This window comes from Chaetodon auriga, chromosome 11 (genome assembly GCF_051107435.1).
Source record: "Chaetodon auriga isolate fChaAug3 chromosome 11, fChaAug3.hap1, whole genome shotgun sequence".
NCBI classification, from domain to species: Eukaryota; Metazoa; Chordata; class Actinopteri; order Chaetodontiformes; family Chaetodontidae; genus Chaetodon; species Chaetodon auriga.
Genome location: NC_135084.1, coordinates 13,503,217 through 13,564,164, shown reverse-complemented (window position 1 = coordinate 13,564,164; position 60,948 = coordinate 13,503,217). Strand labels below are relative to the sequence as shown.

At 41.5% G+C, this 60,948-nt stretch overlaps 9 protein-coding genes across 11 annotated transcripts; 6 read left to right on the top strand and 3 right to left on the bottom strand.

Annotated features, from left to right (window-relative positions):
* The first annotated feature begins 2,749 nt into the window (after positions 1-2,749).
* Positions 2,750-8,712, top strand: tmem72 (transmembrane protein 72). The gene is made up of 5 exons (XM_076743595.1): positions 2,750-3,014; positions 5,894-5,960; positions 6,807-6,878; positions 7,141-7,280; positions 7,399-8,712. Exons 1-5 carry the CDS (start codon positions 2,939-2,941, stop codon positions 7,836-7,838), a joined length of 795 nt encoding a protein of 264 aa, XP_076599710.1. The 5' UTR covers positions 2,750-2,938; the 3' UTR covers positions 7,839-8,712.
* A 1,626-nt stretch (positions 8,713-10,338) lies between these two features.
* On the top strand, positions 10,339-28,189 carry rassf4a (Ras association domain family member 4a). Its single transcript, XM_076742265.1, is given in 12 exon segments — positions 10,339-10,386; positions 10,389-10,426; positions 16,026-16,094; positions 16,234-16,309; positions 23,473-23,579; positions 24,128-24,204; positions 25,093-25,262; positions 25,698-25,799; positions 25,880-25,931; positions 26,025-26,146; positions 27,090-27,187; positions 27,974-28,189. Coding segments are annotated over 12 exon segments (1,029 nt in total). The 3' UTR covers positions 28,044-28,189.
* On the bottom strand, positions 13,469-15,213 carry LOC143328394 (C-X-C motif chemokine 10-like). The gene is made up of 4 exons (XM_076743504.1): positions 15,126-15,213; positions 14,792-14,921; positions 14,587-14,670; positions 13,469-14,003 (listed from the first exon to the last, which is right to left on the bottom strand). The coding sequence occupies exons 1-4, from the start codon at positions 15,190-15,192 to the stop codon at positions 13,871-13,873; spliced, it is 414 nt and encodes a 137-aa protein (XP_076599619.1). The 5' UTR covers positions 15,193-15,213; the 3' UTR covers positions 13,469-13,870.
* A 3,615-nt stretch (positions 28,190-31,804) lies between the features above and the next one.
* Positions 31,805-36,736, top strand: paox (polyamine oxidase). Its single transcript, XM_076742255.1, has 10 exons — positions 31,805-32,074; positions 32,543-32,719; positions 33,123-33,253; positions 33,377-33,564; positions 33,899-34,080; positions 34,213-34,382; positions 35,142-35,227; positions 35,360-35,472; positions 35,572-35,726; positions 35,833-36,736. The coding sequence occupies exons 1-10, from the start codon at positions 31,921-31,923 to the stop codon at positions 35,983-35,985; spliced, it is 1,509 nt and encodes a 502-aa protein (XP_076598370.1). The 5' UTR covers positions 31,805-31,920; the 3' UTR covers positions 35,986-36,736.
* Positions 36,737-37,139: 403 nt separating this feature from the next.
* Positions 37,140-40,732, top strand: mtg1 (mitochondrial ribosome-associated GTPase 1). Of its 2 annotated transcripts, none has more exons than XM_076742802.1 (11): positions 37,140-37,388; positions 37,542-37,606; positions 37,888-37,992; positions 38,086-38,172; positions 38,292-38,348; positions 38,860-38,950; positions 39,060-39,121; positions 39,225-39,321; positions 39,442-39,523; positions 39,634-39,746; positions 40,388-40,732. In XM_076742802.1, exons 1-11 carry the CDS (start codon positions 37,286-37,288, stop codon positions 40,483-40,485), a joined length of 960 nt encoding a protein of 319 aa, XP_076598917.1. In that variant the 5' UTR covers positions 37,140-37,285; the 3' UTR covers positions 40,486-40,732. The 2 variants fall into 2 exon arrangements, with proteins under 2 accessions (XP_076598917.1, XP_076598918.1); XM_076742803.1 differs by having other exon boundaries at positions 37,292-37,429; positions 37,542-37,608; positions 37,890-37,992.
* Positions 40,733-40,788: 56 nt separating this feature from the next.
* Positions 40,789-43,254, bottom strand: sprn (shadow of prion protein). Of its 2 annotated transcripts, none has more exons than XM_076742806.1 (2): positions 43,136-43,254; positions 40,789-42,404 (listed from the first exon to the last, which is right to left on the bottom strand). In XM_076742806.1, exon 2 carries the CDS (start codon positions 42,402-42,404, stop codon positions 41,937-41,939), a length of 468 nt encoding a protein of 155 aa, XP_076598921.1. In that variant the 5' UTR covers positions 43,136-43,254; the 3' UTR covers positions 40,789-41,936. The 2 variants fall into 2 exon arrangements, with proteins under 2 accessions (XP_076598921.1, XP_076598920.1); XM_076742805.1 differs by lacking the exon at positions 43,136-43,254 and adding an exon at positions 42,759-42,926.
* Positions 43,255-43,998: 744 nt separating this feature from the next.
* echs1 (enoyl CoA hydratase, short chain, 1, mitochondrial) lies at positions 43,999-49,305 on the top strand. Its single transcript, XM_076742801.1, has 8 exons — positions 43,999-44,213; positions 46,015-46,212; positions 46,330-46,457; positions 47,148-47,247; positions 47,349-47,453; positions 48,153-48,272; positions 48,368-48,435; positions 48,531-49,305. Exons 1-8 carry the CDS (start codon positions 44,123-44,125, stop codon positions 48,594-48,596), a joined length of 876 nt encoding a protein of 291 aa, XP_076598916.1. The 5' UTR covers positions 43,999-44,122; the 3' UTR covers positions 48,597-49,305.
* Positions 49,306-54,461: 5,156 nt separating this feature from the next.
* On the top strand, positions 54,462-56,218 carry fuom (fucose mutarotase). The gene is made up of 6 exons (XM_076742262.1): positions 54,462-54,990; positions 55,207-55,275; positions 55,370-55,440; positions 55,564-55,662; positions 55,763-55,836; positions 55,914-56,218. Exons 1-6 carry the CDS (start codon positions 54,906-54,908, stop codon positions 55,978-55,980), a joined length of 465 nt encoding a protein of 154 aa, XP_076598377.1. The 5' UTR covers positions 54,462-54,905; the 3' UTR covers positions 55,981-56,218.
* A 1-nt stretch (position 56,219) lies between these two features.
* LOC143327782 (uncharacterized) lies at positions 56,220-58,003 on the bottom strand. The gene is made up of 4 exons (XM_076742261.1): positions 57,755-58,003; positions 57,515-57,578; positions 57,313-57,350; positions 56,220-57,219 (listed from the first exon to the last, which is right to left on the bottom strand). The coding sequence occupies exons 1-4, from the start codon at positions 57,853-57,855 to the stop codon at positions 56,499-56,501; spliced, it is 924 nt and encodes a 307-aa protein (XP_076598376.1). The 5' UTR covers positions 57,856-58,003; the 3' UTR covers positions 56,220-56,498.
* Between the last annotated feature and the right edge of the window lie 2,945 nt (positions 58,004-60,948).

The window sequence follows — 60,948 nt, the reverse complement described above, 5'->3', positions numbered from 1 at the left end:
TGGGGGTCTGACAACTGTGAAATACATATCTCCACTTCATAATGATGTATATAATCTGTGCTGACTATAAGAACTGAAACAAACAGATATTACACAGCCTCTTTTTTCCCCAAAACCATCTCCATAATTTTTATTTATTTTACAACCACATATTTTTTCTGCTCCCTTCCATGTCTGTGCTTCATCTCTCTGGCTGATGCTCCTGACCTTATGTTCGATCGAAAAAGGAGTTTTGAAACGAGACTTTTGCCCTGATCAGTGTCAGCATGTAAATATCTCATTCAGGTTCAGAAATCAGATGGATTATGACCATAAAGTCACATCAGGGCTGAACTGTATCAACACCTCTCAACCACTAGGTGGCTCTATGTATTTGTAAATCAAGTAATTAAGCTCCACAAAGGCAGGTACGTAGTTTTGAAGACTGCAGTCAGGTGTTATATTAACAGTGTGTCACAATTAGGTTTATACCTTCATATTCTAAGAAATATTCAAGTATTCTGCTAAAATTAATTCAGTCTCTCAGGTATTTCACAGCCCTCCCTTGGCCTTTAGATAAAACAGCCTGCAGAAAGTGATTATGGGGAGATTGCCTGAGCAAAGCAATGGAGCAGGGTAATAAAGCTGCTGGTGTAATTAAGATTAGAGCTGTTTTCACTGGTTCTGACAGGCACCAGACACCCACGCCGGACTGAGAGAGGCTGGATGGGGAGGAAGGGAGGGAGAAAGTTGAGAGAGAGGCATGGCTAATCTCTAGTCCCATGCCCATGGGCACAGCGGTCTGAGTGGGGGAATGGTGTGAAGCTGTGATGAGGAGGCGTAATGTGGGGACGATTACAGGGTGAAAGAACATGTGAGCATGTGAGTGAAAGTTTGGGAAGAGGGTAAGGGTTAAGCTGGGTGAAGCTGAGAGTTGAGATGTGGATGTGAATGCAAAGCTGCACCGAGCAAATGAAAACATGAGTGTATTTTTACTGTAACATTAGATTTACAGTCTCACTAGATGGCAATCAGTCACAATTACTTAAATTACTCCGCCCTCTGGCATATCCAGACAAGTGCCATAAAACTCACAACGTGCAGTGCATGTCAGCCGCAATCCCCTCACAATACACAGTGACTTATTACCATAAATTGTGTTTTTATAAGGCAGTTTTTCATGTCATCGTGAGGGCCAAGCATGTCAAATAAACATAAACACACAGCCCTCTGAGGCCACGGTGGCAAGACTCCGTTAACATGCACAGCACACATTCCTAGCTCATGAATGGCTGCTTCATGTGCAATAATGCACTGCAGTCCAAACATTCAAGTGACATTTCTTCAGACTTCTTTTCTCTTTTATCAGTTAAATCGCACAAAGTGGGGGGCCAAACAGTTGTGATTGTTCCTGGCATTTATTTTTACAGTATATTACAGTGTATGTATGTGTACCGGCATCTGTGGCTCAGGAGGTTGAGCAAGTTCTTCATTATCTGCACAGTTTGTTTCTCCTCCTTTCCACATGTCAGAGCATCCTTGAGCAAGACACTGAACCCCAATTGCTCCTAGTGATCAGGCCAGTGTCCTGCATGGTACCTAATCAGAGAGTGAGTGCGTATGCTTGAGTTAATAAGAGCACTTAGCTTAGGATATAAGAAGCCAACAGGCCTCATCCTCTGGAACCATGAATGTCTGTACAAAACATTATCACATCCCGGGAAAAGTAGTACCACTTAAATTATAGTATTACATTTGTCACTACACAACTAACATTTGCAGCTTCTGCGGTACTGCTCATACACACTCATTTATACACTATACCATAAATGCCACAAATAACCTGGGTGCTAAGCCGGAAACAAGCGGTACCAGTAAACAAAAGCGTCTTTGTTAGAGATTTAAGGAGATTTATGTAGCTTACTTTGGCCCCTACAAGGAGTCAGGGTGTGTGTGTGTGTGTGTGTGTGTGTGTGTGTGTGTGTGTGTGTGTGTGTGTGTGTGTGTGAGAGAGAGAGAGAGAGCTCTGTGACTCTGACTACTCGTTCCAATAGGACTCTGCTGTGCCTGAACAAGCTTACACCTCAGCCAAACCTGCATCAACCGATTATGTGGGCTTGCTTTTATGCATGTGGATGTGTGTCAAAGGGTCTCTGCTGGCATTTGATCCCATGTATCCCACTGTATTGCTACAAAGAATCAGTGCTGCATTAAAGTAAGCTGCACACTAAACAGAACTTTCTTACGATGTTTCTCAGCATGAAAACATTACTCTTTGTTTGGGGACGCAAGCTGCAGCCACAGTGCTCTCATAAATGGATGCCTCACTGGAAGCTACATGTATGACTGTGGCCTTGAATTGAAAAAGTATTTCTGGTGGTTTGGTTACAAAGACTCACCCAAACTCCTCAAAACCAGATGAAATTACGCAGGAAAACAAGAAGGGAGGGGGAAAAGAAATTCTTTGGTAGGTCAAATTACTGCTAATTCTGAATAAGTGTGCATGTGTGTACGTTAGTTTTACATTAATTCTCCGCAGGTAATTTTTAACCAGCTCTAATGACAAATGTGATACGGTTCTGAAATGACCCAGAACTGAACAGTTTCACCTTGACGTACAAGGTGGAATGCGAAACCAGCATTGTTATTGTGTGTGTGTGTGTGTGTGTGTGTGTGTGTGTGTGTGTGTGTGTGTGTCAGAGAGAGAGAGGCTGATTAGTAGTTAATGGAGCAACAGGGGCACTGAGTCACAAACCTTTCTGAAGTAAACTTGTCCAGTCAAAGAGGCTCTACATCATGGCACTCATGGATTACCCAACTTCTTTTTACAACCATCCAACTAGCGAACAGTCATCTGTGCATCTAGAATTTTAAGTGAAGTAACCACCAGCTATTTCAGATAGTAGAGAAGCGTGAAGGCCACATTTCTAAACAGTGAAGAGGAAAAGTATTTGAGGTCATGGGCAACTCGGAGAGCGTTTGGTGGATTGTAGTGGAGTGCGCCTGCAGAATCCTTGGTGTGTCTACAGCGACAGGTGAGAAATATAAACACAAAAGAGAAAAATATAACAGGATGAAATTCAGAGTCATCAGACTGCATCTCTTATTGTTTTAATATGGGCTTGATTTATTTCTTTGGGTGCTTACAGACTCCAGATCATCTCTCTGATAATTCTGCATTCAGAGCTTACATACTACCATTTAAGTATAAGTAAGGACTCAAAATTCAACGTGTAATTATTGGTAGCAGTAGTAGTAAAACTAGTTGTACATTTTATCTACAATGAAGTGTGCAACCTGTTTTTTAAAGCTGATATCTGACTCCATCTGCGTTGAAAGTCTCCCCTTTTTTTGGAGGATGTTTTAAGCTCTCCTGTGGAGGGGGGGTTGTCCAGCTGGGGTTTTTAAGAATTTCATAAATTAAAAATGTTAGCGGGTCAGATGATGATGTTAGCCAACTGTATTCTTGACCCCCAGCAACGTCAAACCATCTCTCAGCTGATATATAGAGCATATAAAAACATACTTGATCATACATAATCTTGCAGTTCGTGTCCCTCCTCCGCTGTTTTCCTCAGGCACACAGGGACAGATTGCACGCAGCACTGTAAGCCACATTAAATCATCACAGGGGAAATAGCTCTCTGGTTGCTGCCTCCTTCAAAAAATATGGGACCCCCTCCACTAAAATCAAACAGCTGCAGACACTGAGCATTTACTGAGAGACATGTGCCTTGCATCACACCAAAACCAAGTCTCTGTATCCAGCTGGGGTACTGGACTTATGCGATCACAAGCTGCTATACGTTCACACCTACATGAGCTTTCAATGCATTGGTTCTATGTGTGTGTGTGTGTGTGTGTGTGTGCCTCTCTCTCTGTCTGCAGGTTCACATGTCTTCATGTCTGTGTTGGTCTGTCTGCCTCTGTGTGTGTTCTATGAGCAGACATGTATGCAGGGAGCACATATATGTTAATATCCAGCTGGTCTATATGCAGCGTTAATTCTTCTCACACTCTATAAACTACCAGAAAACATTCCCCTGATTTCCCTCTGGTGCAGATTCTATCGCTGAGTTTCTGGTAAGCAGAGAAATTACTTCCATGTGTTTAGTGGCGATCAGCACTCGACCATGCTTACCTCTCTTGTACCTCACAGGAAAAAGATTGGTAAACATAACAGGATTTTCTTTTTAGTTTTTAACACTTTGCTGTCATCTAATTCCATATGTTCAAATGTGTCGGCACTCAGATTTGGGAACCTTAACAGTAAAGGATTAGTCTGGGTTTCTTCAAGAGTTACATGAGAGGATTGATGCATATCTATCCGATGAATAGTCAGCCACCAGCTGGTTATCTCAGCTTAGTATGAAAACTAGAAACAGAGGGAAGTCTGGATCTGTGCAAAGGCAACAAACCTACCAGCCGACCAGAACCTCGCCCTAGCAAGTTGTACCATATCTCGCTTGTTTAGTCCTCAGAAAAACAAGCATAAAAATAACACGTTGTGGTTTTACGGTGGGTTATGAACGGGGATATGTCTTGGTGAGGAGCAGTAGCTTCCAGAAGCATCCGCTGGATGTCTGGCAACCTCATGATGACGACAAGATGCCAGGACATTACTGTGCCTGGAAAAAATGTGGCAGATAACCACAACTTATTGATGACAAGGTAACGACAAAATATGACACGATACAATATGCGAGTTTGTGAGGTTTAGAGGTGCTAGCACTGCTGAGTTTGTTACCTTGTCTTCTTCCTGTTTCCAGACTTTGTGCTAAGCTAAGCTAACTGGCTTAGCTGGTGGTCGCTACCCAGTTACCATACTGACATGAGAGTAGTACCAGTTTTCTCATGTCATCATTGTGGTTAATTCTTGATTGCTGGTGATGTTGTTGTGGAGCACTTTGTTGTTAAATGTCTGTCTTTAATTGTAATGTCTTTTCTGTTGTGGTTGTATTAGTCTGACAGTTGCCACAGGCACAAAGAGAGTTTCCAGAAGGACAATAAGCTAAACTAACTCACAAATGTATGCCTGAAGAAGAAAACAAATAAGTGCCTTTCCCAAAATCATAAGCTGTTCATTTAAAGTATTAGGAATGTTGCAGAAGTATAAATTCATCAAATTAAATCATTATCAATTTCATCATCTGGCTGAAGAACTTCTGGTTGCAGCCCAGCATCATTTTTTACAATAAATATGTGCTTTCATCTGCGCAGAAAAAACAGAAAAACAGAGGACACATTGTTCTGTATCATGTATCAAAAGCCCATGATGCAAGAAAGGATCAAAATACTTCAACTCTTTACTGAATACCTCACAAACAGGTGGTGAGGCTTTCTAAAATGCCATGATGCTGCTCTGGCAGAAGATGTGATGCTTTAAGTGTCTACTCACATAAAACACCCAACCTGCCAGCAGTAATATGATAATTGCAAGCATGAGTAAGCTATTACCAAAATGTTGTGACCATGGCAGAAACAAATAGAACAATTACCCATTTTAAGTGTTCTTTACATATCTATATATAACACATGTCACCAATTCAGTACTACCCTCTGGAGAGTAAACAATAAACTCAAATGAAGGCACTTTTAGTCGACCCAGGTCAATCTTTATGTCTCCATGAGGGGAGAAAAACCCACAAACATCACCACTATGTATGTAAATATGGCTGCAAGAATACATTGAAAGCAACATGAAAAATATCTCTGTAAATGAACTATAAAAGCAGCACAGCAGGAAATTGTATCACAAGTTTGAGAGGTGACATTTAATCACTCAAGTTTAGACCAGCTTATCCGCAAGTAACAAGAAAATCATGAAGTAAGTCTGACATCTGGTGGACAGAATCTGCTCCCCAGTAAGTCCCAGAATAAGAAAAAGAAAATTCTCTTCCTGTCTCTTTTTCAGTGTTGTGTGCTGTGGGAGTGGAGACCCTACAACATGGAGAATTCAACAGCCTCGGCATCTACCTACTGTAAGTGCTTGGGTGTTATAGTTGACTTCATAGTATACTGTATGAATTTAAACCTACAAAGCACTTGTGACTCTGGCCTACTTGAGACCAGAACGGTGGCATTCCTGAGTTACAAATGGACCGCCTGGATTTTAATATGGTAAAGAATGTGTGGCTGGAGGGCTTTTAAAAAACAATTACAGTACCTTGGCTGCCTTCATAATCACTCATACACTGTATATACAGTGCCCACACACACTTGCAGGGAGATGCTGGGAAGGACTCATAGGGATGAAGCGAGGTGCAGAGGGCAGAAAGGAGACCAGTCCTTCAGTGCTAATTCGTATTATCTCTGTGGCTCACAGCCAAACTCCCACAGAGCTGCTGGAAAACATCTCCCAGAGGACCCCAGAAATGCATGACTGTTTATTTTGTCAGCACACACAAATGCAGATGAACGCTGCACACACAAACAGAAGCACACAACTCAGTGATAACTCTTTAGATAAAAGGCAGTGTACCATGGTAGTTAGTCTGGGGGCATTTTTCTGGCTCACTGAATCAGATGGCTATGTAAACACAAAAAAGAGAGAAGGGGGCCTATGCTTCAGCACAAGACCCCTTAACGCTAAATCTTTTGCATCGTATAAAGGCAAAATCTCTTCTTTTTATTGTGTTTAACCAAGACCACTTGAAGCCTGCCCTTGCTACCCACATTTTGCACAGTTTAAAGAAGCTCCTCTTCACCCACAGCCCTAGATAAAATATACAAGAACTGACATCTTAAGATCCAGCTTACATAGTTTACTGATTTTATCAGCGAGACTGCATCAGCTACATCTGGCTCTTAACTTTTTCTCCTCCCAGAGTGTCATCTGTTGGCATCATGATGTTTGAGCTGGCCTATTTCTTGGATACTCTTCTGTTCATGTGCCTGCCGTGAGTACACAACACTCATCTGCAACATCTGTACCATATCGACAAAGAGGGAAAACCACATAATTCTCTGTGGTAACTTTTAACCACTGTGAATGTCATGATGTCTGCCATGTCAGAATTCACATATTTAACAGTCTTTATGGTCAAAAGGATCTAAAATTGTAAGAATGTGACTTTTTAGTCGGAGCAGATATAAAGACATTAGCAGAATTGGTTCTAAATTGAGCCTTAGTCCTTCTCTTCTTCCTATCTTTCTTTGTAGCTGTCCTCCAGACTGGCAGCTCTTTCTGATTTGGGGGAAGATGGCTCGTGTTGGGGGCTTCCATAAGTTCCTCTATTACTCCATAATGTCAGTGGTCTGCTTCTTGCACCCTGTGTTGGTGTGGCATGCAATTATCCCAGGTAAAATTACTTCATTCTCAATTTAATTATTTACACCTGTGCTTTTCCTACTTTGACATGACAAAAGGTTTCCTGTGAATAAAAGCTTGTAGACGTCAAATATATGTTGTGATTGCAGGGACAATGCTTCTGGTGACAGCCTTTTTCAACTTCATACTCAGCAAGAAAACAAACATCAAGTCTCCCAAAAGGACGCAGGAGAGCCACGGCGACCAAGGCCCGACCACTGTGTGTGTGGCAGAGGGAGCAGCCTCGGACAGCAGTTTCTCATTCCTCCACACAGGGACAGGAAGGAGAGGGGTGGGACTGGCTCTCACAACCAGAGACCGCTGCCTCGGCCTGGGAGAGAGGGGAGAGAGCGTTCAGGCCATGCTGGAGCTGGAGCAGACAGCAGCACCGAAAGACACAGACAGGGAGAGGAGGAGCTGGAAAGAGAGGAGGCTGAGAAGCTTCAGAGGTAGGGAGGAGCCAGTGGAGAGAGAGATGGAGGAGATGGACTGCTACAGTGAGCCAGAGCCAGACACCACCTCAGACACTGCACCTATGATTACAGACTGAACGTCCCTCTGAGCTCAGACTGAGCTCCTTACTGAGATCACACAAAGGAGAGCGCGTGCATTCTGTTCATACTGGCTGAGTGCAACTAGCTGGTACTACACTGGTGGACTTTAAATGAAACAAACATTATGAAACGTCTGTCCTGCCAAAATAAGACTTTTGAGCATTTTTGAGCGTTCAATAATAAGGCATTGTGTCTTTTATGTAATTGCACAACTTAAATATGAAGAATATTAGATTTTTTATTAAATGTTCTACTGATTTGTATATTTTTTTGCTTAAAAAAGATTTATTTGTACAAGATTATTTTTTGCGTGTGAAATCTACTATTCAATCTTTTGAGTGCAATATAAATAATTTGATCTTCAACTGTATAAATCCAAAGAAATTAAACCATTTGTGCCTACATGTGCACGTGGCTGGCTTTTAATCTGATAGCCTGCTTTCGGAAAGCCTGCATTGATTGAAGAACAAACATTAACGGTGAGCAATCCAATCCAGTTACTGCAGCATGCATTATTCATGAGGCAATAAATTAGATCAACCGTTTCAGTCGTTCAACCTCAGAGAAAATACGCATGAATGTGACTGAGGGTAGCAGGCGTTAGAGCTTGTGCAGGTGCGTGTGTTAGTCAGATTCAAGTCTCCTCATTGTGTGTTTGTCTTGTGTGAGCGGTGACCATGGAGACGGAGCTCTGGGAGGAGCGCTCATGTTATTATGGTGATGAGAAAAGCATCAGATCACCCACCAGAGCACAACCATAGGCTTATGTTTCACCAGAACATACCTTATGTGCCAACATACCAAACATAATTGCAAGTGTTATTCATGCTTTAATAATATGTCATACGCTGTGCACTGATAATATTAATAGGGTGTGTGCATCAGATCCGAGCTCTATAAATCACCCTGAAATTAGCATATTTATGAAACAAAAGCTTGCATAAAAAGAAGTGTATTAACATTTCATTTGTTTGTCTTTGGGTTCATCATGCTACAAAGGATGCAATTCTCCATACAGACATTTGTCTTTTGTTCAGGTTATAAATCAATACTGTTTTGTTCTGTCAAAACACACACACACACACACTGTACACACACTGTATTCCACAGTCCTTTGTTCACTGAACTGCAGATATATAACTGCATGTAGCCTTAAGAGGCAATCTCTCCGCAGCATCAAAGCTGAGTAGAGAATCAATAAAAGCAGAAAGGCTCATTCATCAGAAAGCACCTCACTGAGAACTGGGGCCAGACACGTGAAAACACACTTAACAAATAAATAGCCCGTAGGTTAAACAACTGGGTTATTTTCCACATTTGACACCAATTACATCCCTTGCAGCTACGTGGCGTCATAAATTCTGTGAACCACGTAAACATGTTTTTTTGCACAATATATCAAAGCTATGACATGTGAATCCAGTCAGGAGTGATGAGACGCTCTGGTGTTTTATGGGGAGAACAGGGAGTCTTTGTCCAGAGTTTGCTGAGGCCACTCATTGACCCTTAACTGGGGCTGTACTATCAGCCTCATAATGATCTCTGGTCAATTAGCAGCAGTGACCTGACAACAGAGGAAATGAACGTCAGTATTTCCAGTCCACTTCCACAAATGTTCCACCGACTTTGTCAGACCCACATCCTTCAGAATGAGCTGTTCTCTGTGAGGGAAGTTATTCAGCTGCTGGAACAACTTACTTCCTCTGTGCTTGGTATATCATAAATCCTATTCAGACAGAGGGGGGGGACTTCCTACAGTTTGCGTTTCCACCCTACAATAGTTTCCTAGATGGTAGATCCAGACTCAAAAACAGGATGGGTGAAATAAATCTTAACAGGTTACAGAGACCTCTTCCTTTACTGCTGAGCTGGAAAAAAGAACAGGATAAGTGCTTTAGTGGAGGGTGTGCTAAAGAAATCTGATTTTCAAATTTACTCACAAAACAAAAAGGGGACAAAGAGAAGATGAAATAAAGCACAACAAATGTAACACAAAAGGGGATACTAATAATTCAAGCATGATACGGGGAAAAAAAACACTAGAAGTAAACTCTAAAATACAACTTCAATCAGCAATTTACGGAATTAGTTGAGAAGGATCAATCAAATCCTCCACCGTTTGTCGATAATGGCAAATTGTCATTATAGAGGTGGATGTCCTACATGAGGATTTTGCATGAAACACACCTCTAACCTGATTTTTCTTGTAGATTATAGGTCAAACTAATGGAACTAGTAAGATTAAGTTTAACCTAATTGTTATCTGAGCTGATGTTTGTCATTCATTGAGCAGTGAATTTAAGAATGTGCTGTGACTGATGAAACTGAGGCAAAGCCCAGAAGCACCTTGATGAGGAGAGAGGTACGCTACCCTCATCTCTCCGCCCCGCCCACGCTAAACTCTGATTGGCTGAAGCGTATCATTACGGTTTTCTATTGGATTATCTCGTTGTCAATTTCATTTTCCAGCTCTGAATACCGCACGTCCGAGGAGGCATGAAGGCTGATAAGGAACGGTACGCGGGATATATCGCTGGTGCTTATACGGATACACGGAAGAAGACGGAGGACACACTCTGCTATGGTAAGACCCACCTGATCAAATTCTCTGCAGGATATTTTTAGACGAAAGGATCAGGAAGTAAGGAAGTTTACTGTTGCAAGCATGTGGTTAAACCCTGAAAATGACATTATGTCCAGACGAAAGGAGATGTTCTGAAGTTGCATGCCGGTTTCTAACGCTGTAAATGCAGTTTCTTGCATTTCGGCATTACTGAACGGTATGAAACTTTCCTTTTTTTGTCCGATTTAATCTGCTGTGCTCCTATAAAACTATGTGTTAATTGCAGTAATAGCTGCAGTAGAAAGACATGATTCTTCAGCAAGTGAATTGCCGATAAATGTCGGTCTCCGGTTTGTGTTTAAATGTAGATGTTTGTAAAAAATGTATTTTTGCCAAAATGGACATTGTGTGCGTCATTTGGAGCTCTCCTGGACGTTTTTACGCATGGGAATGAATTGTCTTCGGGCGCAGCTGCCAGAGTTGGTGCGATAATTGGATACGCATCTCGCGATGATCAAACCAATTAACAGACCTGCAATGAAGCTTCTTTGTCCACCGAGGGAGTTTACACTCCGAGGTAACGCGTAATTTAGTCTCAAGAGAAGAGAAGAGACAGATTATGTAAATTCACCTAAATCTGAGCATCACCCACAAGAATGACCACTATCTTTTAAGCACAGCTTCAAGCCTTTGGTCTGTCTGCTGTGCAGCATGTGCAGTGGCTGAATAATTCATAATAATGGTGACAGACTGGAATCCTTTAAGTTATGGAATATTTATACAGCCATTATTATGCATGAATATGTAGGAGAGATAGACTGACCATCCCATTATGCACCCACTTTGTCATTAGTTTCCTTGGATGAAAGTGGGGGTGGGCAGAGGTCACTGAAAGGCTGAATCTTCACCTGAAGATACGAAGAGGAGCAGCGGTGTGACAGAAATCTAAAATACTCTTGTCTCCATCTTTCGTGCTCAGTGTTCATTGTTTAGCTGAATTTGCACCTCACCTCCCAGAGATCACTTCCCAGTCAGACAATGGTGTGGTCACTGTTTCCTGGTTTTTGTGGTGGCCATCACTGCTCATGCAAGCATTTTTTTTCTTCCATTTTTTTTCTTAAGGAACTTCTGTCTCAGCTGCAGGAAATGCAGAAGAATCACTTCCTGTGCACCAGAACCTATTCTTGGGAAAGATCTACTTAATGTGCTTTTAAGAGTAACAACTAACAAGGTTTGGTGAATTTAATTTTCACCCTTGTGAAATTCATCAGGAATGGGTCAGGAATAGATGAAAATGAGTGTATGAAAGAGGAACTACATATATATATATGTTAAAAAAAATCACACATCACTACTTAAACTGATTAACCTCACTTCTTTATCATGTGATAAAATTATGCACTGCAACTAAATGGATCATCTCAGAGTACTGAGAGTCCCGACCAATAGCTCAGATCAGCTCTTCGGAGTGAATAAAACCCATTCACTGCCCTGCAGGCTCCGTTCCTGCAGGTGGTGTCAGAGATCATAATCCATGTCAAAGTGAACTGTGTCTCTTCCATCACTGGGCGAGACGGAGCGATGCACTTTACAGATGTAAATAATGCACTAGGTGGCAGCACAATCCACTGTTCAAATGTATACTTGCAGTATCATTTTGCTTGAAACAGTAAGCTGTAGTCAGAAAAGGCAGAAAAGATGTTCTGGCATTGTTAATGAGATTTAATTTCCCTCATAATCTGCTGGCTCTTGAAGTAGGTTTGAATAACTGCTAATTTTCTCAGTTCTGTCAACAGAAAACCTCACAGTTGTCAAACCAAAGCTCAGACTTATAATGTAAATATAAATACTCAAAATTATATTCCTTGTGTCCGTTTATCTTTCATTTACGATACTACAAACATAATATATTACCTTTGAATACATTACAATCAATAAACAATCACTGCCCACTGCATATTGATGATTCCTTACTTTCAATCATGTGGTTGTTTGCATTGGGGAAAACAAGAAAATGCAGTAGCTGATAGCTACTATTAAGATTTAGGATATTTTGTTGGCGAAAGCAGTAGTTTGTAATAATGAAGAACTGTTACGCAAATTTGAAGTGGAGTTCAACAGTGATGGAAGTATTCAGATACTTTACTTAGGTAAAAATAGCAATACTAGGCATCCAGCTGCTTTGTTTTTATTCATCGATAGCATACAAGATATGAAAAGTCCCTTAAAAGTCCCAGCCCGGCCTGTGACAAAGGGAGCCTTGTTCAGCAGTTTACTTTCACTTTCCATATTACCACCAAGGGCTGTCAAGCATTGAGTGGTGAGGGGACCTCATAGCCGTGTTGCAAGAGTCCACATGTCAGTTAGGTGTTCAGGTGGAAAACAAACAGGTCAGCACACGCTTGGTTAGGTGCCTTCCGTTGCCCATATTGATGTGGGTGCATGGTAAGAATAAGCAAAAGTATTGCCTGTGTGTGTGTGTGTGTGTGTGTGTGTGTGTGTGTGTGTGTGTGTGTGTGTGTGTGTGTGTTTGCTCTCTCACAGCTCCATTGGGATCTATCCTGTCACATGCTTTACAAGAAATCTCAGAGCTGGCCTAACGCTCATTTACAAGCCATCATAAAATAGTCACTTTCAACTGTCCACGCCCCGATCACCTGATCAGACGTCTCAGTTGTGCAACACCAGCATGTCCATAAAGGTTTTATAGCAATTGTGCCTGTGATCTGCACAATTAACAGTATTGTGTTTTCCAATACGCCTCCAGTATGTGCTCCTACATCCAGTGGTCACTCTAGATTTGTGCCATGGGAAGATACATTTGTACATATAATACAGCACACAGTCTCTCATGATATAGCTTTGAGCTGTTTGTGCACATGTTTTGAGTGAGACTGATGTTTGCTTTGTGACTGCCGCTCAATGACTAACATCCTGTCGTTTATTAACTAAAGCTGAAACTGTGGGTTAAGTGACCTCACATATCCTGTCATGGAAGTGATTCCCATCATTCAGTTCTAAAGAGTTTTAAGAATAAAGAGCACACAAGGTCACACAATTGTTCTGGTACATTTATTTAAAAAACATTGTCTGAAAAATGCCTACATTTATATAAAAATAAATAACCAACTCAAGCTCTTTAGCTATCTTCTCCAGCTGCATACACAGAACTACACATGAACAATATATTGACCATTTAACAGCATTTTTAAGATATAAGTGTTAACATTTACAGTATAACAAGCCTCCAGGGCTTAGTTTTCAACATCACATCAGTCACTTGCACAGCCCCCTGCTGCTGGCCTAGAAAGGGAGCTTGATTTGCAGCCCAGAATTTTAGGGGAGCTTGTTGTCTGAGCTGTGTGATCGCATGCTGGGTGGCGTGGACTCCACAGTGTGACAAGAATTAGCATTTACACACTTCTCTCCGTGCAGTAGCTTCCTCTCATTTGTCAGGCAGGGCGACTATTGGGAATTTGAGGATGAGGCTCTCCTGCTCAGGCCCCGGCTCCTCTGTCGAGACCGCTGGCGCTGACCTCCTCTCCCTCGCCTCCTCCTCCTCAGGCACAGCTTGACATCACGACCCAACTTATGAGCTCTAGAAAACACATGCAGAAGAACAGAACTTTAGCCTGTAGGCCTGTGAATTGATACTCTTGTAGAATCAGATATCTTGTTGATTACAGTGAACTTGGCCATAGTCCATTTCAGGATGGTCAAATATTTAGGTACAATATATTTGTGGCATGAATAGCTTTTCTGGAAGGACCCATCATACACACTGAGAAGGGAAAACATGAAAAATGTGGATTCTAATTCTAAATTAGTTGATTACCACTTTCTGAGAGCCACTAACCGACAAGTAGCAAAACATGTGGAGGAAGAAAAACTGCTCAACAAGGTGCTTTGTTGAGACAAGAACTGGCTTGGCAGCAAATAAGATACTGTTGGCTGCGATTTACAGGAAATATTATGACGGGTGGAATCCCTCTATAACCGGTCAGGACGCTCATCTTAAATATTCTGCAACCTGTCATGTAATAAGATTATTGCATATTGCTGTTGTCATGTGCAAAGGTTATTGCAGAGTTTCGTTTTTTCATCATACTTGTGGTTGACAAAGCTATAGTATCCCTCAGGCTGATGAAACCCTCACAGAGGCAACCAATCAATGCTCTCACCTGTTCCAGCAGCGGATCAGCTGTTTGCCCATCGGTGCCTCGGGATTCAGACACACTGGTTCGTTGTTGCTCCGCAGTGTCACTCTGGAAAAAACATGCAAACCCACACATTTAGTCACACTTATCTGTGTGTGTGTGTGTGTGTGTGTGTGTGTGTGTGTGTGTGTGCATGAATGCATGTGTGTCTGCAGGATCTTGCACTCACATTACTGTGACTTTGTCACAGCTGGGGCTTTTTGAGTAGACCTGGAGCTCTTTCAGCTGCCCTCTGACTCCCGGTTGCGTCTGTGGACACAAACATCTCCCTGGCACAAACGTGCTGTCTGACTCTCTCACTGCACAGACACAGACACAGTAACAGGATTACAGGTTAATTCAATACAGAGCAACACGAGCAGAGATTAAGTTACTGCAAGTTCACATGCTCAGAAAGCTTTGGTCAAAATAAAACAACGCTTTTACTGAATCCAGGCTTTATGAAGGAAAAATACACACACACACACACACATATAGGCATGGATGAATCTGTTGATTCTTACCTGTGATCAGGACACAGCAGAGGCTCAGGAAGGCGAGCTGGCAGACTGAGCGAAGAGAAAGCTTCATACTGGAGACAAGCTGAGCATTGACACTGAGCCCCTGAGCCACATGTTGCTGTTTTATACTCTCGCTCCTCCCCCAGCTCAGTCAGAGCTGGGCTTTCCAAACCAGGAAATTCCCCATGGCACTTTCCCTCTAAAAAAACCAAGACACAGGGATCAGGATGCAGGGATCAGGGACACCATTCCTCTGGCTTAGTCAGAAAAGACTTGACACCCAGAAGGACACAGTGATTAATAGCTTTCCTTATTATTTTTAGTATTTTGGTTTCTTTTCCATTGAATTTATTGCACTGAAAAGGACAGTGATGTTGCAGACTGGTTGTTTCTTCAGAAAAATCGTTTCTAATCATTATTGTGATGCTAATTGTTTACAAGATGCTTGCCACAGTGGCTGGAGGTGTCCTTGAATGATACAGAAGACACAGGGCTGTTTTCCGGGCTTTGTCCATTGCCACAACATGTTTCTTCTATCAGCCTGCTGGCTCTGTGTCAGCAACACCACGTGATTTCTCCAAATTCCTTGCCCCTGCATTTAACTGAAGCCATTAGTCCAAAACATCCTCCCTATCCTCAAATTCTATCAGTAATTAAGTATGACAGCACAATGTACGTTTTTGATGTTTTTGAATCATTGTGTTTGTTACATATTTCTATGTGGTTGACCATCGTCTGTTTGTGGTCAAAGGAATTTTCTCCCTGGAAATAATTAGGTTATCTGTAGAAGCACATTATGATTATTCATGTCAGCTGAGCCATTGGTTTGGTATGTACAGTGTTACAGAGATAAGACAATATTACTGCCATTTTTAATGTTTCTCTCATGTTTTTCTGCCACAGCTGGGCTCGAGTCAGAATGGGTGAGCACCAGACCTACGTGAAGCTCAGTGAAGAGAAACTTATACCAAAGTAAGTCCTTTCAGTTCACTCACTGCACAGTAATTATGCACAATGAAGTAAATCACAATGGTGATTACATGTGTTAGATTTCAGTGTGTGAGAGCTATGAGCGCTAATCTACCATTTGTGGTCCTGTGTTCATAATCAGGTCTGACATCTTGTCTCTGCTGAGGACCTACAACTGTTACCATGAAGGGAAAAACTTCCAGCTGAGGACTCGTGAGGTAAGACAAGTCTCAGCTGCAGACATGTCACCTGACAAGAGACGGTGCTGGTGGAAATAACAAAAGATAAAGAGGGAGAGTTATTGACACTTGCTCGCCAGTGGGTGTGGGCGTGCTGGATTGCAAGATATACTTGTGAAATGGGTCGCACACATACCAAAACTGGAACCAGTTAGACCAGCACTTTGAATCTCAGGCGTGTAATGAGGACAAAAACGTGAGACCAAACAAGCTTCCAATGTGGCTTCTGTTCTGAGCACAGAGCTGCGACTCCCGGGTTCTTTTCCAACATGCCAAACGGCTGACAGACCACAAAAAGCCCCCTTTTCCCTCAGAATGAAAATGGAAATGGAAGGTGGGAGGGAGGGGTCTTAGATTTTCGTCATATACACTAACCACTCTGCAAAGTATTTCCACAGTAAACGTTTTGCTGTTGTGGTGCGTCTGTAAAGCTGCTTGCAGGAGCTTGGTTATTTGTTTGATAATCATTCTATGGGTTTTATGGTCGGGAGTTCCCCTTTGTGTTCACCAGCAGGTTTTTGAGAGCGAGAGAGATGTGTGTGTGTGTGTGTGTGTGTGTGTGTGTGTGTGTGTGTGTGTGTGTTTGTGTGTGTATGTGTAGGGTGTAGGGCAGGGTGGTCATGATCTGTCCCTCTTTTTGTCCCAACAGCCAGACCCACTACATCCTCTACTTTGGGAAAATCCCCCACATTCGCAGACATAACATGCAACATACCCATATATAATAGAGGGACTAATGATATCACAATATTGATGTAATATTAACCAAAAATAAAGATGCAATAGCTGAACCTCTTCAAGAGGGCCATTTTTGTTGATATTTGATGAGAAGCGGAACTCTGCTCATTATATCCGCTCATTATAGAGAATGACTCAGCACATTGCATTACACCACTGTCACTTGTCATTGGTCATCCAGAGCTTTTATGTGGGATTTTAACAGTGTGCCCTCCTTTAACTTAGCTGCAAACACAATTCAACAAAAACATGTTGCTTCACTAATAGCTAAATAGATTCAGTCCCAACTTGTAGAACAGCCTAAATATTTCCCGGGTGTGAAAGCAGTGACAGGAGGCTGCTGCAGCTCTCTGTGTTATCGCTCAGGCTTTGCGAGGCTCCAGCTTGACGAGAAATGTGGAACACAGACAAATAAGGAGTTAAGGGTCTCAGCCAGAGCAGGTCAGTGACTCACTTTAAAGTGGCAATGACTCATTCATAGAAGATCACTTCCTGCGATCTCTGTCTGCCTTTTCAGTTAACTTATAGCTTGTCTGGAGCAATATATAGCTTTGTTCATAATCGAATATTACAAATGTAACAGTATCATAGCAGCCTCTTGTACACTGTTTTGACCACCTTGCCAGAATTGAACAAATTCTGCATATATTATATAAAAACCTGTTCAGTCTATTGTAGCTAAAATACTCTTCCTCAAAATGTACATGGTGCGCATAAATTAGCATAAACTAGGCACTGTAATTACATACGCAGGAACATTTGATGGGAACAGTGGGCTAGGGCACTTCAATCCTAAATCATACTGTGCTAAATGTGGTGATATTGGGCAAACTATTTCTGTATGTATTGTGCAAAGACAGCATTGTTGGCTCAGTCTAGTGTGACTGAAATGCTGCATTTGCTAGCAAAAAAGATCTTTTTTGTTATTGCAGCTGCAAAGCTGCACCAACACAATGTGATGAACTGAAATCCGATGCTAATGAATAAGAAATCTGTCAGAGGAAGAAAAAAAAGAAAATTCTTTTATCACTCTTCAATTTGCACTGTAAAAATGATGTTAAGTCTCATGTCAGCGTCTCTTATACTAAGTAATAACAGATACAGAGTACTTCACCTTTTGTTTTTTTAACCATTTCCTCCCATTCAGTCCTTCTCCACCTTACACGGTGATGTGGGTGCAGGCTGAGCTTCGGCAAGAATGACAAGTTTTCGCAAAAGTCCTAAAATCATTGTCTTTACTCAAAAATACAATCAAGTCACAATTTCAGGCAACCTAAGCTGTCGTTGAGATTGAAGGTTCATTCTTGACCTTGGATGCAGCAGCAGACAAAACGAGCTCATCACCAAGTCCGTCTGGGGATTTCAACCTCAAAGCAACATGGATGAGACGTCTTTAAAGCACTCAGAAAAATCGACCATTCTTTGACAATTAGGCATCATCATCTGCTGAGGATCGAAAGCTTCAGATCAGCTACCAAATGAACTTTCCTGTTACGGTATTCTTACTACAGAATACATTGTGCTAACATGGTGACAGCTGTGGTGGTGTATTGTACATATGTCACAGTATAACATGTGGTCAAAGCTCTTCTTGTGTAAAATTCTCTTATTTTCTTGTTCTAATAATTTACGCTTGACATGATTTAGCGACATTGCTAGAACTGATGGAGTGAGGCCAGAGGTAACTCAAGAGTGACCCATTAGATGTTTTGTGGATTTCAGGGACAAAGAATTACTCAGCGGTGACATTCTTTGGTGTGAATGAGTTCAGATGAAAACCAGCCATAGACGTGCACCATCATCTCCAGACAGAGGTCATAAACTCCTGACACGCCTGAGAATGTGTTTTGATTGTTCGATGAAGTGTGAGGAGGTAAATGGAGAGGCTCCGAGGACTTACAGGTGTTGTTTTAAGACTACATCATGTCTTTGCACTGCAGGTGCAGTCAGGTGACGTGTGTTAGTCATGCTGTGATGTTGTGAGTGGAAATGTCAGGTGCTTTGGCTCGGAGGTTTAGTGCCATCCGTGGTAAACTAACCCAGAATCTTTGAGGAGAAAACAAGCACTAACGTGTGCCAGTAGGTGATGCTGATTCCTGGAAGTACTTTCTCTGCTCACTGCGCAGACTTTGAGCCAGCAGTGATTCACCATCTTGCTCAAGAGCACTTCAGCATGGCAGATTTGTGCTAACAGGGCTTAGTTGTCTGATTAAAGGGGTGTCATTTTTGAAGCACCCCTGCAACTAAATAACCTGTTCAGATAATAGTAGATAATCGTCAAACGGGTTCAGGCAGGAAACAATGGGCTCAGTAAAACACAACAAAGGCTTAAGGTGTTTGCCTGTGCTTGTCCACTGTAATGACTTCAATTATCAATCCACCCCTATGTGCATGCAGCTCCCCCTAGTGGTTGTATCAGCTGCTTTTTTTTCACCACTGTGACACCATTGACTACCTGTAGGTGGCAGTGTGGTGCTGAGCTTTTTTCGATTTGAGGCTTACTGCAAAAAATATATATAGATATGGTCTTGTTTGGTTCTGTAGCAGGGGTAGAATTATTCAGATCTTTCAGTTGAAGCAAAATTGTATTATTGGCAAAATGTATGAGTAGGAATTAAGTACCCATTGAAATGTCCCCTGTGAATGTCATGTTATTACATATTCTATCAGTATCACTGATGCTTTGACATGTTAGAGGTGTTTGTGGTATATCAAAGCAGATAATTTTGACAACTTTATACACTGTTGATGTTGGGGGGGGGGGTTACATTACTTGCATCAAAATATTCCTAAAGCACCAAAAGTGCTCATTATTCATAATATCCCATTTCAGAATAATCTATATTATTTTACTGGATTATAGTTATTGATGCATTATTGTGTAAGCATCATTTTAATGTTGCAGCTGGTGAAGATGGATCTAATTTTAACTACTTTATGTTCTGCAGGGTGGATTGGGATCAGTAAAGTCTTAACTGATAATGATACTCCATAAATTACTTTTGATTTATTTGTATTACTAATCTGAATCTGCAAAGCAAGTAGTAACTAAAGTTATCAAATAAATGTAGGGAAATACGAAGCACAGTATTTCCCTTTGGACTGTTGTGGAATAGAGGTATAAAGTAGCAGAACATGGAAATAAGTACAAGTACAAGTACTTCAAAATAGTACTTAGGTACAGTGCTTGAGTAAATGTTCTTTGTTACTTTCCACCTCGGGCTAATAATATGGTTTATATGTGACGAATGGTCTGAAAATGAAATAGTAATTTAAACTGTTGGAGTGTATAGTAGCATAAAATGGAAATACTCAAGTACCTTAATATTATACTTAAGTACAGTATTTGAGTAACTGGCCTGTAGACACCACCCCTCACAGTCTTTTAATGCATCTGTAGACACAACTCTGGTAGTTGCATTTCAACTTTGGCTACAACTAATGATTATTATCAGTTAGTCTATTGAGTGTTTTCTCTATCAGTCATTTAGTATCAGAAGTATCAGAAAATAGTAAAACTGTCTCTCATAAGTTCCCAGAGCCCAAGGGGATGTCTTCAAATGTTTTGTCCAAAACCAAAAAGGATTTCCTGAAGAAAATAAAAATCAGCAAATTCTGACCTTTGAAAAGAAAAGCTGGAAGCAGCAGATATTCCTGCTGATGAATGACCTGAAGGATTCAACAGCTATTGAAATGATCATTTTCAACTGAATTTGAGATGTAACGATCTTCAGCTCTTCTGAGGAGAAACCTTAGAAACACAGAATAAACATTTGCATCATTGTTTTAGTGTTTTATTAGAAACTATATCCTTTACATCTTTACAAAATATTAAAGAATGTAAACATGTAGACTTGAGTCCTCAGTGCATAGAAATAAATAAATCTTCACTTTTCTTCAGAGCCATCATAGTAAGTCCCATCATACACTGCCTTCTTCTTCAACAGAGCAGGTCCTCCCACCCATGTTTGATTATGAGATACTCCATCAAAGTGCCTTCAGGGCTTCCCACAACAACAACACCTCTGTTCAAGTCCTTATCTGTCCAAACAGCCAGTCCACGGGGTCTTTGCCCCTGCAGTCTCTTTCTCGGCCCATCTTGAGAGAAAAATCCTCGGTGCTGTTCAGACTCAGGCTGTAAGGTCTGGAAGTCCTGAGTGTGCGGGGGGACCCGCGAGGAAGTGAGGCTGAGACGGAGAGCTTCATCTGAGCCTTTGAGAAGTGCCGCAGCCTGGGGGACCTCTGGAGTCTGACGGGGCCATAGCTCGGGGCCTCAGCAGCTTGGGCAAGGGCCTGGATGCTGGTCATGTAGTCCTCTAGAGACTGGGAGCTCTGGGTAGGTTGAGAGGATGAGGGAAGGACGGGCAAGTCCTCAAGCGTCTCAGTAATGGTGGGTAAGAGAGGTGGGGAGAGCAGCAACCGCCTGCTTTTCATTCTGGAGAGGAAAATAAATAGACTGATTTTAGATCGCAAATTCAACTTTCTGCTTTTAATTTAATGAAAATCTGTCACAGTCAACCTGTATCTGCTGTTTTTCAAGCACTTTCAGACTTCACAATGTTTCTTCAATTCCTTTACAGCCGACTTGTTGAAATCGCTAAGTTATACACCCTCTATGATAAAGAATAGCTGACGATGAAGAGCAAAAAGAAGAAGAAGCACTCTCACCTTTGATGCTTGAGTCGTAGGGTTGACATGCAGAGGGAAACAGAGTGATGTGTAGTCCGCTCAGTTGAGTATGACTGGATCAGAGCGTGTATCCAGGCTTTATAGCGGCAAACTGAGGCAGAGCGATTAACCACTCCTTCCAAAAATAGCTCTGCTGACCTTACTCACATCTCTCTCTGCGTGTGTGTATGTGTGTGAGGGTGTGTCCATGCCTGCTCAGGAAACTCAGGAGTGGCGAGTTAGCGAGGTTCAGTGGCGCAGCTGCTCCGAATGTTTATATTCCAGAAACAATGAAGCCCTGGGAGAAATCTGTCTCGACTCCAGAAACTCACTTTCTGCTTCTCCTCTCCTGTCTCTGACATATCAGCATTAAAACGACTGCTGCCCATTGAAAATGATGCTAAAAACTGACTGCATTCATCTCCAGTATTGTTATTCTTGCAGTAATTTGCACATTTCTCACTGGCAAGCCTCCTCTGGACCCCGCTGCTGTACCACTATGACAAAATGATTAGAAGCATAAACATATGGTAACCACAAGTTCTCCATGCAAATTCAATCAGAAGCATGAAAGGCATACATTTAGAGCATGACAGTTAGTTTAAATCCATAAACTGTTTGTGTATAAACACCTAAAAATCATGTGGCTCTTGTGGCAATCTGAGGTGTCAGCTGTTTGTCCTGTGTCCTCAGCGGTCACATGATCCGAGACGAAGGGAACAGCATTTCTTCAGGTGCCTTTTGATTAACTGAAACATATTTTTGATTTCTTTGTCAGACAAATTGTTCATGAATTAATTCACCATTTATCTGTAGCTGAGTGAAGCCAAATGTTTACGGACTTCTAAAACTCTCACATCCTAGTAGGATTTTCAGTGGAGGCCTGGTGCAAAATCACCCATTTGATCCTATATTGGGTACAGTATGCATAATATATACGTGTATGTGTACTCATATGTATTCTAAATACAGTGTGTTATCTTCTATGGGGGCATAATTAAATCGTTTCCACTGAAATTAAAACTCATTACTTTCGTAATACTTTTCCTTGACATTTACTTCCATGTATTCTGTGTGCATTAAATTAAAAAATCCAAATGCTGCAGGATAGCCACAAACTTTCAACTGACAGTGTATCAGACGAAGAATCTAGATTACAGAAATGGTCTCGTCTTACTCTAATCAGAATTATTCTGGTGTTAAAATCTCTGTGACAAATGGATTTATGGTATTTGTATTCTGGCGTGTTAAATTGGCGATAATCTAACTAGCAGTGATTACAGCCTGTGGTTACAGTCACAGCTGTAATATTTGATATAAAACTGGTTCAGCTGTGATATATGCACAGAAAACTTGACAGGCTTCACCCTTCATTCTAACATGCTACAGGTCTTTATGTTTAACATCTTAAACAACTCGCACAGCAGTTGGACCTAAAGCTAAATTTAGAGTTTCGATTTTGTAAAATCAAAACGCCACCTTCCCTTCCCTGCGTGTACGTGACCCAAAGCAGTCGCTCTCAGACGTGACTTCACCCTTGTACAGTGGAAAAAAACGGGTGGGTCAAACCTGACGGGACTTCTCCAAGATGAGAGGGTTCACCCTGTGAAAGCTGCGAGCGTCTGTGCCTGCACGTACACCTGATATTGAGCCGCCGTGGCAGGCGGCCAGCAGGATATCCCCTCTGACCACGAGTGCTGATAATTATTGTTAAATGTGTGTGCTTGTGTGTGCAGGAGGATGGAGAGCTCATCCTCGAGGGGTTGCTGAACATCTACTGGGGTCTGCGCCGACCAATCAGACTTCAGATGTACGATGACAATGAAAGATTTCGTCTGAACCGGTACAGCAGCCAAACTGACACACACGCCTTCATGTGCTGAATAAACAGATGTGGGCCTTGTAACTACAGCATTGTCAACGGGGACCTCACTCACAATAGCAGAGAGTCAGACTGTAACAGCTCACCCCTTTGTTCACCAGTATCCCCACCCTGTATTATTTAGTAAAGGAAACTGGGAAAACTCCTTTTACTTGTGTGGAACATAATGTTTGTACTAAAAATTTCCGACTCTGCAGGTCAATTATATTGGACATCTGTGGGCAAATTAATTGACATATTGATCAAAAAGATGATTGCAATGGCAGATGAATCTATAAGGGAAATATTCATGAGTTGCAGCCTTAGTCAGGAGTGCAGGAGCTGCTGTAGTGGATGTAAATGGGCCACTTCAGAAGGATTTGTTCCTCACCTCCTCTGCTGTGTCTTAAATGAAAAAGATATGGACTTTTGAATGCAAAGGACAGTGTTTTTAGCGTTTTAAATTGTATTCTGTAAAGACTGTCAGGAATGTTAATGTACAGTAAACACGTTTTCCTGTTTCCCTCCAGAAACAATAGATCTGCTGTGGTAAAGCAGTTAACAGAGTCCAACAATAACTCCCCGGGCAGAGAAAATGGACCTGCTGGTGAGACACATACACGTGCAGTCATTCTCTGACACACGAACACACACCTGCTGGATTAATATAGATTACACACACACCGTGAGACAGATTAGAGCTCCGCAAGTGTCTCATTCAGCAATTCCATTGTGAAGGTCGGCTCACGTGCTGAGCTCAGATTAGCATCAGATGCCATCCAGATCAGATCACAAGCACTATAAATAACCAAGGTTAAGATCCGTGGTTCAGCCATGCATCGGACATTGGCCTTTTGAAGCAGCGTTGTCACCTGCTGACATCTCATTGGTGCCGTTCTTGATGACAGATAAATAACTGAATTAACTGAACTGAACTGAACGAACATTGCTGTCGTTTTTTTTTTTAATTTTTTGATCCGCCTAACATTGGCACCTGGGTTGAAAACATGGCATGTTGTATGAGATTGGAAAAAATAACATCCACCTCGAGAGGCAACCTAAATGTTTATTTCTTATTTTATTTCATATTGTTCCAAAAAATATTTTAGCAGCATTGCATATTAGCACGAAATATTGGCAACTGATTATGAAATGTGTCTAAAATATTTGGTCAAATTCTGTAAATGAAATGAAATTTGTAAGAAAGCCCAACATGGCTGTGTCTTACAGAGTATAGAGGGGCTTTTATTGAACAAATTAACTGCCATAGTATCTAGACAATGACTTGTTTTTAACCTTGAAAACAAACTAATCTTCTCATACTATTTTTGATATGTTTCGGCATTGTGTCCCCCAAACTCCATCCATCCATACATCCTTCCGTAAAACCATCTGAAACGTTGCAGCTCACAATGGCCGATATGCTATATACAAACATGCAGCATCTGATGCATGTGGTAAGAGAGGTGTGTTTTTGTTTACATGCATCCCCAAGGTGGTGACGTGGGTGTTCAGGAGGAGGAGGACTCTCCTCAGCTGCTGAGGACCAGGAGCGATGCTTCCTTCATGCAGGTTCAGAGGAGGTCAAAGACACACACTGCCAGAGACTTGCAGCGCTTGCGCACACACAGGTTCTCAATCAACGGACACTTCTACAACCACAAGGTACAATGAACAGAACACACATACGAGCATGCGCATTAATGTATCCCGTTGTTGACACATCTCCAGGTGCAGAGGCGTAGAAGTTTCCTGTGCGGGTGTGCCTGTACTTGAGTTTCACAACAGTCTGCTGTGAGCTGATTTCATTAATGTGCCACACAGTACAAAGTTACAATGAGCTCCTTCATCAGTTTCTCCTCAACACAGTGTGTGTGTGTGTGTGTGTGTGTGTGTGTGTGTGTGTGTGTGTGTGTGTTGTTATTGAACAGATTCCAGCTGCAAGGATTTCCTTTCTGTTTTAGATTTCCTGTTCAAAATGTCCAAGGTTTTCATGTCCAAGAGTCCCTGCTCCAATCTGAGTGTCACAAGTGTTGATGAAACAAGGTCCCCAGCAGTTTGTGTCCTCTCTGATGTCATGTTTGTTTCTCTCGCCTCCAGACATCTGTATTCACTCCAGCCTATGGCTCCGTCACTAATGTACGAGTAAACAGCTCGATGACGACGGAACAAGTCCTCAACCTGCTGCTACACAAGTTTAGGGTAAGCAGTAAGTCACTGGTTACACCTCAAGGATCAGTTCAGCCTCAAACCAGAAATAATCTGTATTTGTGTCTTTTAAGGTGGAGAATAAATCTGAAGAGTTTGTCCTTTATATGGTGCACGAGTCTGGAGGTAAGGCCTCACTTTTGTTGTGTTTTTGTGGGTACAAATGTTGTGTTTTTGTGTGTTTGGGGTCAGTTGTTTTCTTTGTCTGTGGCCTTGTAGAAAGGACCCGGCTGAGGGACGATGAATACCCGCTGGTGGCTCGTGTGCTTTACGGACCATGTGAGAAAATCTCCAAGATCCTCATCACGGAGGCCGACCTGGGAGAGGAGGTCACTTATGATGTGAGTCTGGACCTCCTGCCATCACTCTCTCCATTCTCTCATCTTGTCAACGATACATGACCCTGTTCTAGTTTTTGTCCTTAACGCGGACAAACAATGATACAATGGAACAGTTATAGACAGTTGGGTTAAATTTAGCAAGCTGAGGAAAGATATCCTGTTTCGAGACTGATGTAACAATAGGCTAAGATGACCGACTGTGTTGTGTCTGCACTAATATAAATAAAACTATGCTATAAACTATGAATAAAATTGAAATCTCTTTCATATGTATCAACTCAGCGATACAAGATAGATGCTCAGTTCATCCAAATAACAGAAAAATAAGATCTTGTTTACCTCTCATGGTGTCAGCCATTGTTTTTTTTCATTTGTCCAGGTTTTGAAATCCACCTTTATGTCTTCCTCCAACACCATGGCAGTGAATGGGATTTTGCTTTTGTTGCTTAAAGCATGAAAAGATCATGTTTGAAATGTTGAAGAACAGAACGCGCTTTTGACAGATTTTATCAAACTGCTTTGCACTGTAAATACTGACGTCTATAAAAACTGTTCAGTGGATTATCCAGAGTAACAAGAAAGCTGGTTCTGCAAACAGATGTTCCTGTTGATTTTTTAAATGTTATTTTAAATGTTTTGGGGGTTTTATGTACAAAATGTATTTTTGTTTGTTTGTTTGCTTGTTTGATTGTTTTTTTTGTTTTCACTTTGTTGGAGAACCGAACCCTTTAAGATAGTGGTACAGCTAACCGTAATCCTCCACTAAAAAGTCAATCTTAGTCCGACTTGTTTAATCTTGTTACAATTTTTTTGGTGGTGAGAGAGAAAATAACTGTGAAAGCCATTTGGATGCGTGCACGTCTACAGTTTGGTTGCAGATATCATACAATCAACAACATGTGTGGCTCGCTCATGCTGATATGTTTCAATCTTTTGTTCCCAGGTTGCCCAGTACATAAAGTTTGAGATTCCAGTTTTAGACAGCTTTGTGGAGAAACTTAAAGAGGAAGAGGAGCGTGAGATAAACAAACTAACCAAAAAGTAAGTAAAGAGTGTCTCTACTCCACAAAGAGTTATAAAACCAGTTCCGTAATGCCTTATCTAGTTATCCATCTGTTTCATTATGTGAAGCCAATATGTGTGTCTCCCACCAGCATTACAGCATCAAAAGGAGAATGATGACAGTGTCTATGTGACACATTCATCATTCACTGAGTGCAGGATTGTGTAATCATCAGCTCATATGACTGAGATTTCAGCCCTGTGATCCTGACAGTGTGTATCTGTGCACTATGGTGACCATTCACTTGCAGCATGTGGGTTTAAACATATTGGTTCCTTTTTTTTTGCACACTCAGGAATATTATAAAATCTGCCTCTGGCACTCTTGTTGTAGCTGCTTGCATTAAAGGATACGTCTGGTGTTTGTTTTTTTTACATTGTTCTTATTGTCATGAAATTCCACAAAAAGACCAAAACCAGCAACGAATTGATCTTGCTAACAAGTATTGCTTTTGTTATCTTACTGCTCTGTGACATTGACTCCCACTGCCATCCAAAGACTATGAAAAACACATGAGTGAGCCACACCTCGCTGCTGCTGTAAATGCTCACTAATGTATATCAATCCCCTGATTAAAAAAGTCCCCACAGATTCACAGTTTACTCCTATTTGAGCAAAGCTTACTAAAAACAGCAGTGCCCAGCTGTTTTTAAAAAATGACTTACCCCATACTAAAAGTTACAAAACATATCTGTGACTAGTTTTTAAGCAGTAAGACTTAAATCTTTATACCTTTAATCATGTGTGTTTTCTCACTTCTGCAGGTACAGCGCTCTGAAGTCTATGATTCAACATCAGCTCGAAGGCAGAGCTCACACCAGTGACAGAGTATGAGCCTTTCTATGTCTATGTACTCTAATGTAACGTGCGTCTGTGTGTGTGTGTGTGTGTGTGTGTGTGTGTGTGTGTGTGTGTGTGTGTGAGAGAGAGGAAGGGGTGGGCGCAGCACTAATGGTTGCTGATTTACGATGGGAACATTTCCAAATGCTGTAGTGAATGTAGAGGTAAAGGTAAAGGGGGAAAAGTAAAGGCTGCAGTAGAACCATATCCTACACCAACGTGCTTCTGCTTTTAGAGTGACATATCTCAACAGTTTGTATGATCTGTTTTGTTAATGTTATTACAATGAAGTGTATCACTGCTTTGATATCCCTGCAATTAATATATTCACATTTTGTATGACAATTCTTACTGCAAACATGGATGTTTATACAAGGTTTTGATAATGTTTTCTCTGACTTGGACCTTTTGTTTTTGTAATAAAGCAGTTTTAGTGTGGCCTTTATAAATGCTGTTGGATCTCTTTTGACACCAAACATAATACCCAGGTCGGACTTCCCACAAAGAAAACAGTCGTCTTTATTATTTCCCGTACTTCCACGGTGACTGGAGCAAAGATTAGCATTGTTCTTCTGAGTGACCCTATTTGCCAGCTTGTTCCCATGAGCTTCTTGTGTATGTGTGTGTGTGTGAGAGAGAGAGTGTGTGTGTGTGGACTTATCAACATTACACAATGGGGGTATCCTGAGAGAGGAGGGCTGTTCCTTTTTCCCACAGTTTCACAAACAGCAAGATTGTTGTAATAATTGGTGGACCGACCCTGGCTTTAAACATTGACCCACAGTCAGTTGACCATTATTGTTATTTGATTAATCACATAATAATAATAACCCCCCCCCACACACACACACACACACACACACTGAGGTCAGCCTACCACTACCACCTTCATATGTCTGCCATGAAACAAAAAGATGAGATTTCCTGTTTTCTTTATACAGTTAAATATTAGATTGTATTTACCAGTGATGTTTAAAAGCCCTCTGAACACTGACAGAAAGCTCTTGTATGAGAAACAAGTTTAAGCAAACTGGCTTCACAAAGTGCAAGAAGCTTGAAAAGCTTGTAAGCAACAACAATCCAGAGACTGAAAATACGGTTCTGGGAAAACAAATGGCCTTTCCCTGAAAAGGATGAATAAATTGAAACAACAATTATTTCTTTGTTGTACAGCTGAAAATGAATCATGTTTTAGCAAACGTCATTATCATCTGAGCTCTGGCGACATTGTGTATTTTTAACTGCAGTGCTTGCATTGTGGATGCAGCTGGATCCGGATGCAGATGCTCTAAAAATAAGGTGCACCACAAAAATGATGCAGCTGCACGTTTGATAAGCAAAACAAATCTGTTGAACGTTAGTGGCGAATTGAAATCTGTAGCTACACAATCCTGTTTTTCTGTCCAGATAATACCATTGTGGAGGTACAGTAGGTGTGCTGTGTCTAGTTCATGGGCTCCTGGAATCAGTCCTGCTTGATGATTTCCAATATTGCTTAATTAAGGAGTTACCCCAGTATAAATGGTAGGGCTAAAATCTCTGACTGTATATCATCATATCACCTATCCCAGTTACCTTTTTTTTATCCAGATACCTAAAGAAGCATCATTCAACCCAGTTCCGTCCTCCTCTCCCAGCACACAAGCTCCTCTCTGTGCAGACAACAGGACTTGGAACATGCAACAAAATATATAATATGTAGTGTTTGAGTCGCCATGGTGGGATGGTGACTGTGGCATCATCAATGAAAATGGACAGTAATACTTTATTGTTTTCCTTTTTCCTCAAACTAGAATTACAAACTGTTTCGGAAAGTTTGAATGAACAGCGGCAAATGCAGCACCTCATATCACATAACACGTGAAAAAAATAGGAATGGAAATAAAATTTTAATGTGAAAAAAAATCTCTGCACATCTGAATATGCATCACCCTCAGCAGGTGCATGGACAAGCATCACAACAAATTCATATATGTACATAAAGGCTGGTTAAATTATCCGATCAAAAATGAGGTCAATTGCTGAGAAAACACACACATACCATCCATCCATCCATGGGTGTATAGGTGAGGTGAGATGTATTTTTTTCTTAAGATATCCTTAAAATATCACACTATTATACTATAAGATTAGAAAAAGATTAGAAAGAAGTGTTATTAATATTAATACTGCTGCTGATAATAACCAATAGTGTAATTTTTACACTGAGTTCATCGTTAACACTCAGCTCCAGTTGTAACATTGACTTTGTCATAAATAGGAGGTCTTTAATACCTTCACATTGAATTTGTGTATAGTTATTACCTGAACATCTCTCTAACTCAGATGTTTCAGAACAATACAAGATTCCCAGCTGAAATTACCACCAGGACATCAGTGGTGTCCCTTTCTGTGGCGCCACCTTCTGGCCAAAATGTACATATTTTCTACTCAATAATTGTGATAATTAGAGCTTTCTCTCCATTTTTAGCAGTGTATGCAGTTAGTATGACAGCTCTGAGGGCCACACGTAAGGGAAATGGTGGTTTTAGGGAGTGTAGAGGCTGTGACACAGTACATGCCACATGTACACACGTACGTTCAAAATTTGGTATAGACATATGATAGGATACATAAAAACATTTCATGTTTTTTCCCTAAATGTATTATGTTATTAGGTAATATATTTTAAAGGGCAACTCCACCCATTTCACATGTCTGGGGGAATATAAAATCTTTTGAGGTTCAAGAGGAAGCTGCACAAAATAAGTTGAATTGCCTCTGTGAGCAGATAAAAGGACGAGGCTTTCAGTTGACATGTCTATATGTTTTGGGGGATGTTTTGTGTCCTTTTTTTGCTCTGTTTTTAGACTTAGCTCAGGGCAGAATGAGGCTGCGACTGTTTATCACTAGTTCACAGTGGGAATCTTGTCTCTCTCAGGTTTGTCTTCAGTTGTTATGGCGGGTGGCCTCAGCCCTGCTGGTGGTTCCAGTGGAGCAACAAACATTATCTGTTGCTGAAGGCTACCAAATGCTTGGAAAACATAACTGTGGAAAACTCTGTATCATGGTAGTATCATGGTGGGTACCATGGGACTAGATCTTTAGAGGGCACAGTGATAGACACTGTGGGCACTTCATGGAGTTCCACGGCAGTACCATTGATGTCCAGATAACACCCAGGCAACATAACAGATGTCAGTACGACTGACCGTTTTGGAACGACTACAGGAGGTCTTGGGAGGGATGTTCAGATCAAGGTCATATTAGGTTGCAGTCAGGCAGGAGTGAAAAAATAAAAATAAAAAGGGCACCAGCAGCAAGCAGACAGCCGTGATGCATTCATGGTGACACTGTTCCAAACCTAGTAAATATTGAGATTGTTTTGTGGTTTGGGTTTAAAGTATAACTACAAACACACATTAACTATTTAACCATTAAGAGGCTCATAGAGGGAGCATATTTCTTGCATGTAGGTCAGCCAGTGTGCCACTGCAGAGCGTTTTCTGAACTGGACCAGCGGTCTGGAGCGCTTTTCCCGCAGATTAGGCCACCAGAGGGCACTTTGTCATCCATCAGGGCGCTTATGAGGTGGTTTTCAATAACAACAATGACCTAAGATTGACATTTACTGTTTTATGCCTGAGCTTGTAAAGTTATTATAACCAAGGCCACAGGAGGTAAAGGGCTGAACATCACATCCTGCGACCATTCACCCGATCCGATCCTCTAAACGACTTTTACTTTGAAACGCTTCACCGGAAAGCATTTTTTTTAGTCGCTTCAAACCTCCTGCGGTAGCCTCCGGAGTAGGAACAGGACAGTTAAGCAGAGTTAGCGGTGTTGTCAGCTGTGAATGATATAAAGCGTGCGCAGCGGTGAGGAAGCAGCCATGGTTCTGCGTGTGGACGCGAAAATCGTGATTGTTGGATGCGGGATATCCGGTGTAGCAGCGGCTCACAGGCTGGTCAACGCTGGATTTCAGCATGTGCGAATACTGGAGGCGACTGCAAGAAGCGGAGGACGGATAAAAACAGGCAGACTGGGTGAGCTGCTCTGTGTACCAACACCTCCTCTCTTTCGCCTACTCTTTTCAGACTTTAGCAGATCATAATAAAACATTTTCTTTGACAGTCTCAAAGGTCGTTTTCCATTCAGGCGCAGGAAGTTTGAGTTGTGTCTCAATGCTAGACTGAGCTCTGACAGCAGCTTAAAGATGTCACAGTCAGAGCCTTTTGTTATCTCTTTTGTTGTTTAACTAACTGTGGGAAATGGGATTCCACATTAAAACAAATCTTACAGATCCAAATATTGTCGCACCTATTTTTTTTCTAAACTAAGGCTAGACCTATTTATGTCTGCTGTAAATCATATGACTGACTGATAAGACATTATTATGTAAGGGTTATGACACGTTAATTAACAGCATACAATTGAAGGAGCAAAAACAAAAGAACCAAGATACATTATAATCCTTGTTTTTTCTTCAACTGCACAATCTCTTCCATGTGCAGGTGATAATATCATCGAGATCGGGGCAAACTGGATCCATGGACCGTCCGAGGGGAACCCTGTGTTTCGTTTGGCCCGGCAGTATGGCCTCCTGGATCCAGAGGCCCTCACCCCAGAGAACCAGACCATAGACGTCGGAGGACATCTCCCCTGGGTTCCCAGCATCTTAACCAGTTCAGGTATGTATTTGTATGCATAGAGTAGATGAATATATCTCCAAAATAAATGGGTGATCTTTATTGGATTTCCAGCTAAAATAAAGTACAATATTTTGGCTGTACTCTCATTAATTGAGTATTATTCATCAGTTGCAGTCTACTGCAAAATCAGACAAGAACTGAAATACATTAATGTAACACAGAGGAGAAGCAGGTGTTCTTTGCTGTCTTCTGCCACTGTGGTTTATCTGCAGTCTGCTGCATAAGTCACTCATAAAGCTACTTAATATTAATGAGTTGGAGTGTCTATGGGATATTTTAGGTGTGTGCTTTGTAGCAATGCTCTACAGTAATGCAAATGCAGATTTAAATTAAACCGGGAATGGCAAAGTACAAGTATTCTGTGGTTATGTGACGTGTGCAGGTCAGAAGCTGAACACTGAGGACATCTATCCTGCTGTGGAGATGTTTAATGAGCTGCTGAATGAAGGTGCAAACTTTCACAGTCAAGGAGGAGAACCTTGGGCCAGTGTGGGAGATTTCATCCGCTCAGAGGTACATTTATTTCACTACCTAATAAGACCGGCAGTGTGTTGACTTTTAGCTAAAATATCTGAGATCAGCTGCCAGCTGGAATACCTCAGATGTTCTTGATTTGTTGCTTGTCGTCTTGCACAGGTGCAAAAAAGAGCAGCAGAGAAGTGGAAAGATGTTGACGCAGCCACTAAATCTCTGCGACAGTGTGTGATCAGCAACATGCTGAAGATGGAGTGCTGTTTTAATGGGAGTCACAGCATGGATGAGGTGGGCCTGGGGGCCTTTGGCCTCTATGAGAGTCTACCTGGATTGGATTGTACATTCCCAGGGTTCGTACTCCAACGCTGTATACATACATACAGCAGCTGACAATTATTTCAATCATCATTTGATTAAATCATTATTTCCTACATTTACGTATTATTAATTTCATAAGTGAATGTGGTGTCTTGGAGTTACCTGTTGGACTGGCAAACAAAGGATACTGCATTTAGTTTATAGTGACATGAAGTAAAGAAAAAGAAAGAAATCTTAGTGTTTGTTATGTTGTACCCAGCAGGTATTGGTCATTTACCTGAGACATGCAGTACCTGAGCCCCTTACTTAGTTTGTACATTAATTGATTATGACAGTACATATATGTATTTTTTCTTTCTCGTGCAGTGGCTATGAAGGTCTAATCAAAAACTTGCTGTCAGAGCTCCCCAGTGGTTTAGTGACTTACAGTCGGCCCATTCGCTGTGTCAACTGGAACAACACAGAGAAGAGAGGAAACCCTGTGATGATCGAATGTGATGCCGGGGAGAAGATCTCTGCTGATCACGTTATCGTCACAGTGCCTCTAGGTACAATCAGATGCATTCAACCACAAACACAGCTTCATATGTTGTGTGTTTTGTATTTTCTCAAAAGTCGCCATTCTTAAGCAGGTTATCCACTGCAGAGCTTAGCCTAACTTGTTTGTTCTGCTTCATCAGGATACCTAAAGAAGCACCATTCAGCCCTGTTCCATCCTCCTCTCCCTCTACACAAGCTGCACTCCATCCAGAGACTAGGATTTGGAACAAACAATAAAATCTTTGTGGAGTTTGATTCACCGTGGTGGGATGCTGCCTGTGAGATAATCTATCTGCTGTGGGAAGATGAGGTGAGACATAAAGTCATTTACTGTAAAATACATGCATACCCACTCAGTTACACAGAAACACTGTGATAAACCAAAGTTTAGATGTAGATACAGCCTATGCAAAGAATATTTGAATTATTAAAACATTCAGAGGAAGAGGAATCAGCAAGGCTTGTTAAAAGAGATGAACCTTTATTATACCAAATTAATTATTCATTAACTAGGTTGCTAAACTGCTGCATTAAAATCAATATAATTAATAATTAACAGACATGGAACAAACAATCAACAATGACCACAAGCTCTGAGGGACACCTGGATCCTTGTAGCAGGACTCAGGAGCCTCTGTTATGATGGTGGGCCACAAGTCATGACCATTTCTAAGTGCTTCCAAAAGGGTTCTTCATTTCTTCTCTTTGTCCTCTTGCAGGATCATAGCTCCGCCGAAAATCATGCGTCATTAGGGTCACATGAGTCATGGTGTAGATGACACAATAGGTGTTGATGGGTGGGTCGTTGACACGCCCACCCATCATGTGACTCAGTGGGGTCATGGGAGTCCCGGTGTGAATGGCTCTTAAGCTGCCTGGGGAGCTTCTAGAGCCACAAGCAAGTCCAGTTGCCTTTGGAAGCACTTAGAAGTCTTAGCCTTAACCACAACAGAGTCTAATTCTCCACCCACACCCATCCCAAAGATGTTTGATGTTTATGCCACAAGTTAGGAAAGAATCTAATGCATATGAACATTGACGTGCCTGTTTCATCTCTGCCACGATTCAGGACGTCATGTTGGACCAGGTGCCAGATGTTCAGAGACCCTGGATAAGGAAGTTGTTTGGATTCACTGTGGTCAAACCCACTGAAAGGTCGACACCTGCATTAGGCAAACAAATGCTACTGCACTCCTAGTTTGTTCATAATGTATTTGTTCAGAAATGAACTGGAAAATGTAATGATTGATTGATTGAAACATAGTCCTGTGTTGTTTTAACCTTCAGGTATGGCCACATTCTCTGTGGCTGGATTGCTGGGCATGAGTCAGAGTACATGGAGACACTGTCTGAACAGGAGGTCACACACAGCGTCACGCAGCTCATCCGCAGGTTTACAGGTGAGTCTAAATAAGTCATAAGCATGGGACCGCCACTCCCGTCTTGATGGTCTTAGAATGATCTCTGTCAGTACTTGTAGACTAACTGTGTGCGTTTAGGGAATCCCACCATCACACCGAGGAGAATCCTGCGCTCCCAGTGGTTTCATGACCCCTGGACATGCGGCTCCTATAGTTACTGCGGAAAAGGCTGTTCGTTTCAGGACCTGGAGAACATGATGGAGCCCCTGCCCACAAAGGGATCACAGGCACAGGTACCTACATGTTCATATTCAAACATAAATATGTGTAAACACACCAACCAGCACATCATTGACCCAGGTTTAAGACTCTTTGTTCCACCTGTTTGGTCTGTTTCAGCCCCTGCAGGTGTTGTTTGCTGGAGAGGCTACTCATCCCTGCTACTACTCCACCGTGCATGGAGCTCTCCTCACCGGGTGGAGGGAAGCTGACCGACTCATCTCTCACTACTCCTCCATCAGTCCATCTGAGCCACCCAAGTCAAAGCTTTAAAAGCACAACAAAAATAGATTCATGAGACTTAGTGCTAAAATTTGCTGCTATTTGTAAGCCTGCTGTTTATTTTAATCTGCCGCTTTAAAATTTCAGTGCAGTGTGACTGCTGATTTCAGTGCATTAATGAATGGACTTAGCAGGTAATGTCAGCCGGGACAGGTAATCCACACAAGTGATCAATACAGTTATTTTACTTTCATGAAATACATTCAGCCAGCCAGGGAGGTGTTCCAGGCACGTCCAGCTGGGAGGAGACCACGGGGAAGACCCAGGACTAGGTGGAGAGATTATATCTCCACACTGGCCTGGGAACGCTTCGGGATCCCCCAGTCAGAGCTGGTTAATGTGTCCCGGGAAAGGGAAGTTTGGGGTCCCCTGCTGAAGCTGTTGCCCCCGCGACCCGACCCCGGATAAGCGGTTGAAGATGAGATGAGATGAGAAATACATTCAGGATACATCTTTGAATATTAAATGATGAAGGTCAATTCTTCCTCATTCTGCCTTTAAGAAGTGACCTTGAAATGAAATAACACTTGTAGTAATCCTGTTTGCAAATCAGCATGATTACAAATCACTTACAAGAATTAATCAGGATTTTGTAACGTCATTGTCTCTTTTTTTTAAGACTGATTGAATTGCATACATTTTTTAACTTTCCCTTTTGATAATGTAATCGTTGATTATGGATGATTGTGATTAACTGTCAAATATTGTTAATAAATTCTACATTTGTGGAACTATTCTGTTTGAAGTCAATTGGTGAATTATTTTTTAACATTTATGTGCAAAATATTTGATGTTCCATTTAACTTATTTAAACATTCAGTTGACTAATCATTTTATTGTTTGTAACTCACAGTTTGCTGTCTTAACTTGAGCTTGCATAAAACAGTTTTTCGCATGATGATGAATTTTGAATGTTATAATGAAACATGCTTGATCATAGAAAGAGTGTTTGGACTGGAGAACATAAAATTATTATATACATAAATAATTATTGTTTGAAGTAATGTATTGTTAAAATTGACAGGTAACGTTGTCCAGCGAGACCTTCTTGACACAAACATCCCCAAAATTATTGAATCACAAAACACGGACTAGTATGTTTTATACGCTCATGTCCTGGAGCGGAACAAAGATGCTGGACCTGCAGTTTCGACTCGGCATGTAAACAGTGTGGCACACCGTTAAAATGTCCAGTGTGGCAGGATGAATTTTAGCTAGTTGCTCAAACTAAGTCTTCAGTTGGCACAAATAAAAGCCAGCCGTAGTTGTATTTAGTTTTTATTTAGTAGCCATGAAACTGCTCCAGGCGCTCCGTAATATCAGCAAGTTCAGAACCGTTTTCGACTTCGGTGAACGGGAAGTGGCTCATTGGTTCCCCGGACACATGGCTAAAGGTGACAGCTAGGCTTAAAGTCCTCTCCAGAATATGTGAAATGTACGTGCGTGCAACATGAATGTTAATACACTGTGTAAAGCAAGTCCTGTGTGTAATATAACTTACCGGTCACATAAATGCCATAACAGTAGTTTAAACTGTGTGTTGGCAGGAATCAGGCAGATGAGAGCCAGCCTGAAGAATGTGGACTGCATCGTTGAGATCCATGATGCCAGAATATCCTTTGAGTTTACTGCATTCATGTCAGTATACAGCAGAGTACATTTTAACACATTTAATTACATATTTAACATTGCAGTTAATCCATTTTATGTCATCATAGTATTGTATTATCTTCTGGAAGTGCCAGAAGATGCCTAGTTAATAATAATAATATCTTACTTTTCAAAACAAGCAATTTACCACCCTGAACACCACACCACCCTCTGTGGCCAGGCAGCATTGTAGCATATATGCCCTCTGGAGCTGGACTGAGTTTTTTCTTTAACATTATGCACATGCCCTTCTCTGGAAGAAACCCCTTGTTTCAGGAGACCCTAGATGTCAGGCCACATCTGCTAATTCTCAACAAGATGGACCTTGCTGATCTGTCCAACAAGGAGGTCAGAAGTCTTGCTGCTATTGTAGCGGAGTCAGGCGTCATCAGCATTTTAACATCGCCAACACAAACTGATGTCTTTTCATTTCCCCTGCAGAGGATCCTGAGGACGCTGAAAAAGAGCGGCGTGAGGAACGTTCTGTTCACTGACTGCCTGAAGCAGAGAGACGACAACATCAAAAAGGTAAAGGTCACCTTCACTGTGCACTAAACAGAAGTTTGTCCTCAGCTGGTATGAAATAGAAACAATGAGTATGAATGTGCAAATTATTCTTGTTTAGTTGTTATTGTTGTTTTCTGTAGTTGGTGCCAATGGTGGTGGAAATTATTGAGAGCCAGCCGCGCTTCAACAGAGATGAGGTAAGCTAACCCCAGGCAGTTTAATGTGTTTTAGATCATTTCTAGTTGGACAAAAAATTGCTAAAAAATTACAGCCCAACAGACATTTTAAAGCAGTGCTCTCTGGTGGAAAAGCTTTGTCCTCACTGTTTCTAAACAACCTCAAACATAAATTCTTGTTACTTATCACCCAACATACACCAATACCAAGAAATCTGCGATAAGTTCTATAACATATAAGACTTACCAGCAAAAATATTACAAAAATAACAAGTCATACCCTCACAGAGGTTTGATCGGTGCTTTTCAAATAATACTAACATTTTGTCCTTAACTGATATTTATTTAAACGTTGACCCTACACAGAATGATTGTGACTCTAAAGCGTCTTTTTTATAGCCTCACTGCAGCCAAATCTGCATGGATTCATTTATTTCCACTGTTATATTTAGCATATTTTCCCACTATTCAGACTTTTAATGTAATGCTAATACACTGGCCATGCTGTAACATTGTCATGTAAATGTTTCAGAGCACAAGTTATTGCCTGATGGTTATTGGAGTGCCCAATGTGGGGAAGTCATCTCTTATTAACTCACTAAGAAGAACAAACTTGAAAAAAGGTACGTGGAATAAAGTAGCTGATAGTTGTTGAACATTGATTCAGTGTCATAGTTCAAGATCATTTTCACCCCCCCAGTCATAAATGTTGTCATTTCACACCAATGTCAGGTCGTGCGTCTCGAGTAGGTGGGGAGCCAGGTATAACTAGAGCGGTCCTGACTAAAATTCAGGTGGGTATAGAGGACATGTTGGTCTCTGTGTCTGTCTGTGTGTTCATGGGTTCATTGTGTGTGCGCATCTGTCCAGTATATTTGTAGCTGTCTTTGCCCTCAGGTGTGTGAACGACCTGTAATCCACCTGTTGGACACACCGGGCGTCTTGCCTCCGAAGATTGAGAGTGTTGAAACAGGCATGAAACTGGCTTTATGTGGTGAGTGAAACACCATGTGGAAACTTTCTTACTGTATTCAGAGGAATTGCTGCTACATTTGTCTCCATACAAAGTTTTTCTGATGTGCTCAGCAGGTATTTGAATATTTTGCCTTTCCAGGAACTATTCTGGACCATTTAGTTGGTGAAGACGTTATCGCTGACTATTTACTCTATTCTCTGAACAGGCTGGAGAAGTTCAGGTGTGAGCTTTCTTCCTAAATTCTAACTGAGTCGACATTCATATGATCAGTGTATTCCTTTTGCTTCACATTACCGTGATTGCTTACTGTACGGGTGTGTCTATGTGCAGTTATGTGGAAAAATATGACCTCCAAGAGCCCAGTGATGACATCCAGAATGTCCTCAAACGCATCGCCATAAAACTCAAAAAGACTCAACGGGTCACAGCCATTACTGGAGTGGGTAAGATAATGCTAATCCTACAGATATACATGCTACATACAGTAATTTTGATGACGCTAACGCTCAGTTTCATTTATTTAAAGGAAAAGTTTGACATTTGGGACTATATTTACTTGCTTGCTTGCTTGCCAAAAGTTAGATGATAAAAACAGCACCACTCTGTTTCCAGTCTTTAAGCTAAACAAAGCTAACAGGCTGCTGGTGGCGGCTTCATATTAACTATGATGCGAGATTGATATCAGTCTTCTTATGTAACTCTTGGCAAGGAAGCAAATAAGCATGTGTCCCAAAGTACTGTTCCTTTGAAGATGGCGGCCATTATAACCAGATATGTGCACATTTGCATACATCACTAACAGTAATGTAGCACCCAGACTGGCTCTTTAAACATAGGAACAGAAATTCTGTAACTGTAGGATGCAAACAACCAGTAAGTAGTTTACAGAGCTACCACAAAATACTGAATCATTCTAAATACCAAAGAAATGACAGAACAAGAGGTTCAAAATTGCATGTTCAGCCACTTTTCCTTTTGCAGGGTGAAATCTACATCAGGATTCTCCAGGATCAGTCAGGAATATGCGCACCCTCACTCGCTTTTCAGTCACATGATAAAAATGTTTGTTCTTCATCTTTCTCAGGAAACATTGCCGTCACTATCCCAAACTACACTGCAGCAGCTAACGATTTCATAAGAGCCTTCAGGAAAGGAGAGCTGGGACAAGTAATGCTGGACTGACCGGAGCCATTTTAATGAAGCCAACCAGAGACCGTTTGTGGGCTTCGCTGGTTTGCCCTCAGCCTGGAAGGATCTATATTTAACCACGAAAGTGTCATCAAGGGAGCACAGTCAGACTCTGTCCTCATGCCTTTGACATTTTGAGGACATGATGCAGTCTGTTTTGTTTAGGGATGATGTAAAAAAAAAAAAAAAAAAAAAATCAACGAAGCACTGCATCCTTTGTAAATAAAAGAATTTTACTTGATTCAGGTCAGCCATTTTTTCTCAGCTTTGCTTTGAGAACACGAGGCGACTTCTGACTCAGTGTAAACAGGATTATTTATTAGCATAAAGACAGTGATAACAAACTCTTTATTTATTATTCACATAAGTGTTATAGCAGATAATAGAGTGCACTTAAAGATGTGGAACAGTCTGTTGCTCCTGAGTGTCTACTGCAGGTAAAAAAGCTTTTTTTTTCTGGGATGACAGACAGACTGAAACACGAATAACCGTGGAAGAAGCTATTTGTTTCATGGCTCATACACAGGTCTGAGAAATTAATTAGGTAAATTACATAAAAGTGTTGTTAAAAAAATGAGTTGCACAGAAATTCGAGATGATTGTGGAAAATCTTTCCCATACTCTCATTCGATATTGGTTGTACATCATTGAGATCACTGAGCGACATCTTTAACGTCAGTCTTGAAGTTACGTTTTGCAGAAAGAGTGGAGTAAAAAACTAAAAGCAAAATGTTCTAAGAATTTTGAAAAATGACGTGGCAGTTTTCATTTCAGGTGCAGAATCAATGCTGGTGCCAATTTGGTGCTTTCACTCTGTTAATTAGAGTCAATTTTAAAGAACGGCTGGTCACCTGCAGACGCCTCAGTGTCCTATATAAACTCCACGCTTTGCATTTAGTCTGCTAATACATACAAATAATCACCTCAGTTGTACTGAGCAGTGATATCTGTCAGTCACTTTGCATTTTTTGTGCATATTATGACAATTAAGATTAAGATACAACTAAGTTTGGCAGGACAACTCTGTGGCAGCCAGTCACACTCTTTATGAGGTCTAGTGACATTTTTACTGAAAACGTTTCCTTCACTTAGATACAAGAATGAAGCTTTAGGGAAGGAAACTAATTCTGATTATTCTTAAGTTTCTTGAGTTTCTGTCCAACAGACATGTAGATTTGACAAAAGAGCACTCTTTGAGAGGTGAAATGTCACATTGAATATTGTGCTGGTAATGTGCATTTGTCCACTGGTATAGATGATAAAATATACAGTACACTGATGGTTTTTGTGATTGTTACGTCCTTGCACCACTGTGTTGCACCGCTTAACAGGTCTTCCCTGTGCAGGTTCCAGCCAGTCCTGCACTTTATACTCAGATCCAGGGCAGAAGCTCAGTCCTAGACCGAATCAGGAATGTATCCTAAAAAAAAAAACAACATGAACGTCTACAGTATATTGTCCAGTAAGAGTCCATATTTGGGGGAGAATGTTGCAATAATGATAGAAACCAGTTGAGAGAGAGAAGATCCATTTTGAGTCGAGCCTGACATTAGTGCATCAAAATAATTGGTCCTGTTGTAGTAATCCAGCTCCTCCTCTGAGCTGTCGGCTTTGTTGCGGCGGTAGGCAGAGGCGTACCATTTATCCGCTGTTAAGGCCACTGCAGCCCCAGCTGCTGCTGCACTGGCCACCCTCACAGGGGAGCTCCGCCCTGCCGCCCTGAAGCGAGAGCGGGTCCCACCGTAGCTGCCTCCTCCCCGGTAACTCCCCGCTGTGGAGCTGCGGGAGGGGGAGCCCCGAGAGGAGCCCCGGGACCCTCCACGACCACCCTTGGACAGAACGGGCTCACACAGGAAAGCAGAGAGGAGGAGGCAAGTCCAGCATGTTGCAAGCACTTGGTTCATTACTGACATCTGTGCATGAAGAAGACATAATGGAGAAGCTCACTTTAGGCCTACCTGTGTTGGTTATGCTGCACCTTTGGTGTGAAATGGAGAGTTACCGATCATATGTCGAATGTGGCTGTAAATCATGAATAATTCTCATTTGATTCCTGGTGGCAGAACATTTCAGCAAATTCAGAATATCACCCTTAACTGGTGTGACATAATATGTTCTCAGCAGCAGTGAAGAACTCAGATTATACTAGTGGTCAACAAATGAGAGATATCCTTGTTGTCTTCAGTGTTGTTGAACATGGTTTTCATACAGACACATTTCTGTGTTGCAGATTGCAAGTAGGTCAGTTTAAAAATAAATATGCTCACCACAGAAAATTGCTGTTGGCTTCCAGCCTTCATATACATGAAATAATATTCCATCTATGGATGGTTATGAAAAAAAAAAGGCGAAAGATGGCATGTTTGTTAGTAACAGGCCATCACTTGAAATGCATTCTAGAGATTTGGCAGGTAACTGGGCTAATTAAGCAGAAATGCACAAAATATTCTCATTTTTGTACTACGATATGTAATCATGTACAAATGCATGTACATCTCAAATGCGTGCATGCATGATGTTCATCTCACTGTATCCTCATAAATTAGCCTGTCCGCTACTGTAGCCTGAAGGGATCCCACCACCACTGCAAAAGAAATGCATTGTATGCGTTTACATCCACGTTTAGCAAATGGTGAGTGCTTACCTTTTCTCCTGTGTTTTTTCCCTTGCTTAATTTTTGGCACTCGGGGGAAAGATGAAAGGCTATTGTCACGGTCGATGCAGGCTCGTTCACGCAGATGATTACGAGAACGCGCAGCGCGCTCCCACAGGAGCGTCTGGAGAGTTCCGTTATAGGAGCGTCAAAAACTGTCAGACTGGTCAAAAGCTTCTTATAATCTTATTTTGGATGAAGTGTCTTTCATAGCTTGTATTTTTTTTTTTTTTTTTTTTATGTCCTGACTGATACATTCATCCACCCCCTGACTCTATAAGGTAACCAGGTTAACTTGATAATGATAAAATGCTCATGAAGTTAATATGGTTTCTCTTTGAGAATAAAACGGAAGGCCTACTGAGAAAAGTAAGTAATATACTTGTATATGATCTCTTCGTATAATCCTTTCATGACAATTCTTGTGGTTACAGGCTATTTGACCATATATCTGTTTATCATTTCAAATTGTTTTGTAGGATACATTTTATTTCAAGTAAAAAACTAAAAATCATGTATAAATTTTGACTTTACACTGAACACACAGATATTGTAATAATGCTATTTAGAAAATCTTATGATGATATATACATTTTGTCATTTTTACCGCGATGTATATGAAATAAATGTTCACATTTGAATAATAATCTATGATAGCCTAATATAAAAGTAATGATATGTGATAATTGTCATTGAATTATATGTAATCTTTGAATAATTTAAACTTAACTAAACAGGAAGATAAATAACAGTATGTTATATAAGGCAACCCCTCTATGAAAAAACAGGTTTCATTTAATTTCGTGAAACAACAGAATTAATGGAGCTTTGACGATGATAATTACACCCTGCAGACAGCAGGTGGCGGTAAGCCGAGTTTGAGCTCGCGCTACCTTGTGGGAAAACACCAGCGAAGAAGAGAAGGTACTAGGTAAGAGTTGCTCGCGATCTTGGAGGAGGTTCTTAGTCGTTGCTGTCATGGCTTTCCTCTGCAGAAGTGCTGCTTTGCTCCTGAAGCCCTCCAGAGCAGCGCCGGCCGTCCTTTCTGCCGCCCGCCTCTACAGCTCAGGTGTGTGTTTAAAAACCAGCTCAGGGTCACTTTATTGTTGCCTCATGAACAGCTGGCCCTGCCGCAATGTCATGAAACCTGCGTCACTGAATGTGCGACGCATGTGAAGCAGGCGAACTGCTAACATTAGCTAACATTAGCTAACTCAACGTAGCTTTTTCAGACATTTAACTGTGTGCAGTTTTATCTGCACCACAAAGCGTTTGAGTGCTGAATTTCAGTGGAAGATAAATGTATCCCATGTTATTGACAGAAGGACCAGCACAGTGTAAAGGGAAATTCCACCCTAAAATGGAATTTAGAGGTGTTTTTGTTATTTTAACGTGTTGGACACGATATGATTTATTTATGGACAGTGAATCAGAAGTGAAAGTATTTTGATCCCAAAATATTAAAAGACCAAACACAAAACAACAGAAAACCACAGAATAAAACCCTGTAACCCAAAATTACATCGCTCCTATCAAAACACCTAAGTGCGACAAGGACAAGGTGATGGCTGAGGTAAAAATGTAATTTAAGATGTCTTTATAAAATAAAGAGTGTACATTGACTTCAAATTTCAGTCCAGACACAGATCCTGGAGCTGCTCCACAGATGTGACTGAATAATAACATCTGTCAGAACAATGTGACAGCAGTCAGGGTGATTTTTAGGGATGAGGACAGACATGTAGTGATTTACAGCTTGAAGAGCTTTCCTTCATATTATCCATGACACCCAGACATACTCTGGTGCTCAGATAATCCAAAATCTTGATGATGAGTTTAAGTTTGCTATCTTTATTTAAAAAACCTGGAAAAGTAGGCAATATTGCAGTCACCATGTCATTGATTTCTTCAATATTATAGTTATATATGTTGTCAATGAATTTGTAATAGACATGAGATGAGGTTTATTTATTTATTGGTAGCATTGTTTATAGATATATGTGTGTGTGTGTGTGTGTGTGTGTGTGTGTGTGTGTGGCCACAATAATCAATATATTGAGAGATAACTTCAAGATACCATCAAGTGTCCATGCAAATCGTCAAAATATAATATCTCAGAGTATATTCTGTTTTTAGGTGGATTTTCTCTTAAAGGCCCACCATAAAATCTGCTGGCAAGCACCAACCACATGTCTTGTTTCTGTGACTTTGCTCTACCTTGACACAGGTGTAAAAACCTTGAGTCAATGTGGGTCCTTCACCGTTTCTTGAATGATTAACGTGGACTTCACCTTGCGTTGTGAAAACGGCGGCTCTGCTGGGACCACTTTGGTGCCCCATGACCTAGTTGAAACAGCACAGTGACCAGCAGTGCACAGGGTGCATGGAGGTCTTAAAAAGTCCTGCGTATTTTCTCTCACTTGCTGTACCATTAGTTATATATTTTTTGATATGATTGTGGGCTGTTGGGAGATGTTACAAGCTTCTAAACTATTGCTGGTATTTTCAGTACTGCTAGCTACAGAAGGTGGGAGGCTCATTTCTCATTATTGGCAAGTGTCTATGTTAGCAATGACAAATGACTCAGTAGCTTTTAATAGTCCAACCACCCATTTTCTGCTGTTTCTCCAGATCTAGGTTGCTTAATATGCTTAGTTGTATCAGTAGACATTATTGTTGCATACTGCTGGAAAAAATGTAATATAATGACCAATAATATTTTCCCTCTTGATTTTCCATCATATAATGTATTAAAATGCAGTCTACATGCTATTAAAAAGCTCTAAAATCTAACTGGGTGAACCCTGCAGATGTCCCTGATACTCAGCACACACAATCTGACCATCGGTGTTGGTTCTGTCTTCATGCAGGTGGTCAGTATGAGTATATTTTGGTGGAAAAGCGAGGTGAGAAGAAAAATGTGGGTTTCATCCAGCTGAACCGGCCCAAGGCTCTCAATGCTTTGTGTGACGGGCTCATGAAGGAGTTGGGACAGGCCCTGGACACCTTTGAAGCCGACAGCAACATTGGAGCCATCGTCCTCACCGGCAGTGACAGAGCCTTTGCTGGTGAGGCAACTGAGTGTGTTTTTCCTCCTGTGAGGAGCAGAGAAAGTACAATAAGCTGTTTATGATATATATGATATGATATATATTAGTGTTAAGCTCGACTATTGTGCTTTTCAGCGGGAGCAGACATTAAAGAGATGCAGAATCGAACCTTCCAGGAGTGTTACGGTGGAAACTTCCTGGCTCACTGGAACAGAGTGACCACAGTGAAGAAGCCTGTGATTGCAGCTGTTAATGGATTTGCCGTGAGTGTCTTTTTGTAAGATGTTTTTTTTGTTTTGTTTTTTTTCTTTTTTTACAGATAGAGAAACCTTCAAATTACAAAAAACAAATGTTGTAAATGTGGAAATGAGTAGAGCAGAAACAAAACAGATACCAGATTCAAAACAATAAACAGACAACTGAACTAAAAATGAGGGCAATTCAGCAGATGAGTGGGAATATAAATACGTCACAGAAAGTAATGATAATAAATGAACTTTTCCACTGTGTACTGTTTCTGCTCCAGGGACCAGGCTGTCCTCCCCGTCTTATCTCCCATTCTTTTTTCCCTCCTCCATTGCCTTAATCCTTTAACTAAGTCAGCTGAGTGTCTCATTTCAAGTCATTGAAATCATCATTTATCTGTAGAGTTTCCCGGTATGATTTAAACGTCTTCCTTTTTCCCATTACCCGATTTGAAATCCAACACAGTTCAATCTAAATCTTACTTTTTTCGAGGGGTATATAAGTTTTGGTTGTGTATTGTGTCTTGGTTGCACTTCCACATATCCTGTACGACCAAGTGGAAGCACACTGTTACCTCAATAACATTGTTGTATTTGATCCGTTCAGAATGCACAAAATGTAGATGAAACACTGATGAATCACTGCACAGTGAGCTTCACTTCCTTGTGCCTTGTGTGTGTTTCGTACTCTACGTTCTGCTGCTTTAGCTGGGTGGCGGCTGTGAGCTGGCCATGATGTGTGACATCATCTATGCCGGAGAGAAGGCGCAGTTCGGCCAACCAGAGATCCTGTTGGGGACCATTCCTGGTAAAGACTCACTTCTGTCTACTTTTCTTCCTGTACTGACTCCACTTCCTGATACTAAGGTTACCAGATTCTTGCTGCTCATGACGTCCATCTACCTGCAGGGGCGGGTGGCACCCAGCGGCTGACCCGTGCGGTGGGCAAATCCCTGGCTATGGAGCTGGTGCTTACAGGAGACAAAATTGGCGCTCAAGAGGCCAAGCAGTCAGGTAACATCAGTGCTGTAGGGAAGATTAACTCGAGTACTGTATTTAAGTACAGTGAGTATATTTTTTATGCTTCTTGATGCGTCAAGGTGTAATCACTAGGTACGTTGCTAAAGACGAAACGTGTTTGACTTGTTGCTTTTTACAAAAAAAGCTGTGTCTTCTTGGTGAGTCAGATTTCAGATATCTATGAGGTGTTGGTTTCACCGAAGAGATATTTACCCTTGAAACTTCTCACATGCTTTCATTTCAATAATTTGTTCCAGGTATTTCTAAAAAAAAAAACAGATGAGAGAAAAGTCCAGAAAAAATGAATAGAAATTTGTGAAGAAGAACGTTATTGTGTCTCCTTTGCTGTTCCATTAATCATCTCATGAAATAGTTAAATGTGGCTCCACCTTGATCAGCTACTACAGCAAAACATTGGTTACACACAGGAACATCAATAACAATCTATTAGATTATTATATATTAATATTTTTTTGTCACAGGGGACATTTTTCTCTAGAATGAGTACTTTTACTCTGATTATACTGTACTTATTGGTTTTGAATGAAGGAATTGTAACTGAGTATTTTTAGATAGTTGTATTGGCACTTAAGTGAAGGATCTGAGTACTTCTTCCACCTCTGGGTACCAGAGACGCTAAACTTTTGACAGCATAATATAATACTTCATTCAGTATTTTTTTGTGTTTCCCAGGTCTGGTGAGTAAAGTCTGTCCTGTGGACCAGTTAGTGTCTGAAGCTATTAAATGTGGGGAGAAAATTGCTTCCAACTCCAAGCTGGTCTCTGCCATGGCTAAAGAGGCTGTCAATGCAGGTGTGTGACCTCATTTCAAGAAGTTGATTATCCTGAAACCTGCTGAACTGAATTAGCGTCCGTGGTGTCTGACTTGTTCCTCTGTGTGATTGCAGCATATGAACTGACTCTGGCTGAGGGTAATCGTTTGGAAAAGCGTTTGTTCCACGCTACCTTTGCTACGGTGAGTAGGAGAGCCCATCTGAGAGCGAGCGAGGGGGGTCGACTCTGATGTTGACAGTCCAATCATGATGTGTGTGTCTGTGTTTTTCCCTGCAGGACGATCGTAAAGAAGGCATGACAGCATTCGTGGAGAAGAGAAAGGCCAGTTTCCAGGACAAGTAAAAGAGAGCAGATCAAAGTTGGGACAAGATCACAAAGGTCCTGATGTCAGGGGGTCATTTCCTTATCTGCAATGCGTTCAATGATGCCAAAATCCTGATGTAGTGGAACATATGAGATGTTTCCATTAAGATTTGGCACTGAGTGAGTGAGTGAGTGAGTGCACAAGAGTGTCTTATCACAGTGACCCGCCTGCTGAGGCTCTGTATCAAAATCAAATGCAAACGATAAATGTCTGAGTGCAGGAGTGCAGGGCTCCACATACCATTAATACCATTTAATTACTGTTATAATCAGTGTGTCGTAGGTGGAATCAGTCTTGATTACTTGTACTGACTTTGCCTTTTCTTTTCCACTATCAGATGTTTGTCTGCATTTTGTAGGCAACTTGTTTCTCTATAAATTTTACAAATAAAGCTCTAGATTGGTTTTCAGTACTGTAACTGAGAAACAGAAATGGGAGGATAATCTGCTGTATGTATTAACACATTGTCAAAGACTGAGCCCTGATAATATTAGGTAATACAGTATGATTGCAAATAATTCACAGGTGCCTGTTTGTAACTCAGAAACATCCTGGTTTCAGAGGCTGATTTCAGTAAGTAGAAGAAACCACCATTCAACCAGTGTGCGCTTCACACCACTAGATGGGGCTCTTGTGCTGTTGCATAATGTAGAAAGTGGACACGGACAATAAATTCAGTAAGGCCTGTTGCGTGATCACCCTGTTGCACGCAGATAAACACTTAATCTGATGCGAGTGTAAAGTGAAAATTATGAGGTCAAATCACTGGGACACTTAAAAAAAAAAAAAAAAGAAAAAAAAACTATTAAGAATTATGTTTTCTAATTAGAGTAGAAAATTTTCCATCAGTCTATCAAAGGAAAACTCACTTGTGATTTATTGAAGTAATAATAATGAAACAATAATGATAATAAGCCATTTTTTTGCACAGATGTGTGTAAAGTCAAGTAACCAAAGGGCTCGATTCCCCAAAATGTCAGTGAGAAGTTATTATTTCTGATTTAACTCTCTGTGGTTTACAAGAAATTCTGATAAATGTCTGAAAGAAGACACTGGGGGAAAAAAAAAAAAAAAAAAAAAAAAAACACTTACCGTAGATCTATAGAAAGTCTTGTCTTACATATTAAATTGTATATGTTAGAGCTTGTGCATCACCTATTAACTGATATTATTCGGGGACACATAAAACCATAATTCTGACTTCAAAGGAAACACCAGAACAAATTTGGTTAGTGTGCGCTTTCTTTGGCCGCTCCAATCATCGCAAGGCACCTTTTTCCACTCTGATCTTCACACGGCGGCGCCCCATATCTTCACAAGGCCATGGCCTAATTGATTTTTATTTTCATTCAATATTCCCCTGGAGCTTGCTTTCTTGTCAGCCCCCTGGAACAAAACTTTAAAGAAGAGGAGGGGGATGAAAAAAAAAAAACTCGTCTCCTCACTCCGCGGGGAAGCACAAAAGTCTGCAGAGAAGGCCCGAAAAGAAGCTCCTCTTTGAGGCTACCCAAAGGTCAAAATAATAAATGTAGACTCAATTGAGGCTCTCCACACAGACAAAGGGGGCAAAACGTTACATTTTGGCAGCGCGGACCCTCATAGCGTGATAAACTCATTTAAAGAGGCCGAAATAAAGAGAGAGCAGCATGGGTCCAGAGAGGGAGAAAGGGGCTTTCAGTCCGGCAGACAGGCCTGGCTCCTGCAAGGGCCCTTTCTCCTGCCCAGCAGCCTCCCAGCCCTCTCCAAAAACCACTCTCACTTTCCTCAACGATACCGCCTCTGTGCCACTCAGTCGTACTGGTGATTTTTATCTCTGTTTTTACATCCAACTCATTTTACATCCTCGTGGATCAGGTTGTATTCTCAGAATTCTTCCATCATTTGCATAACTCAAAGCAAAGATAACTGAAGGAGGAGGCAGCTACACAAACACGGATCCGTCTCCATAGGGAGCCGCAGGTTACCATAAAGCTGATAATAAACTTAAAGTTTCCTACAGCAGATGATTGGACAATTAGCAGGAAACACTAGAGCAGCGTTACACACAGTCCTGCAGGCTATTACGGGAACGAAGCAAAATGCATGTGGAATGAAAGAATACTCTGAACATATACAGCTAATATTCGCAGATTAAAAACATGCAATAAAGCACCAACGTATTTCTCCCGTTCGTTATTAACAGCAGCTGTATGAGGATTATAAATTCACTATACAGGGCCGCAAGTCTGCAATGTAAAGTGTGACTTGACTTTTCTAAAAGCCTTTTTATATGTAGATCTGCCTCTTTTTGTGCAGAACCAGGATCTGCGGTCATGGAAAGGATTCCTCAGCATTTTTGTGCCATCCAGCTGAGAGTTTCTGTGGCGCAGATGAAACGGGCCGGGTGGAGTGGTTTTCATCTGAAAAATATTTTCATTATCTCACATTCTTGGCACCACGAGACCGCGTTGGAATAACACATTCAGCGGTGTCTGCTTTAAATTATGCCCACCCAAGGGTGTCAGAAACAACAAAGACCGAAGATGAACCGAAAATGACATCTGTCGCACTAATGACACCACCGTACTTTATAGCTTCACACAGGCTACTGCAAACCTTGATCATTTTGGCATAGTGTATTTGCAAAAGCGACTCTACGTTTTGTAATAATCAATAGGCCTAAATAGACTTTTTCATACCAATTAAGACATGTAGCTAGGCCTAACACTTGCGGCGCACATATTGCCAGCCTTTTTCACTATCCGCCAACCCCACAGCGCTAAACGTTATGTCAACAAATTCCAAATGATTGTTTATTTATGATATGAACTAGGCTTACGGACAGAGCAACAGTTTGAGAGTTTGATATTTTAAGTATAGTGTTGTAAAAGAGACTCGACGTGTTATCCCCGCTAACCAATCACATTAGGCTGCCCGATCACATGACACGTTTCCTTTTCTCGTTGAAGTTAAATAAGCCAGAAAATTATCCGGTAGACCAGCAGTCCCCAACCACCGGGCCATTTGGTACCAGGCCGCAAAGAGAGACTGAGCAAAATATATTTTATTGATCATCAGTCTGTCAGTGGTTTTCCTTCTGGAGGTCAGTACTCGGGGCCGACCCGGGATCCGACCCGACACACACATACACACACACACACACACATACTAATGATACTACTACTACTACTAATAATAATAATAATAATAATAATAATAATAATAACAACAACAACCCCGGCCGAGATCCAGACCCGGGATCTGACTCAGGACACACACACACACACACACACACACACACACACACACACACACACACACTAATGATAATAATAATAGTAATACACACACACACACACACACACACACACACACACACACACATAACAGAGTTTTGAATAAGCTTCAGTCTGTCAGAGGTTTTTCTTATGGAGGTCAGTACTCGGGGCCGACCCGGGATCCAACTTGACACACACACTAATGATAATAATAATAGTAATAACAACAACCCGGGCCGGGATCTGACCCGGGACACACACACTAATAATAATAGCAGTAATATCAACAACCCGGGCCGGATCAGTACCCGGGATCCGACCCGGGACACACTAATGATAATAATAATGATAGTAAGTCAGTCAGCCAGTCAGCTTGAACTAAAGGCATGAATCAGTTTTTCAGCATCCGACCCGGGATCCGACCCGGTACCGTCCCGGGACCGACCCGGGACCGACCCGGAACTTAATTTCCGGGTCGGTCCCGGGTCCGACCCGGCAATGTTCCGGGACATTTCCGGGAAAGTTCCGGGTCCGACCCGGGTCGGTCCCGGCAATGTTCCGGGACATTTCCGGGAAAGTACCGGGTCCGACCCGGAAATTTAGTTCCGGGTCGGTCCCGGATCGCATCCGGGTAGGTACCGGGTCGGATCCCGGGTCAGATGCTGACAAACTGATTCATGCCTTTAATTCAAGCTGACTGGCTGACTGACTTACTATCATTATTATTATCATTAGTGTGTCCCGGGTCGGATCCCAGGTACCGATCCGGCCCGGGTTGTTGATATTATTGTTATTATTATTAGTGTGTGTGTCCCGGGTCAGATCCCGGGTCTGGATCTCGGCCGGGGTTGTTATTATTATTATAATTAGTAGTAGTAGTAGTAGTAGTAGTAGTAGTAGTAGTAGTAGTATCATTAGTGTGTGTGTGTGTGTGTGTGTGTGTGTGTGTGTGTGTGTGTGTGTGTGTCGGGTCGGATCCCGGGTCGGCCCCGAGTACTGACCTCCAGAAGGAAAACCACTGACAGACTGATGATCAATAAAATATATTTTGCTCAGTCTCTCTTTGCGGCCTGGTACCAAATGGCCCGGTGGTTGGGGACTGCTGGTCTACCGGATAATTTTCTGGCTTATTTAACTTCAACAAGAAAAGGAAACGTGTCATGTGATCGTGCAGCCTAATGTGATTGGTTAGCGGGGATAAGACGTCGAGTCTCTTTTACAACACTTTACTTAAAATATCAAACTCTCAAACTGTTGCTCTGTCCGTAAGCCTAGTTCATATCATAAATAAACAATCATTTGGAATTTGTTGACATAACGTTTAGCGCTGTGGGGTTGGCCGATAGTGAAAAAGGCTGGCAATATGTGCGCCGCAAGTGTTAGGCCTAGCTACATGTCTTAATTAGTACGAAAAAGTCTATTTAGGCCTATTGATTATTACAAAACGTAGAGTCGCTTTTGCAAATACACTATGCCAAAATGATCAAGGTTTGCAGTAGCCTGTGTGAAGCTATAAAGTACGGTGGTGTCATTAGTGCGACAGATGTCATTTTCGGTTCATCTTCGGTCTTTGTTGTTTCTGACACCCTTGGGTGGGCATAATTTAAAGCAGACACCGCTGAATGTGTTATTCCAACGCGGTCTCGTGGTGCCAAGAATGTGAGATAATGAAAATATTTTTCAGATGAAAACCACTCCACCCGGCCTGTTTCATCTGCGCCACAGAAATTTCCCGGAACATTGACAGGAACGACCCGAGACCAGACCCGGGATCCGACCCGTGACACGCACACACTAATAATAATAATAATAAGAAGAAGAAGAAGAAGAAGAAGAAGATGAAGAAGAAGAAGAAGAAGAAGAAGAATCCCGACCCGGGACACACACACACACACACACACACACACACCAATAATAATAATAATAATAATAATAATAGCCACCCGAGCCGGGATCAGTCCCGGGATCTGACCCAGGATACGCACACACTGATAATGATAACAGTTACAGGAAGTCAGTGCAGTAAATAGTGCATTGGAGCAGCGGTCCCATTTGGTACCGGGCCGCACAGATAGACTGAACAAAAAATATTTTATTGATCATCAGAGTCTGAAAGAAGTTTTATTTTGAAAATCAGGTGCATCACTGCAAATGTCAAACCGCTCGGTCACGTAATACGGTAATTTAAAAAAAAAAAAAAAAAAAAAAAAAAAAAAAAAAGTAAGCCCACAAGCTAGCAAAAATTATTTTAAAACAAACATTTTTGCTTGTTCGGAAAAGGGAAAAGGCCAAATGATGAGGCAGAAGAAGAAGAGGAGAATATCAGCGGTCCAATAAAAAATAGTTTGTCGCTTCAGGTGATTCTCACGCACTAAGCCCACTCTGCGTAATATGTGGCGACAGGCTCGCAAATGAGCCAATGACGCCTTCTCATTGAAGAGAAACAAGCGCAGCTCTCCCACTAATTACAACAGCTACAGTCAGGGTAACGGTGAGTTGTATTTTTAATCACTTGTTCTTATTCGTTTCTATGCCGGTCCAGCAAGTTCTTGCTTTACGTGAAACCGGTCCGTGGCGCAAAAAAGGCATGAGAAGGCTGCGGTAGACAACTGTCTCTTTCCCAGGATGGCGAACCGACGCGCCTTCCTGTGCCTCTGTTTGGCTTACCGTGATAGTCTTACACTAACCTTAACCAATCCCATGGCGACGCCTAAACGCAGCTAAACCAGTCACCGAAAGCAAAGACTACTAGCCAATCAGAGTCAGGGTAGGGCGGGACGTGACTTCACCATCATTGGAATCGTTTAAAATCGTCGGAAAGACTCTTAAAAAACGACTGACAGACCCGAACACCGAATAGCACCGTAACACACACTTGAGACTCCACTCTCTGTCATTTTCTGACCTTCTGCCATTTTTTTTATCGGCTCGCATGTCTATCGGGCCTAAACGAATGCGGAAGTAAGCTGAAGTGACTCCTCTCACTTCGTTTCAACTCTGTCCAGGTCTCTCTTGTCTGTGGCTGCGAGCATGGTCGTACTGAAAGGAATCCCCTCTGTTTTATCACCCGAGCTACTGTATGCTCTCGCTAAAATGGGCCATGGGGATGAACTGGGTATGGTATTGATTACATTCACACAGGTCGCCTTTCTCGTAGGCTGTGCTAGCAGTGTTAGCCTACAGCGTCACTGTATTCCAAGTCCAAGTCAACAGCAGTGTAAAGAGCGTCAGAGCACGACTGATCGCACAGGATCATTAACCTGCAGCTGCAATTCACGCAAATGTAATTCACGCTGCCACTCACTGACTTAGCGTTTGTTTCTGTTTTCAGTTCTTGCTGATGCAAATTTTCCTGCATCTTCCATTTGTGCTTGTGGTCCAACAGAAATAAGAGCTGATGGTATGCACATAAATCTCTCAGTAATTAATCATCATGGGTGTGAGTGTGTGTACTGGTGCTGTTTAATGTTCCAGCTGTGGTGGTCTTTATGCAGGTTTGGGAATCCCACAGCTTTTGGAGGCCATTTTGAAGCTGTTGCCCCTGGATACCTACGTCCCCTCTCCAGTACAGGACCCCATAACTCTAAATCTTAATCCACTGAGTGATGTCTTAATGTGTACATTTCCCTGCAGGCTCCTTATCTTTTTAAATGTCATCTGCTGAATCTTTGCTCATCCATGTCCACAGGCTGCAGTCATGGATCTGGTAGACAGTGACAAACAGAGACGTTTAGCGGTCCCTGTGTGGGACACCTACACACAGCTCCTGGGTCAGGCTGGGTCCAAGGTACACCAGCATGTCCACCTCAATGATTAAATAATCCAGGAAGTAACACAAAAATAACTTTGATTTTTGACTTTCTGTGTTAATTTGTGTTTACACGTAGAGTCCTCTGGAGAAGGTGGAAAGGTTTGCTTTCTATGAACGAGCCAAGAAAGCCTACGCTGTTGTTGCAACAGGGTGCGTATTTTCTCTGCCTTTATTTGAATATTATAGCTGAATGTCTCAGTCACTGTCTGTCTGCTGTGTCTACACAGGGAGACCGCCCTGTATGGTAACCTGATACTGAAGAAGGGGGTCATCCCTGCTGAGCTGCTACAGTGATACACACACTTTAAAGAAATGACAAACGAATGATCAAATGTTGATTTCACAACTGATTTGAGAAGCTAATTTCAGTTTCCACTAGAAACTGAATCCACCATTTATTCTTGTTCATGTGTAATCAGTACTGTAAATATGATCTGAGTCATGGAGCAGAAATGATTGTTTGTTTGTTTTTTTGTAAATAAGCTCTGCTTTGTACGTACATGACAATAAATGAAACACATGTAGCCTTTGATGAGTGTGTTAAAGTGTCTTTATCATCCTGCTACATACAGTATGAGGGGCCTATTAATCAAAACAATGAAAACAATAGATTTAGTTTGATGATGTCATGAAGTAGTGTGGGATCATGGGCGTTGTATATGAGGTGATGTATTTTAATGTTGAAGTGGTACATATTATACATTTAGTGGGGTCATATGACACCTGATTTGTTTACCTGTTGCAGCTACAGTGTTATCAGCTATGTCTGATTTGAAATGACAAGAATCTACACAGGCTGAGTGGTTGAATGATCACTGGTGGTGGAGATGATCCCAATCTTCCTCTGGTTTGCTGTACGTCCTCTGAAACGGCACATCAAAAGGATCGGCCTCTTCAGTCTCACCTTGGTAAAGGACGGGCGGGACGGCGTCTTTGTGGTACAGACTGTCCCTGTCCTCCTCTGGTTCAAGGTGAATTCTGACCTCGCGCTCACCCCTGACCTCAAGTCCCTGCCGCTCCATCTGCACAGGCAAACGCTGGTCGTCACGATGGTACAGGTCGTCCTTATCCATCTCTGGTTCAGAGTGCACAGCGTGGACCTCTGCAGCAGCGTTGTATTCAGCCATTAGTGGGGCCTGATATTCGTTCAGCTCCTCCATCGCTTTGTGGTAGATGTCATCCTGGTCCTGCTCGGGTTCTTCTGAGGCCGTCTTACTGAAAACAGGGTGGTCGATGTCATCCTTATCCTCTTCTGGTTCCTGATTGTACTTCACGTTGGCATCTTCTGCGTGGACCTCGACAGCAGGGAGGGCACCGACCTTTTGGATCTGAACTTTGAGGATATCGGGCACTGAAGGGTGGTACAGCTCGTCCAGATCTTCTTCGGCCTCCAGGGGCCGGTTGTCCTGTCCGCTGCCCTTCATACTCTTCCAGATCATCATGCGAGGGTCGATGTCATAGTTAGTCTCATCCATGTCCTCTGGAGGCTCCACCTCCATTCCCCAGGACATCTTTCCATTCTCATCTATGGACCTGAAATAAAAATCGTGCAACCTCAGTCTGAATTTCCTCTGTCCAAGAGAAGATTATTCACTTTCATTTTAGCTGAAGGAAATTACAACTTACATAACAGCATCCTGGAATGCTTCATCTGTCAGTTTATTCTGAGACAAGAGCACAAATATTACATGACTGCTGTCCAAACACAAGCTAGTGACCATACAAACATGTTTGTCATTTTGAATTCAGCAGGAATAATTTATCATATGATTTGAAGCTGTAGAGTCTAATATTGTGGACGGCCAGAAGCAATATATACAGTACATACCCAGGGTTTATATGGCTTTGCTGTGATGCCAAATATCAGAGAAACACAAACGACAAGAGAAAACCTAAAAAAGAAGAGACTTAATGTCAAGATCTCAAGTCCTCGTGTGTGACAAACATTAGAAGAACAAAATGTAAAGTCAAAGACACAAAAAAAATGCAATCTAGACACTATTAAACATCCAAAACAGATTAACAACCACAGTCAGAAACCATTCAAAGAAATGAGTAGTTTTCTTACCTGAACATGGTGTTTGCTTTCAGCTCAACAGGTCTGAACAGCAAGAAATCTTTCACTGCAGTGGGAATAAAGGACCAAAGTTCCACCAATAAAGCAGTCATATTTTCTTGACCTTTGTATCCTCTGAATGCAGGAACGTCAGCTGTGAGTAATTCATCATTCTCTGTCTGGTCTGTGTTTGGCAAAGTGGCTCATCATAACCACATAACAGAGTCTCAGCCTGATTACAGTTAAATTCCTCATTCTCTCATCAAGTCTGCTGTGTGTGAATGTGCTGTGTCTATTTATACTCTGGTCAGAATAAGATTAATGTCACTGTTGTTTCAGTAAACCTCTGCTATTTTGCTGTGTTGTGATTAGAAAGTAAGTCTTGTGATGGATTTCTTGAATGCAGAGATACTGAAAAAAATAATGAATTCCACGCTGATCTAGTACACTTACAAGTGTTATGACTACATTTATTGTGATAAATCTCCCTTATCAGTAGTCAGTGATCCCAAGGTTATGGCTTTATAGCTGAGGTAGTGATATTTTATCTAGAGACAAACTTTATCATGCAGTAATGATAATGTTCCACTCCCATTACGGAGGTTGGCTCAATTTCCTGGGCTCCGTGTGACAACTGTACAATATAAATGCCATTTATTAATATTTATTGCATGTATGTGTAATAATTAAAACTTGCTTTCCACCATTTAGCAGAACAAAGATCACAGACTGCGTTTACAAGCACACTAATATTACATAATTATTCTGAATATGACAGTTTTCTTAAATATTCTTAATTTGACACAGGTCATGTAAACACCATATTTGGCTACTACTTTAAAACACTGTGACAGATGTGAATATCAGCAGGTTTTTGGAAATATATCACAAATATGACAACACCAGCCTTTTCAAGAATGAAAGAGACAGGCTGTGATCATTCGATCAATCCATCAGAGGACGCACGACTGCATGCGAATGGGAATATTATTATTATTGGAATATTTCATTTTCAGCCATTTAAACAGTTTAGAGGGAATATTGTCTTTTTCAAAACAAGAGCAAAACCTAGACGCGACGTGGACTCTGAAATACAGCAGTGAAATTTGCCATTCAGCACTTTGCTTCAAATGAGTGAAGCCAGTTTTTACAATGCGTGGTTGTACTTTACTTTAAGTCGCCTTCTGAGTGTCGATGAGCATTGCACAAACATGCAACGTAATGTAGTTGTAATCAGACATAAGGATGGTTTTAAGTGGTTATTAACGTATAGATTTTGCCAGCAGGTCTTATCAAGTCAGATTTTATATTGTACATTGTAGTTCTTCAGTATCTTGGATTATGTTTTTAGCCATGTTGGCAGCACGGCTCTTGGGAATGTTTGTTGATCCACCACTTTGGTTCATACTGAAATATCTCGACAATTACTGGATGAACTTGCATGGAATTTTTTTTATCATTAATTGTTCCCTGAGGATACTGACTTTGGTGGTCCCCTGACTTTTCCTCTATCGCCACCATCAGGTCAAAATGAGCAATTTATGACCAAATACCTGCAAAACTACAGACATCGCCGTCAGCCTCAGCTGTGCTTTGTGATTAGTGCTAATTAGGAAATGTTTGCAAGCTAATGGGATACATTAAGATGGTGCACATGGTCAACATCAGCGTGTCAGTATGCTGGTGAAAACATTTACCTCACTCAAACAATGGCATCACACAACTTTGCTTTACTGTTAATTAAGTGATTTAGGATTTATTAATATATTGACTGGCCACTTATTTATTCAGCAGAGGAGATGGTGTGCATATTGTATATAAATGTATATTATTTAAAGTTGTATCAAAAGGCAAGTCTTGCGTATGTATGATATTACTATGAAGCAACATTACTCCTCATGCTTGCCTTACTTTTACAGGAACTTTCTCAGACGCAGACAGACTCCCTCCTGCGCACAGCTTCAATCATTTAAAACAACTAATTACCCCTTGCACACACATCCACTGTAGGAGGACAGATTGGAGGCAGATGATCAGCCTGTGATCTTAGTGCCAGGCACAACGCTTCCTGAAGCAACTGTTGAGTATGTCAGCTCTAATTTACATCCACGTCGAGATCCTTATCACACTGTAAAACTCACTGTTTCAGAATAAATCAGCCTCAAATTTGATGTACAGAATAACATAACTCTCAGACTAAACATCTGCAAGTCGCAACACACAGCCATAAACTAATTTAATTTAATCTAACATAACGTATACACCCTTAAAAGAATGTGATTTCATCTCAGCTCAGTGTTTCAGCATCTGGCAGTCCCTCCCGCAAGCCTCTGTGAGACACCTCTTTCACTGTTCATGTAACAGCAGGAGTCATTAAGCTAACATATGGGTTAATAATATCTCATGACAACGGGATTCAGCCCATGTACACACACACACACACACACACACACACACACACACACACACTGTACAGTAGAACAGGAGCAGACAGACACAGCACACACTTCCTGCCCTGTTCAAGGGATGGCTCCACCGCGTCTGCTGGTTATCTGCCCTCTCTATCAGATCCATATGTACAAGTCCAATGTTACCCCTCCACTAGCCCCACTGTCGGGTCACAGTGGTCTCCTACCCGAAAAGGCTCTCCCCGAGCAAGCAAATGCCAGACATTTTAAAGATGAGAAATACTGACAAGGAAACGACTACTGTTTGCTTCTGCTTTTCCTACTGTATTCTGACTCCACATTTTTTCGCTTTCTTGCCAAGAGTAAGATGAGAAGATCGATACCGCTCTCATGCTAAATATGAAGCTACACGCAGCAGCTGGTTATCTTTTAGCATAAAGGCCGAGAGCCTGGCTCTGTCCAAAGGTAACCCCTGTAAAACCCACTAATTGTTGTTTTTACACTTTGGTTTTTGTCATTGTTAATTAGTGAACTGTAGAGAGGCTGGCTGGGCAGCTAATTTTGTTACCTTTGGACAGAGCCAGGCTACCCATTTTCAGTCTTTATGCAAAGCTAAGATAACCAGCTGTAGCTTCATATATACCATTTTGACAGTGGTATAAATCTTCTCATCTAACCCTCAGCAAGAAAGCAATAAAGCCTATTTGTCCTCATGAAAATACCCATAAAAACATCGCTGCCAGATTCATACTGGTGACGAACATACACCGGCTGTTAAACTGACACTGACGACAGAAG

Bases quoted from the DNA above. Each gene is read 5' to 3' on its own strand.
- sprn (XM_076742805.1), bottom strand. From the start codon at position 42,812: ATGGAATATTATTTCATGTATATGAAGGCTGGAAGCCAACAGCAATTT. The intron at 42,405-42,758 runs GTGAGCATATTT...CTTCATGCACAG, and splicing joins GCCAACAGCAATTTTCTGTG to ATGTCAGTAATGAACCAAGT.
- mtg1 (XM_076742802.1), top strand. From the start codon at position 37,286: ATGAAACTGCTCCAGGCGCTCCGTAATATCAGCAAGTTCAGAACCGTT. The intron at 38,951-39,059 runs GTACGTGGAATA...CACCAATGTCAG, and splicing joins AAGAACAAACTTGAAAAAAG to GTCGTGCGTCTCGAGTAGGT. The intron at 39,524-39,633 runs GTGTGAGCTTTC...GTCTATGTGCAG, and splicing joins AACAGGCTGGAGAAGTTCAG to TTATGTGGAAAAATATGACC.
- echs1 (XM_076742801.1), top strand. From the start codon at position 44,123: ATGGCTTTCCTCTGCAGAAGTGCTGCTTTGCTCCTGAAGCCCTCCAGA. The intron at 47,248-47,348 runs GTAAAGACTCAC...ATCTACCTGCAG, and splicing joins CCTGTTGGGGACCATTCCTG to GGGCGGGTGGCACCCAGCGG. The intron at 47,454-48,152 runs GTAACATCAGTG...TGTGTTTCCCAG, and splicing joins TCAAGAGGCCAAGCAGTCAG to GTCTGGTGAGTAAAGTCTGT.
- LOC143327782 (XM_076742261.1), bottom strand. From the start codon at position 57,855: ATGACTGCTTTATTGGTGGAACTTTGGTCCTTTATTCCCACTGCAGTG. The intron at 57,579-57,754 runs GTAAGAAAACTA...CTTCTTTTTTAG, and splicing joins AAAGCAAACACCATGTTCAG to GTTTTCTCTTGTCGTTTGTG. The intron at 57,351-57,514 runs GTATGTACTGTA...CTCTTGTCTCAG, and splicing joins CAAAGCCATATAAACCCTGG to AATAAACTGACAGATGAAGC.
- LOC143328394 (XM_076743504.1), bottom strand. From the start codon at position 15,192: ATGAAGCTTTCTCTTCGCTCAGTCTGCCAGCTCGCCTTCCTGAGCCTC. The intron at 14,922-15,125 runs GTAAGAATCAAC...GTGTCTGTGCAG, and splicing joins CTGCTGTGTCCTGATCACAG to TGAGAGAGTCAGACAGCACG. The intron at 14,671-14,791 runs GTGAGTGCAAGA...TGTTTTTTCCAG, and splicing joins TGTGACAAAGTCACAGTAAT to AGTGACACTGCGGAGCAACA.
- paox (XM_076742255.1), top strand. From the start codon at position 31,921: ATGGTTCTGCGTGTGGACGCGAAAATCGTGATTGTTGGATGCGGGATA. The intron at 35,228-35,359 runs GTCGACACCTGC...TTTAACCTTCAG, and splicing joins GTGGTCAAACCCACTGAAAG to GTATGGCCACATTCTCTGTG. The intron at 35,727-35,832 runs GTACCTACATGT...GGTCTGTTTCAG, and splicing joins CAAAGGGATCACAGGCACAG to CCCCTGCAGGTGTTGTTTGC.
- tmem72 (XM_076743595.1), top strand. From the start codon at position 2,939: ATGGGCAACTCGGAGAGCGTTTGGTGGATTGTAGTGGAGTGCGCCTGC. The intron at 6,879-7,140 runs GTGAGTACACAA...CTTTCTTTGTAG, and splicing joins CTTCTGTTCATGTGCCTGCC to CTGTCCTCCAGACTGGCAGC. The intron at 7,281-7,398 runs GTAAAATTACTT...TTGTGATTGCAG, and splicing joins GTGGCATGCAATTATCCCAG to GGACAATGCTTCTGGTGACA.
- fuom (XM_076742262.1), top strand. From the start codon at position 54,906: ATGGTCGTACTGAAAGGAATCCCCTCTGTTTTATCACCCGAGCTACTG. The intron at 55,276-55,369 runs GTATGCACATAA...GTCTTTATGCAG, and splicing joins AACAGAAATAAGAGCTGATG to GTTTGGGAATCCCACAGCTT. The intron at 55,441-55,563 runs GTACAGGACCCC...CCATGTCCACAG, and splicing joins ATACCTACGTCCCCTCTCCA to GCTGCAGTCATGGATCTGGT.